Source organism: Coffea arabica, chromosome 1e (assembly GCF_036785885.1).
Source record: "Coffea arabica cultivar ET-39 chromosome 1e, Coffea Arabica ET-39 HiFi, whole genome shotgun sequence".
NCBI classification, from domain to species: domain Eukaryota; kingdom Viridiplantae; phylum Streptophyta; class Magnoliopsida; order Gentianales; family Rubiaceae; genus Coffea; species Coffea arabica.
Genome location: NC_092311.1, coordinates 1,322,307 through 1,392,941, shown reverse-complemented (window position 1 = coordinate 1,392,941; position 70,635 = coordinate 1,322,307). Strand labels below are relative to the sequence as shown.

At 35.7% G+C, this 70,635-nt stretch overlaps 7 protein-coding genes across 41 annotated transcripts in view; 5 read left to right on the top strand and 2 right to left on the bottom strand.

Annotated features, from left to right (window-relative positions):
* LOC113699939 (putative disease resistance protein RGA3) overlaps positions 1-27,182 on the top strand; it is a 29,312-nt gene extending 2,130 nt beyond the window's left edge. The window contains exons 1-8 of one of the 19 annotated variants that reach the window (XM_072050666.1): positions 1-1,211; positions 22,090-22,120; positions 22,447-22,522; positions 22,610-23,454; positions 24,267-24,334; positions 25,162-25,227; positions 25,351-25,559; positions 25,766-26,136. The exon at positions 1-1,211 is cut by the window's left edge and continues 2,130 nt beyond it. In XM_072050666.1, coding sequence (XP_071906767.1) covers positions 1-1,172 — 1,172 coding nt within the window. In that variant the 3' untranslated portion in view covers positions 1,173-1,211; positions 22,090-22,120; positions 22,447-22,522; ... (3 more) ...; positions 25,351-25,559; positions 25,766-26,136. Of the gene's footprint in view, positions 1,212-1,566; positions 1,994-2,095; positions 2,339-2,450; positions 3,193-22,089; positions 23,455-24,266; positions 24,335-25,161; positions 25,228-25,350; positions 25,560-25,765; positions 26,137-26,611 lie in introns of those variants that run through there. The other 18 variants (XM_072050699.1, XM_072050677.1, XM_072050654.1 and 15 more) reach the window with 18 other exon arrangements.
* On the top strand, positions 17,433-22,083 carry LOC140003784 (disease resistance protein RGA2-like). Its single transcript, XM_072050758.1, has 2 exons — positions 17,433-20,823; positions 21,174-22,083. The coding sequence occupies exon 1, from the start codon at positions 17,770-17,772 to the stop codon at positions 20,785-20,787; it is 3,018 nt and encodes a 1,005-aa protein (XP_071906859.1). The 5' UTR covers positions 17,433-17,769; the 3' UTR covers positions 20,788-20,823; positions 21,174-22,083.
* Positions 27,183-30,976: 3,794 nt separating the features above from the next.
* On the top strand, positions 30,977-33,451 carry LOC113699779 (uncharacterized). Of its 7 annotated transcripts, none has more exons than XM_072050495.1 (4): positions 30,977-31,331; positions 32,308-32,389; positions 32,470-32,558; positions 32,772-33,451. In XM_072050495.1, the coding sequence occupies exons 2-4, from the start codon at positions 32,359-32,361 to the stop codon at positions 33,288-33,290; spliced, it is 639 nt and encodes a 212-aa protein (XP_071906596.1). In that variant the 5' UTR covers positions 30,977-31,331; positions 32,308-32,358; the 3' UTR covers positions 33,291-33,451. The 7 variants fall into 7 exon arrangements, with proteins under 7 accessions (XP_071906596.1, XP_071906591.1, XP_027075929.1 ...); XM_072050490.1 differs by having other exon boundaries at positions 30,977-31,341; XM_027220128.2 differs by having other exon boundaries at positions 30,978-31,335.
* Positions 33,452-34,873: 1,422 nt separating this feature from the next.
* On the top strand, positions 34,874-38,347 carry LOC113690710 (putative late blight resistance protein homolog R1A-3). Its single transcript, XM_027208711.1, has one exon. It carries the CDS (start codon positions 34,874-34,876, stop codon positions 38,345-38,347), a length of 3,474 nt encoding a protein of 1,157 aa, XP_027064512.1.
* A 417-nt stretch (positions 38,348-38,764) lies between these two features.
* On the bottom strand, positions 38,765-46,151 carry LOC113699769 (E3 ubiquitin-protein ligase SINAT2). 5 transcript variants are annotated; one of them, XM_072050457.1, is made up of 6 exons: positions 45,951-46,151; positions 45,693-45,813; positions 44,837-44,887; positions 42,530-42,848; positions 41,728-42,111; positions 38,765-39,282 (listed from the first exon to the last, which is right to left on the bottom strand). In XM_072050457.1, exons 4-6 carry the CDS (start codon positions 42,746-42,748, stop codon positions 38,959-38,961), a joined length of 927 nt encoding a protein of 308 aa, XP_071906558.1. In that variant the 5' UTR covers positions 42,749-42,848; positions 44,837-44,887; positions 45,693-45,813; positions 45,951-46,151; the 3' UTR covers positions 38,765-38,958. The 5 variants fall into 5 exon arrangements, with proteins under 5 accessions (XP_071906558.1, XP_071906551.1, XP_071906566.1 ...); XM_072050450.1 differs by having other exon boundaries at positions 45,723-45,813; XM_072050465.1 differs by lacking the exon at positions 45,693-45,813 and adding an exon at positions 44,976-45,030.
* A 1,938-nt stretch (positions 46,152-48,089) lies between these two features.
* On the bottom strand, positions 48,090-53,590 carry LOC113699761 (uncharacterized). The gene is made up of 6 exons (XM_027220111.2): positions 53,233-53,590; positions 52,307-52,497; positions 51,343-51,423; positions 49,361-49,600; positions 48,680-48,757; positions 48,090-48,578 (listed from the first exon to the last, which is right to left on the bottom strand). Exons 1-6 carry the CDS (start codon positions 53,354-53,356, stop codon positions 48,318-48,320), a joined length of 975 nt encoding a protein of 324 aa, XP_027075912.2. The 5' UTR covers positions 53,357-53,590; the 3' UTR covers positions 48,090-48,317.
* A 794-nt stretch (positions 53,591-54,384) lies between these two features.
* On the top strand, positions 54,385-61,447 carry LOC113729500 (putative MO25-like protein At5g47540). Of its 7 annotated transcripts, none has more exons than XR_011814927.1 (6): positions 54,385-54,574; positions 54,656-54,695; positions 55,248-55,293; positions 55,917-55,985; positions 56,619-56,684; positions 61,141-61,447. XR_011814927.1 is itself a non-coding variant. In XM_072050424.1 (4 exons), the coding sequence occupies exons 1-4, from the start codon at positions 59,743-59,745 to the stop codon at positions 61,252-61,254; spliced, it is 327 nt and encodes a 108-aa protein (XP_071906525.1). In that variant the 5' UTR covers positions 59,250-59,742; the 3' UTR covers positions 61,255-61,447. The 7 variants fall into 7 exon arrangements, 1 of the variants encoding a protein (XP_071906525.1); XR_011814924.1 differs by adding exons at positions 59,990-60,083; positions 60,565-60,624 and having other exon boundaries at positions 54,385-55,293; XR_011814925.1 differs by having other exon boundaries at positions 54,687-55,293.
* The last annotated feature ends 9,188 nt before the right edge of the window (positions 61,448-70,635 follow it).

Here is a 70,635-nt window from a genome sequence, read left to right as displayed (position 1 = left end):
ACTATTACATAGATGATGATGGAGAATTTCAAATGCCGCTAGAGATGGGACGGCTGACTTGTCTTCAGACACTACGGTTCTTTAACGTGGGTCGAGAGAAGGGTCGACAAATTGAAGAGTTTGGAAGCTTGAAGAACCTCAAAGGCAGATTGGAGATACGCAATCTGGAACTAGTAAAGGGTAAGGAAGGAGCTGAGGAAGCAAAACTATCTGAAAAGGCAAATCTATTTAGTTTGCGACTTTGGTGGGCCTATGATCGAGACGGCGACAACTACAATGACGAAGATGTGTTAGATGGCCTTCGACCCCACCCAAATTTGGAGGAGTTGGTAATTTCGCTTTTTATGGGCGATCAATTTCCTCGATGGTTAATGGATTTGCCAACAACAACAACACTCCCCAAGTCAGCAACAACACCCCCCAAGTTAGCGCGTTTGGTATTTAATCGCTGCAACAGATGCAGAGAACTCCTTTCCCTGCAAAACTTTGCGTCTCTTAAGCAGCTGGAGATTTATGATTGTGATGAGTTGACGAATCTGTCAGGTGACATGCTACACTATTGTACCTCTCTCCAGAAGCTTCGGGTGATTGGTTGCGGAAATCTTATATCCTTTCCACTTGATTTGCGACAAACACCTTCTCTCTTAGAGCTGGAATTATCCTCGTGTCCCAAACTGAAAACAAGCATGACGCCCAAAGGATTTGGTTTCCTAACCAGCTTAAGGGAGCTTAGAATTGGTCCCTTCTCAGATGATCATGAAAATTCTTCAATTTACAATGAGTTTGATTGGTCTGGATTGATATCCTCCTCCTCTTCTTCATCATCTGCACTCCGTCTACTAAGATTAACTGGGTTGCCACACATGGAGTCCCTGCCACATCAGATCCAATACTTGACCACTCTCATGTCACTAATGCTACGTGACTTTGGAGGTATAAAAGCTCTGCCAGATTGGTTCGGGAACCTCGCTGCTCTTGAAGAATTGCATTTATTTGATTTCAAAGAGCTTCGACATCTACCCTCTGGGGATGCCATGAGAAGTCTCACCAAACTAAAACGTCTGCTGGTCATTGGTTCTCCTCTGTTAAAAGAAAGATGCACTCCTGAGAGCAGCGGCCCCGACTCCCAGTGGTCCAAAGTTTCTCACATTCAAGACCTACGCATACGTTGATTAATAATCAACTTTCATCTTTGGATCAAATTCAATCATGTAAGATTGCCTTCAATAACCTCTTTCTTAATTTGCTTTACAATCAATCTCCCCTTCTCTTCACCTCCCCCTCTGATTAACCTTCTCGGGAGAAAACCTAAAAAGTCTCCCCCATGGTTATTTTCACAATTTTCTCTTCTCCCTTTTTATCGTCCTATTTATTATCTTTCAAAGCTGCGGCATTAGCATTTCTTATTAGGTCCAAAATATTGGTGCTCTTCATTAACTCCTTACAACATAATAGTGATACTCTTGTAACTATCAATTAGAATGACCCCAAGCACCTGTTCTGTTTTGTGCTTTGATGTTTTACTGTATCTCTGTTCATATTCTGTTCTATGCTTTGTTTCTGTAGGATTGATAGAAGAATAGCTTCACGAACAGAGGTTAGAATTTTGAAGCTTCTTCAGCACCGTCTATATGGCTAGACCGCAATAACTTTTGGCCTGCATTGCCTACAAATAGCCTATCAACGTTGAGAACAACTAGCAGTCTATTTTTGTTTATTTTACATGCTCTGCTTCTGTGGAATTTAAGTTATTATTGCTAAAGTCGTCTCACTCTGTTTAAAATTGTGATTCTAAGGGGATTGACTTTTTACCTCTTGATAATGAACTTGCATAGTTATCTGAACTATTTGACTAGTAATTGCTCCGTCAGAGTCATATATAATGGGTTTCTGTCTAGCTTTTACTTGGTTGTGATTTTCTAGCCGTAAAGATTTCAGGAGTTTCCAAAGCTGTTGGCTGTCAAACTGGTTTTGGTTCTAAGAGTCCGGTAAGGTCAGATATACTGCTCTTCTTGTACTACTCAATTTTTACTTTTAAATACTTTGATTCTGATTATGTTACAACTAAAACTTGAGAAATCTTCTCCTAATTTAGATGTTTTTTGGAGCAGCCACAGAATATGTCTGTTCATGCAATAAAGCTGCATGGACTTGTTAGAGTATCTTCTAGCACAATCAAGTCTAAGCTGCAACTTTTGAAGCATATCGCCGTAGTTAGTCAAGACTGTCAAGCATACTTGCTGCCCGCTGCTACTTGCTGCAATTGCTTCATCCGCTGTGATGAAGGCTATTAAGCTCATCCCACCTTCTATACTTGTTGGTTGCTCCTCTCTTCATGGTAAGTTCTTATTTTAGTGTTTCAAATACAACAAAAACGTCATGCAACTATGTGTTGGCTTTATTCTTGACTACATGTTGTCTCAAGTTTCTCGAGTTTTTGTGTTTTGCAGTGATTTTACGCTCAAAACCTTCATAGCTCTTACTTACTATCCTTGGTACATTATTAAAACATCCAGGATGGAATTCTCTTTTGCTCTCTGCCTTGGATGGCTAAAGCCTGAGATCTTCCTTGTTGGCTCGTGATTTTAAACTGTCCAACCATTCAGCAATTTGTAGAGATGTTAATGAGGTGTTCTTTTTCTTCTTTTGGAACTCAATTTGCCATATCTTTCATGCTGCTTGTAGTTCAAAGTAGCCGGTATTTTGTGTAGCAGAAAGATGTGGATTAGCTGAGCCCTGCTAGATGCCTTGCATCCTTCTTGAAGTTGTATCTTAGAGCTATAACAGGCAACGTATTTTTTCTCAGTGTTTTGCAGTTGACTACATGGTTGTATCCAATGATACTTTTCCATTGCTCCTTGTATCTGTAAAGCTCAGACAGGACTCAGAGCACAAGAATCAGTCAGCTAGAGCCCTTCTATTTATGTTAAATCAGAGGGCAATTTAGAAAACTGAATTGCTAAGGCACCAATTTCTATGCATGAAAGGATCCCACTTGGTGGATGGGAACGTTGGAGAGATGAAATTATGGAAATCAATTGAACAGGATTATATAGGAACATATAAGGTCAACCTTAGTTCATCACACTGACATTTTACATAGCATCTATTTGTAAAATTACTTCTATGTGAACTTGTCTCCTTGTACGTCAATATTGTTCCATGAAGCGCTATTGTGACATGGATCTTACACATCTTGGTCTCAAATCATTTTCATTGTAGCTCAGGATATGTTACAAGGAAAGCGTTTCTACTTTTCTATGCCTGTGGACTTTGACGGCCAATCATGTCTGTATCAGTACAGAAAGTAGTTGTAGTAGTAATAATCATAATTAGTTACCTAAAAAAAATAAAAACTTTCAGATGAACTTATTTCTACACAAAAGGGAAGAGATTGGTGCTGTCCTCGCCGATTAGTGCTGTCTTTGCCATCCACTTGCCGGAGTTGTCCCCGTCGATTAGTGCTGCTCTCAGAAGTCCCTCTTCTCTCTCTGATTCTAAGCAGTTCCTTTTTCCCTTCTTCTTTCTCATTTTTTTTTGGTTCTTTTTAAATTTTCGAGCAATGTGACTGGTTTCAGCCAGATGTCGTTTTTGTCCCTGGTCGGACCAAGCAGGACACAGAAAAAGTGCTGTTATCCCCGTATTGGAAGTTTCATGCCTATTGCCTGTTCTTCTGTGACGTTGTAGCTGGCTCTGAATTAGTTTATAATGCAAATTTTGTTCCACACTGATCATATTGTTGTGCCTTCTTTTGGATCTGTAGTCCCCCCTTTCATTGCTATTGCTTGACTACAACAATTGCTGTCATTTCTCAAACCTCAGATATTTGGCTATTCGTGTTGAATGTCGTTATGTTGGACTAAAAGTTGTTTTCAAGCCCTTCTTGAAGGGTATGTGGCTGATTATGATTAGTTAGTTGATCATCTTTATAATCTCTCTGTCTCTTTGGCATTTTGGAATGGCTCTGCTCTTCACTCTTCACTATCTTCTCTGTTAATTCAATGAAACTAACAGCATAATTCACTCGTAAAGATAAACTCAGGTTTGTGTGGCATTAATCACAGCTTGTCATGCCTTTTTTGTTGGATTCACTATTTCATTTGAAGCATATTGACGTCTTGTGTCAAAAAACCAAGCAATCAAGAATTATCATATCTGATTCTTATGAGTCCATGTTGCAGTCCAGTTTCCTTCATCATATTTCTATGGATTGAAATGGTAGCCATTTTCGATTCAGGGCATTACATGCAGCCAGTAGTACATTCATTCGCCTCAAATTAGCATCTCAATTCATTTTTTATGCGGATTCAGATCAGCAACTCTTGCTGCCATATGTATAGCTGGATTTGAACATCTTATTGCTTTGCTTGTGCTACAATTGCCAATGTGTAAAGGCCTCTCGGAGAAAAAGTAGAGTTTTATTGCTGATTTGCTAGAAAAGGGAAGATAATGAGTTTATATAAAAGAAATGAAACTTTATGCCGAAGTATGTCTAAGCACAGAAAATTGTTTCAGGCTTAAGCAATAGAATCATTGCTTCTACTTTCAGATTCTCAAGGATCTGACCATTTTAGTGAGTGAACATTCAATTGCTATATACTCTCCTCGGGCTAAAATCAAATCGATTGACATTGCTTTTTTATTGTCAGTTAGCCTGATTCTTAGTCGGACCTCTCTTTTTTTTTTTTTGTAAAAAAAAAATAAATAAATACAAAAGTCTACCGTGTTTCACGGTGGTGATAACTAGAGTTGAAATCACTCAAATTCTTTCATTGAAAAGCAAAAAAAAAAAAAAAAAGAACTTGTCAAGGACCTAGAAATAATATAGAGAGTTTGAGAATGGTAGAACAATCAGGGAGAGTTTATGTGTTTTTTGTGTCAATTAATATGTAATTTGAAGTCACAACGCCTGATTATTTATCCAAGAATCAGAATGCAACACAGTTAGTGCGGAAAGGAAGAACTTTGACCCCTAGCAAAGAAATTTTATTACAATCACCGTCAATTATTTGGCAAGTACAATCGTTAGCATATGAAATTAATTAAACAAACAAGGAGTTCATAATCTTATTTGGATTCTATGTGAAATTAATTGATCTCACAATCTTATTTAGAATATTTTCATTAGTCAAAAACTGACCATTAATTGATCCAATAAAAATTCTTGCTCTGGCACTTGATGGAACCAAACAAAATAAGATGCGCGTTCTAATTCTAATTCTAATTCTTGAGGATTAGTAATTAAGACCAAATTATGATTCAAGTTGGGTGGGAGGTGTTGTAAGTAAGAGGTTCCGAGTTCAATTTTATCTTGGACATAAATGATTCTCCTTCATAACTGCAACAACCATTGAGATATTGTCCACAATCAAAATAGTTGAGAAAGTTAAAGTAAAAATGCCAATACAAAAGCATCCAAATTTGTCAAACAACCACAGCCATTTCAAAACATCCAAATAATATGTTCTAAGGAATCGATATGACAACACAAACAAGAGATTGAAATTAAAAAAAAAAAAAAAAAAAGAATCCGAGCATTGACCTTGGAAATTTTTTCAGTAAAAAGCCAAGCAACTTCCCAACATTTAAGTTTGTACTTTAGTTAAACTAACTCCTCAAATTTTCAACACTTTACTAAATCTTGCACATAAAACGCAAACAACACATATTGAGCGTGAAAACTAATCATAAATAGGATAGGAGGTTAATAAAAGAGTTACGGTCTAAGATATGAGTTGTTAAATTCTTTCTTTCAAGTTTGATTGATGCGCTAGAAAACTTCCTAAAGTATGAGAGAATATTTAAACAATTTTCACAAGTTAAAATGCAAACAATTTCTGGCCAATTACGTGATGTATGAAATCATCACTTTGCGGTCTCTGGATTTTGACCAAATTCTAAAAGTTTTTAAGCAAATTCTAAAATATTACTCCAGTTACGCTGTTAGTCTAATTCCCAAGGCCAATTTATTATTCTTTTCAAATTTATTTCTGGATTAATAGATGACATGATTAATGTTGCCCATGTCACCACCTATGATTGTCATTTCCCTTCTCATTTACATTTTGGCAGTTGAACGTAGCTATCCAAGTTTGTCCAAGATGTAAGCCTCATGGATTGATTAAGAGAGGCCAAATAGTGAAATTGCCAAACATCTTCTATGGCAATTAATAGCATCCAAATTTGTCAAGGAATTATTATTATTTAGATGAAGTCAGTTCTATCCTCATGTCCCAAGAATTAGCAAATTAGATTAAAAAAAAAAAATGGTTGCCCGAGCTGCAATTATGATTGCCATTTTCCCTTTCCTTTTTCATCACAAGTCCTACTATTAGTATGTCTGTTATAAGTAAGATAAGTAGCGTTATTTTAAAATTGAAAGGAGAAATTTTACTTCAATGCCGACATGTGTAACGCACGCCCATTTTTTTTAGTGAGTTGTTAAATTTATGAAAGTTTGAGGTGATGGAAAACTTGCAAATATATTAGAGACTCTCCTTTTAACTATTTCCACAAGTGAAATGATAGGGTATAATTTGTTAGTAATTTTATTATTAATTTCCCCTTTTATCCCTGATAAATATTGTGTTAATTGCTGATATCTACTCATTTTTTGGTATCTGGACTTAATTTCAGGAATGAAACAGAAAACTACCAAAAAGGAAGGATTTTATGGAGAATATGGAGACTTCTAAAGGCTTCAATTCTTGGGCCCTTGAATTGGTGGGGGACCACAAGCTATATGTCATTTGGGCTCTTCAAAGAAAGCTACGGAAAGAGACTTGGGCAAGAAGTACTTTGAAGGCTTTGTCCACATGTGTGGGAACCACCTAGATAGCCTTTAGTCATCTTTCTTTTGTTGCTTAAATAGGGATAACGTAGAGTAACAGGGACATCGCGAGTTTTTTAGTCTTTTAGTTTAGTTTTAGTTTTGCTTTCTCCTGACTGGCCTCTGACACACGCCAGGTGTTCGACAATATTCCCCAACGGGAAAAACACCTTTTATTCCTTGTTTCTTAATAGAAAACGCAATGCCTTTGCACTTTATTAATTCGTGTGGTGATTTAATTATGCGGCGTGGCTAAGTCTTCCATCTAGTCAAGGGTCAACTCGACGGCGCAGTCCCGAAATCTATGAGATCTAATTAGTTTTCACGCGTTCCTTAATTTATTAATATTTGCACGTTGTCTGCTTGTATTCTCATGGGATTATTTTATTAATTGGATGTCAAGGGCTCGACGTTCAATATGATTTATTAATCTCGTGCCAATTTAGTCAATTAAATCCGTAATTGCTTGATTGATTAATATTAGTGGCAACTGGTGTGTTTACACATTAGGGGAACATGCAATCTAATTTAAATAACCCTCGTAGCGTGTTATTGATTAGGACTAGGTTTTTCTAGTTGTTAATGCAATTGGAAAATTAATTCCTATGGTCGTACCTTGGTTATCAATAAAGTAAGGAAAAATTGGTCGTCAGACTATAACTAGCCTATTAATAAATTAAGTGAACCTCTCCTGCATCAATGATCGGATAAATGGACTGTGCCTGAGTAGTTGCATCCTTGGCTAGAATTTATTTATTCCTGATTAAATTCCTGCTATATTTGTGCTAGTTATTTATTCATTTTTAGTTAAATTGTCTAATTATTTTTAGTTTCATTCCGGTGAAATCCCCCTTTATCAATTGGACTTTAAAAGAGACAGATATCTCCAGTCCCTGAGGAAACGACCCTACTTGCCACTGTCTACTATTTAGTAATTTTCGTCAACTAATTAATTCTGGTATATCGGGTTAAGCAAACTCTTCGGGTATAGGGTGAATCAAGTAACCCATTGCACACCTAGAGTCCCTGCTCCAGTACCTAGAATTAATTATTGACTGCTTTTAGTGGTAGCTAGGTTCTATATTATTATTATTATTATTGCACAGGTTGATGCCTTGTCAATTTTTGGCACCGTTGCCGGGGACTGACGTTATTATTTGTTTCTTTAATTAAGTTCATTTTTGCTCTAATTTTCTGATATTTTTCTAGTGTATGTCTAGGTCTTCTCGTACAGGTGAATTGATTTTTGACCCCGAAGTAGAGAAGACCGCGCGTAGAACGAGAAAGGAAACCAGACAGCTCAGAGAGGAGCACTCCAGTGCTGCATCTCAGAGATCTGAGCCCGAAGTTGAACCATCAGATTCGTTTGGTGACACTTCAAGTGATTCGTACCAAGAGAACGTCGCCATGGCAAACACATAAACATTAAGGGAGTTGGCTGCTCCAAACTTGACCCAACAACGTCTCTGCATAACTTTCCCTCGCCTTAGTGAGAATGCAGCTTTTGAACTAAAACTTGGTTTAATACAATTGTTGCCTATTTTTCATGGTCTGCCAGGAGAGGAAACCCACAAACACATGCAGGAATTTGATGTGGTGTGTTCAAGTATGAAGCCTTCGGGAGTAACTGATGAACAAATTAAATTAAGGGCCTTCTCTTTCTCTCTCAAGGATTCGGCAAAGGACTGGTTATACTGTCTACCTGCAGGCATCATCACCACGTGGCCAGAGATGCAGAGAAAATTTTTTGAAAAATATTTCCCTGCATCCAGAGCTGCTAGTTTGCGGAAGGAAATATGTGGCATCAAGCAATTTCACGGGGAATCCTTGTATGAATATTGGGAGAGGTTCACCAGGCTGCGTACCCGATGCCCGCATCACCAAATAAGTGATCAACTGCTGATTCAGTATTTCTACGAGGGGCTACTGATGAACGATAGAAATATCATTGATGCAGCAAGTGGTGGTGCACTGGTAAATAAGACTACCCAAGAGGCATGGGACCTAATCGAGCGAATGGCAGAGAACTGCCAGCAGTTTGGTACAAGAGAGGATGTTCCTACGAGAAGGGTCAACGAGGTAAGTTCATCTTCAATCCAACAGCAGTTATCCGAATTAACCTCATTTGTTCGACAGATAGCTGTAGGAAATGTACAGCAGGCCAAAGTGTGTGGGATTTGTACGAATATTGGTCATACCGCGGACTCATGCCCACAGTTGCAAGAGGAGGGAACTGAGCAAGCACACATGGCTGGTAACATGCTCATGCCACGTAGACAGTATGACCCCTATTCCAACTCATACAATCCGGGTTGGAGGGATCATCCAAATCTGAGCTATGGGGAAAATAAGCAACAAAATTTCATCCCCAATAGACAGCAGGGCTTCCAGCAACATATCAAACAAGGAATCAACCCTCCTCTGCCTCAGGTATGTCCCTAGAAGACATGGTTAAAACCATAGCCTCTAATACTATGAAATTTCAACAGGACACTGAGGCCAGCAATCAAGAGTTGAAAGCACGTATGCAAAACTTGGAAAATCAGATGAGTCAATTAGCTTCAATTGTCAACCGACTAGACTCCCAGGGAAAGGGAAAACTTCCATCCCAACCTGAGGTGAATCCCAAGAATGTAAGTGCAATGACCCTCAGGAGTGGGAAAGAGGTTGAAGGACCAACACCAGTGGCTCCAAAGGACAAGAATGAGGACCGCATTGAGAAGAAGCTTGAGGAAGAAGGAACTCCCGGCACAAATAAAGAGGTAATACGTAACCCAGTGGTTCCAGTTAAGCCTAACCCACCACCTTTTCCTAGCAGGTTGGAAAGGCCTAAAAAGCAAGACAAGGAAAAGGAAATTTTGGAGATGTTTAGGAAGGTGGAGATAAATATCCCCTTACTTGACGCAATTAAGCAAGTACCCCGATATGCCAAATTTTTGAAGGACCTATGCATCAATAGGAAGAAACTGAGGGGAGATGAAAGGATAATTGTGGGAGAGAACGTATCTGCAGTGCTTCAAAGAAAACTTTCATCCAGGTGCGGAGACCCAGGTATGTTCACTATTCCTTGTAAAATAGGGAACACTAGCATTAGGAATGCCATGTTAGATCTAGGAGCCTCCATAAATGTGATGCCCAAGGCTATTTATGCTTCTCTAAATTTGGGCCCCTTAAAGGAAACTGGCATTATAATTCAATTGGCTGATAGGACTAATGCTTATCCTGATGGGGTGATAGAAGATGTGTTAGTACAAGTGAACAATTTAGTGTTCCCTGCTGATTTTTATATTCTTGATATGGGTGATGAACGTTCTCCAAATCGATCACCAATTTTGTTGGGGAGGCCCTTCTTGAGCACGGCTCGTACAAAAATTGATGTTAGTAAGGGCACACTAACGATGGAATTTGATGGAGAAATAGTTCATTTCAATATATTTGAGGCCATGAAATATCCGTGTCATTCTAATGCTGTTTTTGCTGTGAGTATAATTGACCCTTTGGTGCAAGAAGTATTTGAGATTAATGGCAGGGATGAATTAGAGGTAGCAATCACCAAACATTTGGATCTGGAAGCAGCCTGCGAAATGGAGTTAGACATCAATTTGCAAAGAATGGTTGGAGCCTTGCATTCGCTAGGCCAAAGTCCTCTAAGGTATGATGTTGCTCCTATATTTGTGCCTGAATCACACCTAAAGTTATTACCTTCTATCGTACAGGCACCTGAAGTGGAGTTGAAACCCCTGCCCGAGCATTTAAAGTATGCCTTTCTAGGTGAAAAAGAGATGTTACCAGTGATAATCTCATCCAAATTATCACCCACGGAGGAGGATAAGCTGCTACGGGTTTTAAGGGAGCATAAGGAAGCTATAGGGTGGACAATTGCAGACATCAAGGGTATAAGCCCGTCCGTGTGCATGCATCGAATTCGCCTGGAAGAGGATGCTAGGCCGATAAGACAGCCACAAAGGAGATTGAACCCCATCATGATGGAAATGGTCAAGAAAGAGGTAATCAAGCTTCTGGACGTAGGAATTATTTTCTCTATCTCAGATAGCCCATGGGTGAGTCCGGTCCAAGTGGTGCCAAAGAAAGCAGGGGGAACTGCGGAAGAAAATCATGAAGGGGACCTTGTTCCAATTCGAAAGCCTACGGGTTGGCGCCAGTGCATCGATTACCGTAAATTGAACGCAGTGACCAAGAAGGATCATTTTCCCCTTCCATTCATCGATCAAATGGTTGAAAGGTTAGCTTGTCGTGCCTATTATTATTTTTTAGATGGTTTTTCTGGTTATTTTCAGATAGCAATTGCGCCAGAGGATCAAGAGAAAACAACTTTCACTTGCCCCTTTGGCACTTTTGCCTATCGAAGGATGCCTTTTGGATTGTGTAATGCCCCTGCAACATTCCAGAGGTGCATGGTTAGCATTTTTTCTGAGTATGTGGAGAGAATAATTGAGGTATTCATGGATGACTTCAGTGTCTATGGTGACAGTTTTGATGATTGCTTAGATAACCTAACATTGATTTTGAAGAGATGCATTGAGACTAACCTAGTGCTCAATTGGGAAAAATGTCACTTCATGGTTGAGCACGGGATAGTTCTAGGACATGTAGTGTCATCTAGAGGAATTGAAGTTGATAAAGCTAAAATAGATGTGATATCTGCTTTACCTTACCCCGTAACTGTACGGGAAGTTCGTTCTTTTCTAGGACATGCAGGTTTCTATCGCAGATTTATCAAGGATTTCTCAAAGATCGGGGCACCACTTTTTAGGCTTTTGCAAAAGGATGTCAGTTTTGAATTCAACGAGGAGTGCAAAAAAGCGTTCGAGAAGTTGAAGAAATTACTCACTTCTCCACCTATCATCCAATCTCCTGATTGGAATCGCCCATTCGAAATTATGTGTGATGCCAGCGACTACTCCGTGGGAGCAGTCTTGGGACAAAGGGTGGAGAAAGCGGCGCACGCAATATATTATGCCTCTAGAGCTTTAAATGGCGCCCAACTCAATTACTCTACTACGGAGAAAGAACTCTTAGCTGTTATTTTTGCTTTAGAAAAGTTTAGACCTTATTTGTTAGGTGCTAAAGTAATTGTGTATTCTGACCATGCAGCTTTGAGGTACCTACTGACCAAGAAGGACGCTAAACCCCGCTTGATAAGATGGATATTGCTCCTGCAGGAATTTAACTTGGAAATCAGAGATAAAAAAGGAGCAGAGAATCTAGTAGCTGACCACCTAAGTCGAATACTGGTAGCAGAGGAGGAATTACCATTAAGGGAGTCTTTTCCTGAAGAGCATTTACTTTCTATTAATTCATCCCCTCCTTGGTTTGCAGATATTGTAAATTATTTGGTTACTGACAAATTGCCCGCAGGTTGGCCCAAAGCAAAAAGGGACAAACTAAAAAGCGATGCAAAGTACTATGTCTGGGATGATCCCTATCTGTGGAAACAAGGTGCTGACCAAATAATGAGGCGATGTGTAAGTGAAAGTGAATTCCAATCTATATTGACTTTCTGTCACTCTTTTGCATGTGGGGGTCATTTTGGACCTAAACGGACTGCTAGAAAAGTGTTGGAAAGTGGATTTTATTGGCCTACCTTATTTAAGGATGCTTACTTGTTTTGTAAGACGTGTGATAAATGTCAGAGGGTAGGCAATTTATCCCGAAGGGATCAACTGCCACAGGTGCCCATGCTTTTCATTGAAATTTTTGATACTTGGGGTATAGATTTCATAGGTCCCTTTCCAAATTCTTGTGGATTTTTATACATTTTACTAGCAGTGGATTATGTCTCGAAGTGGGTGGAAGCAAAAGTCACCCGCACTAATGATTCTAAGGTGGTTGCAGATTTCATCAAGTCTAACATTTTTGTGCGATTTGGAATGCCACGGGCAGTTGTGAGTGATAGGGGGACGCATTTTTGCAACAAGACAATTGCTGCTTTGTTCAGGAGATATGGTGTACTTCATAAGGTTTCCACTTCCTACCATCCACAGACCAATGGCCAGGCTGAAGTCTCGAATAGGGAAATAAAGTCTATTTTGGAAAAGATGGTCCGCCCTGATAGGAAGGACTGGAGCTCAAGGTTGGAAGATGCTTTGTGGGCATACAGGACTGCTTACAAGACACCTATAGGGATGTCTCCCTATAAGTTGGTATTTGGTAAGCCTTGCCATCTTCCAGTGGAGTTCGAGCATAAAGCATTTTGGGCGGTTAAGCAATGTAATATGGATATCGAGGAGGGCGGAATTCAAAGGAAGTTACAGTTACAGGAGTTGGAGGAGATTCGCAATGAAGCCTATGAGAATGCGATAATTTATAAGGAGAAAAATAAAATTTTTCATGACCAACAGATCTCTAGGAAGACGTTTGAATGTGGACAAAAAGTTCTACTGTATCACTCCAAATTGAAGTTATTTCTAGGTAAATTATGTTCTCGTTGGATTGGTCCATTTGTTGTAACTAATGTCTTTGATTATGGTGCAGTGGAGATCCAGAGTCTAAAGACAGAGAAGAAATTTGTGATGAATGGTCATCGTCTCAAGCCATATTATGATGGGGCTCCAGTTGAACGGATAGAGACAATGCATGTGGAGGACCCAATTTGTTTGGTTTAAGCAAATTATGGGATATGTCTAGCCAAAGACACTAAAGAAAGGCGCTCTTTTGGGAGGCAACCCAAATATCGGTTTTATTGTTTTTAGTGTTTCATTTCTTTCACTTTGTCATTTCCTCGTTGGGTAGTATCAGTATTAATATTGCCTTCACTGCAATCAGGAAGTGAGACCTTGGCGTGCCCACGCGGTGTTTGTGCCTCCTGAGATCAGAGGACGAAGGCCAATCTTGGCGTGCCCACGCGGTGTTTGACGACCCAAACCATGAGTTAAAAAAAAAAGAGATTTTATTATTATTATTATTATTATTAAATTTATGAAAGTTTGAGGTGATGGAAAACTTGCAAATATATTAGAGACTCTCCTTTTAACTATTTCCACAAGTGAAATGATAGGGTATAATTTGTTAGTAATTTTATTATTAATTTCCCCTTTTATCCCTGATAAATATTGTGTTAATTGCTGATATCTACTCATTTTTTGGTATCTGGACTTAATTTCAGGAATGAAACAGAAAACTACCAAAAAGGAAGGATTTTATGGAGAATATGGAGACTTCTAAAGGCTTCAATTCTTGGGCCCTTGAATTGGTGGGGGACCACAAGCTATATGTCATTTGGGCTCTTCAAAGAAAGCTACGGAAAGAGACTTGGGCAAGAAGTACTTTGAAGGCTTTGTCCACATGTGTGGGAACCACCTAGATAGCCTTTAGTCATCTTTCTTTTGTTGCTTAAATAGGGATAACGTAGAGTAACAGGGACATCGCGAGTTTTTTAGTCTTTTAGTTTAGTTTTAGTTTTGCTTTCTCCTGACTGGCCTCTGACACACGCCAGGTGTTCGACAATATTCCCCAACGGGAAAAACACCTTTTATTCCTTGTTTCTTAATAGAAAACGCAATGCCTTTGCACTTTATTAATTCGTGTGGTGATTTAATTATGCGGCGTGGCTAAGTCTTCCATCTAGTCAAGGGTCAACTCGACGGCGCAGTCCCGAAATCTATGAGATCTAATTAGTTTTCACGCGTTCCTTAATTTATTAATATTTGCACGTTGTCTGCTTGTATTCTCATGGGATTATTTTATTAATTGGATGTCAAGGGCTCGACGTTCAATATGATTTATTAATCTCGTGCCAATTTAGTCAATTAAATCCGTAATTGCTTGATTGATTAATATTAGTGGCAACTGGTGTGTTTACACATTAGGGGAACATGCAATCTAATTTAAATAACCCTCGTAGCGTGTTATTGATTAGGACTAGGTTTTTCTAGTTGTTAATGCAATTGGAAAATTAATTCCTATGGTCGTACCTTGGTTATCAATAAAGTAAGGAAAAATTGGTCGTCAGACTATAACTAGCCTATTAATAAATTAAGTGAACCTCTCCTGCATCAATGATCGGATAAATGGACTGTGCCTGAGTAGTTGCATCCTTGGCTAGAATTTATTTATTCTTGATTAAATTCCTGCTATATTTGTGCTAGTTATTTATTCATTTTTAGTTAAATTGTCTAATTATTTTTAGTTTCATTCCGGTGAAATCCCCCTTTATCAATTGGACTTTAAAAGAGACAGATATCTCCAGTCCCTGAGGAGACGACCCTACTTGCCACTGTCTACTATTTAGTAATTTTCGTCAACTAATTAATTCTGGTATATCGGGTTAAGCAAACTCTTCGGGGACAGGGTGAATCAAGTAACCCATTGCACACCTAGAGTCCCTGCTCCAGTACCTAGGATTAATTATTGACTGCTTTTAGTGGTAGTTAGGTTCTATATTATTATTATTATTATTGCACAGGTTGACGCCCTGTCATGAAAAATGCAAAGAATTCCAACTAGAGGTGGCAAAATGAGCGGGATGGGCGGGATTTGCTTGGGTTTAAGATGGAGCCGAGTCATATGGGTTTGGGTCCAACTTTACCCATATATATTTTGGAACTAACTTGGGCGGGATCACTTTGGGATGGGTTTAGATTGATCCCGTCCAATACTCAAATCTATTTTCTACATATTTTTTTTCCTTTAATTCATTTTTTATTTTTTTATTTTTTTATATAATTTTTATATTTTTTATTTATTAAATTTCTTTTAGTTTTATTAAATAAACATGCAAGTGCTTTATACTCAGGATTCCCACCAAAAATTGGATTAACAAATAAAGGAAAAGATAGATATACAGCCATATTCCAACATATATCAAGATGGCCAAGGTACTTAGGGTGTTGAATATTTATCCTCATCATTGTCCAAGGATGACAGGTCTAAACTGACTGAAATGCTGAAAATTCTTGTGGATAATGACTAGGAAGACTACTAGATTATATTCGCTGGTATGACTATAAAAATTATTAAAGATAATTTTTGAATCTAAGACTCCGTTTGGATTGGCTATTTTTTCAAAAAATAAGTTTTTCAAATACAATGTTACTGTAATATGCAATAACTCAAAAAATATCCCATCCATATTAGTATATCAAATGTTTCAAAAAAAAATTCATATACACTGCTATAATAAAATATTTCAAAAACACCCCCCAAAAACAGCTAGTCCAAACGGAGCCAAGTTGCTATTTGAGCCCAATGGGTACCCAAGTATTTTCCAAAATTTCCCATCAATTAATGGATACAATTGAAATTTGTCCCATTTTAAATCCAATATCAAATTTCAGTACCCGCCCAAAGTCCCCATGGGTATGAGTAATCCATTGGAACTTGGGACAAATTGCCACCTCTAATTCCAACCAATGTCTGGCCAATTTACGTGATCAGATTGGCAATCTTGATTCTTAAGAGGACAATCCACGTATGTACATATATATATAAAATTCTGCATAGTATAATAGAACCAAACAAGAAGCAAAATAAGTAATTCTGGGAAATGGACAACTTAACGGACCCCAGATTCTAGCAAAAAATGGGGCATTTGATAAAGCCCAGCGCGGTACACTGCGAAAAGCAAACTTAGTGAAATCTTTTTATTTTGTTTCTCCGGCACTAGAAAAATGAGATGAATAATGTAGCTAAAATCACAGCATCATTGTCAATTTCCCTTTTTTTTTTTTCTTTAACATTCTAATTGTTAAGGACAATACTTTCTTGTGCTTCTTGGGTCAGACCATTATTTTTTTGAGATTTTTTGCACAATAGAAGGCCCCAGCAGTTATAAGGTTTCTCAATCAGAGTAGAGGCCTCAGCAAGGCATTAAGTAGGAAAGGTGAACTGGAAATTTAGTGCCATACACGCCATGCAATTTAGATACTGACACAATAGACGTGCATACACTGATATATTAAATGCAGACAAAATTACAATACACAAAACCACAATAAATGTTTTATTCATTAAAAGTTTTGCGTGCTAATCAATTCTATTCGTACAATTTCATATTTACCTAATGTAAAATATAGATTGCATGGTGCAATCTATTGCAAGAAGTAATTCCATCTCAACTCGCCACACGTATCATTCCGGTCACTATTATCATTAGACAAATTTATGAAATGATAGTTTATACCATTCCACTCACCTTTTTATTTTTTTAGCCACCATCCTGTCTCACATTCATTATATAAAAATACAAAAAGTGTTACATTATTAATCTATTTTTTTTATTTAACTAATCCTCTATTCGGTCACACTTTTATTTGAGTAAAATGATACCTTTCACCCTTTCGGATCATTCTTTTTTTTTTTTTTCTAGGTTTGCAATTAGACTGCACCAAATTAATAAATGTTTCTTGTTTTCACAAATGTATCATAGCTTTTATGATTGCATTGCAACTAACATAATTTTTTCCTCAATATCGTTTGTTTGCTCTGAAGTGGTTTACAAATCTCCCACTTTAGCGTAAAACTTGTCGTAGTAACCTTAGATGTACCCTTCTGTTTGCTAATGCACCAAACTATTTTGTGACTCATATACATGCACAACATTAATTTGAATTAGATGTGATCGCTTAATTTGAACTATCTGAAAAATTATTTTGGACCTTTCATTGTTCAGCACAGTTTCTCATCCTTCTTGAGTGGAATTTTCCACGATCAGGGGCCCCAGGCATGTGGAATGTGGATCAAAAGCAGATGTAGAATCCCGGCAATGACTATATTTTATTTTCAACTGAAAATGCCAAGCAATTTCCGTTGCAAAAGCATCCCACCCAGTTTGTCAAAGAAGCGCTGCACCAAAAAATCCTCATAACTCTTGTCACTTCCGTTTGAGTCAAAGCAGTTCCTTGCTGCTTCTAGCTACAGCTAAAACCTTCCACTGCAAAAGAGTATTCTTATCTGAAGACTGTACCCAAGGAACAAGAAGAATGGCTGATGTACTTATAGCTTCCACAATAGAGGTAGCATTGAAGAAGACACTTTCCCTTGCCAATGAAAGGATTGGCAAGTTATTCCAATTCAAGGAGGATTTGGACACCCTCAAAGGATCTGTTGCTATGATCCAAGCTGTCTTGGCTGATGCAGAGGAAAAGCAAACGCATGACCAGGCCGTGCGACTGTGGCTCCAGAGGCTAGAAGCCGTGGCGTTTGATGCCGAGAATTTGTTGGACGAGCTGAATTATGAAGCTCTTCGTCGCCAACTTGTGGGCAAGGTGCGCTCCTTCATCCTCTCCTCTGACATTAATATTGTTTTCCGACGGAGAATGGCCTCTAAGATCAGGGACATCAACAAGAAGTTGTATAAGATCAATAAAGAAGCCAATGATTTTGGACTGATCAGATTCCAAAGGGCAAGTTTCCCCCTTTCTACTAGTGCTAAAGTCACACTAAATAGAGAGACGGATTCTATTGCTGGTCATTATGTTGTAGGAAGAGCTAAGGATGAAACAAGGCTGGTGGAGATCTTGCTAAGCTTGTCAGAAAATGCCGTTTCTGTAATTCCCATCCTTGGGATGGGCGGATTGGGAAAGACAACTTTAGCTCAATCTGTATACAACAATAGCCAAGTTGATAGCCATTTTGAGAAAAAAATTTGGGTTTGTGTCTCCGACAATTTTGAAGTGACGAGGCTTTTGAAAATGATTTTAGAATCACTCACGAGAAGAAATATTGACATGACCAGTAGGGATGTCATTGTCCAGGAAATTAGACAACAACTTGTGGGAAAAAAATATCTTCTTGTTCTTGATGACGTCTGGACCGAAAGCCAAATCTTGGGGGATGATTTTTTACGTTTGTTACGGGGCCTGAATGCAACTAATGGAAATTGGTGTGTTGTGACAACTCGTAAACAACAAACTGCATCCATTTTGGCTACACATGATCCTTATGTGTTAGGAAAGCTATCTGATGATGATTGTTGGTCTATCCTAATAGAGAAAGCCAATGCAGGTGGAGAAATTCCCGAACAACTGCAAGTCATGAAAAAGGAAATTATAAAAAAATGTGGTGGCCTACCGCTAGCTGCAAGTGTAATGGGAGGTTTATTGCGAAGGAAGGAGTGGAAATTGATTTTGATGAATAAGCTTTCAAATTTGAGCAGAGAAGAAGACAGTGTCATGCAAATACTTCAGTTGAGTTTTGATAATCTACCATCACCAGCCATTAAGAAATGTTTTGCATATTGTTCTATTTTTCCCAAGGATACTGAGATGGAAGGGGATATGCTGATCGAACTTTGGATGGCAGAAGGCTTCCTTCAAGTAGATCTCAAGAACAAAAAAATGGAGGAAATTGGAGAATATTACTTGGAAATTTTATTGCAGAGTTCTTTGCTGGAAGAAATAAGAAAATATCGGAGAAGGTGTTATAAAATGCATGATATGGTGCACGACGTCTCAAAATCAATAATGGCAAAGTCTACTAAAGTCATTAATTCGGAGACTGGTTCAGAAGACAATAGTAATCAGGTTCGTTGTCTTGTAATAGACTCATTTGGAGAAGGCACAAAAAATCTTTTCAAGAGTCAATCAAATTTGCTTCATACATTGTTTCTAAGTCAAGGTAGCTTATCTGATGATATGCTAATGAAGTTGAAGAATCTGCACGTTCTGAATTTGTCCAGTGTAGAAAATCAGAATCTGCCAATCTCAATTGGCAAACTGATACACTTGAGGTACATTAACTTTGAGCGTTCTAGAAGTCAAACTTTGCCGGAATCTGTTTGCAAACTTTATAATTTGGAGACACTGAGCCTAAATAGCATATATGTCAAAGATCTTCCGAAAAAGATGTGCGATTTGATTAGCTTGAGACATCTCTATTATTACATACATGATGATAAAGAATTTCAAATGCCGCTGCAGATGGGACGGCTGACTTGCCTCCAGACACTTGAGTTTTTTAACGTGGGTCGAGAGAAGGGTCGACAAATTGGAGAGCTTGGAAGCTTGAAAAACCTCAAAGGCAAATTGGAGATACGCAATCTGGAACTGGTAAAGGGTAAAGAAGGAGCTGAGGAAGCAAAACTATCTGAAAAGGCAAATCTATTTAGGCTGGAACTTCAGTGGGCCTACAATCGAGAAGGTGACAACTACAACGACGAAGATGTGTTAGATGGCCTTCGACCCCACCCAAATTTGGAGGAGTTGGTCATTGGGAATTTTATGAGTGATCAATTTCCTCGATGGTTAATGAATTTGCCAACAACAACAACACTCCCCGAGTCAGCAACAACACTCTCCAAGTTAGCGTGTTTGGAGTTTAATCACTGCCACAGATGCAGAGAACTCCTTCCCCTGCAAAACTTTACGTCTCTTAAAGAGCTGGAGATTTGGGATTGCGATGGGTTGACGAATCTGCCAGGTGACATGCTACACTCTTGTATCTCTCTCCAGAAGCTTTGGGTGACTTTTTGTAGCAATCTTATCTCCTTTCCGCTTGATTTGCAACAAACGCCTTCTCTCTCGGAGCTGGTAGTATTCTGGTGTCCCAAACTGAAAACGAGCATGACGCCCAAAGGATTTGGTTTCCTAACCAGCTTAAGGTTGCTTGTGATTGGTCACTTCTCAGATGATGGTGATGATCATGAAAATTCTTCAATTTACAATGAGTTTGATTGGTCTGGATTGATATCCTCCTCCTCCTCTTCGTCATCCGCACTCCGTGAATTATACTTATATGGGTTGCCACACATGGAGTCCCTGCCACCTCAGATCCAATACTTGACCACTCTCACGTCATTAACTCTGCGTGACTTTGAAGGTATAAAAGCTCTGCCAGATTGGTTCGGAAACTGCGCTGCTCTTGAAAACTTGCGTTTACTGAATTTCAAAGAGCTTCGACATCTACCCTCTGAGGATGCCATGAGAAGTCTCACCAAACTAAAACGTCTGCTGATTGATGGTTCGCCTCTGTTAAAAGAAAGATGCACATTCAAGACCTAGGCATATGGTGATTAACTTCAAATCAAATTCAATCATGTAAGATTGCCTCCTACCTACTTTCTAAATTTGCTTTACAATCAATCTCCCCTTCTCTTCACCTCCCCCTCTGATTAACCTTCTCGTGAGAAAACCTAAAAAGTCTCCGTGGTTATTTTCACAATTTTCTCTTCTCCCTTTTTATCGTCCTATTTATTATCTTTCAAAGCTGCGGCATTAGCATTTCTTATTAGGTCCAAAATATTGGTGCTCTTCATTTACTCCTTACAACATAATAGTAATACTCTTGTAACTATGAATTAGAATGACCCCAAGCACCTGTTCTGTTTCGTGCTTTGATGTTTTACTGTATCTCTGTTCATATTCTGTTCTATGCTTTGTTTTTGTAGGATTGATAGAAGAATAGCTTCACGAATAGAGGTTAGAATTTTGAAGCTTCTTCAGCACCGTCTCAATAACTTTTGGCCTGCATTTCCTACAAATAGCCTATCAACGTTTAGAACAACTAGCAGTCTATTTTTGTTTATTTTACATGCTCTGCTTCTGTGGATTTTAAGTTATTATTGCTAAAGTCATCTCACTCTGTTTAAAATTGTGATTCTAAGGGGACTGAACTTTTACCTCTTGATAATGAACTTGCATACTTATCTGAACTATTTGACTAGTAATTGCTCCATCAGAGTCGTATATGATGGTTTTCTGGCTCACTTATCCTTGATTTTGGATTTTGATCCATTAATCCCCGGCAACGGCGCCAAAAATTGACAGGGTGTCGAGCCTGTGCAATAATAATTACTTACTCGAGAAAAATACAGATTTTGTATATAGCGGTGAGTAGGGTCGAATCCACAGGGACTGACGATAACTTATTTCTTTTAGAGTCCGAAGTATGGGGGGTTTTTGAAGAATATAAAATAACTAATTAACTAACTAATAAAACAACTAATAGAAATAAATAGAAATTAATCAATAACCAATATGACTCTAGCCAAAGGTACAACTTTTCAGACACGGTCCATGCAACTGATCATCGATGCAAAGATAATTCAATTACTCATTACTAGATTGGTTATAGTTATCATACACGCGATGACCAACCAGCCTTTCCTTAATTTCTCGATAGTTAAGGTACGACCGTTAACTCTCTAACCAAGAAATAATCCTAGGTACGACCATAGGATTTAATTACTCGATTGCATTAATAATTAGAAAAGCCCAACCCTAACCAACAAATACGCTACGAGGGTTTGTTTGATGTTTTACCGTATCTCTGATCATATTCTGTTCTATGCTTTGTTTTTGTAGGATTGATAGAAGAATAGCTTCACGAACAGAGGTTAGAATTTTGAAGCTTCTTCAGCACCAACTATATGGCTAGACCTCAATAACTTTTGGCCTGCATTTCCTACAAATAGCCTATCAACGTTTTGAACAACTAGCAGTCTTGTTTTGTTTATTTTACGTGATCTGCTTCTGTGGATTTTAAGTTATTAATGCTAAAGTCATCTCACTCTATTTAAAATTGTGATTTTAAAGGGACTGAACTTTTACCTCTTGATAATGAATTTGCATACTTATCTGAACTATTTGACTAGTAATTGCTCCATCAGAGTCATATATGATGGTTTTCTGGCTCACTTCTCCTTGATTTTGGCTTTTTAGCCATGAAGACAATAGTCAATTGAGGAGTTTTCGCAGCTGTTGGTCATCACTTTCATGTTTTGGTTTAAAAATTCTGGTAATTTTAGATATGCTTCTCTTCTTTCACTGCTCAATTTTGACTTCTAACCACTTTAATATCTAATCTATTACGTATGAAACAAAGGAAATCTTGTCTTCATGAAGATATTATTGAGGTAGCCAAGGAAGGTGTGTACCGTTTGAGCAATGAAGTTGCACAAAACTTGGTGGAGTATCTTCCAACATTCAACTCTAAGCGCAATGTTTTGAAGCATTCTAGTAGTTAGTCAAGTCTGCTTGTTGTGACTCGCTGATCTTAATGAATCCATCTTGATAGAGGCTTTTAAGCTCTCTCTGCTTTTATGATTGTTGGTTGCTTCTTTTTTTATGGTAAGTTTCTCCTTTTGGGGCTTTAGTCACAATGACAGAAAACCTGTAATTATTTAAAAATTTCCATTAGCTTTATTCTATTTTGAACAGCATCTTGAGTTTGAGTTTTTGTGCTTTGCAATGATTTTAGGGACAAAACTTAACTGGGAACCTCATCGATGGCTCTCATTTACTGTCTTTACTTTTGCAAAGTCCTACAATTCCTTTCTGGGTGGCATTCTTTTTTTCTGCCTCAGATGGCCAAAGTCTGAGATATCCATTGGGGTATGGTTCTTTTAAACTGTCCAAAGGATCCAATGATGTGTAGTCATGATAATGAGGTGCTGATTTGCATGTTGTAGAACTCAATTTGCATCTCCGGCATACTGCTCATAGTTAGAAGTTAGAACTAAATGGTGTTTTGGTAGCAGTTAAACGTGGATCTCTGTTGTGCCTTAATAGCCTACAGCTCTATTGTTCCTCAATGCCTCAATGTAATGTCTCTCAAGATCAAGAGTCATCATTACCGTGAATTTCTGCTGATGATCATGGGCGGTTTGGTTGGTGATAGAGATTGTTTTAGAGAAACCGACTGACAATGAGAAGCTTACAAATTTTCAAGTAAGTACAGTAAGGTTAGCGATTTTATTTCAAATGGATTAGTAGATGTACTTAGTATCAAGTCTTATTTCCTGCTCATTAGTTTTAGAACAAAGGCAACAAAAAGAAACCCTTTCTTTCTGTAAGATTCTCAGCTCGAAAATGACATGGAATTTGCTCTTCTATCTTTATTTTAAAGCAGGCAAACATGCCTTCTTGAGATTTTCAATCTAAAACCTCTTCATCCAACTAAGTACTCTAAAAGTTCATTTGGTTATCAATTTGCTAGAAAAGAATGATAATGTGTTTACATTTATGAAATAGATTGTTAAATCAAAGTTTGACGGAACACAGAAAATTATAAGTAGGCAATGATGGACAAAGATTTTAAGGGTCAATTTCTAGTTTTTTTTGTCTCTTCAGGACAACATACTCCCGTGAAACCACTACTAAATTTTTTAAAATCCATCCAATATTAGGCGATAAAAATTGTACGGCAAGATGATTTATTTGCAAAATATCTGAAGTTTTAAAACGTCTGCTTCCAAGATGTTGTCTAGTAATGTAGCAGTCAGGACTAAAGAATTATCATTTAGCAAGTTGATTGCAGGTTGCACTTAGAGATCTCAATTGTTAAGTGTACTACCTTATAAGCTGTGAATTATGGAAGTAAATTGGCAATTTTGGAACTTTAGTTTGTTGAAGGTTTTATTAGTCTGCTTTGTTGAGCTTCTCTTGGCTTTTTCAGTCTGATTCAGAAAAACTTAAAAAGTGCTGTTTCAGGAAGAAAACAATATTGCTAACCATGTATTAAATTCAATTATTGAATACAGGTGTTCAAGAGCAGATTACTTGATGTGGACAGTTAAGCCATGTCAAAGCTGAAAACTTTACATCTACGGTACAAAATTCTGTGTTAAATAAGAACTAGCAGTTTACTTTTGCTCAGCTCATTTGTCTGCTACCTCCAGTTGTATATCATGATTCCTGAAAGGAGCTAATTCTCTTTAAACTTGAGATTCTACGAGGATTGAAATGCTTACTCTGAACTTCCACCTCTTGGGAATGTATTTATCATCTTTCTCCAAATTATCTGATTATTGGTATTCTTATTATGTCTCTTAAATGATGGGATTCTACTTTCTTCAGCTGTGATCTCTTTACATAAATCCAATGGTCAATCGAGTTACCCTGACTGCCCTTGGTTGTGAGATTGGTAGTCTGATAATTTATAATACCAACCATCCTCTTCCACTACTTAATATTGGGTTTTAAGCAGTTTAATAACCAATGCATTAACTAAAACCTTAATATGGATTAAATGATTGCTCTCTCTGAAGTTTCACCCGTTGAAAATGCATTGGACATTTTAGATTTGATACCCCAAGCAGCAATTCTACAAACCTTTTCTATAAGACTTTAAACCCGCAATTCTCTACTGCACTCCTTCTGCCTGCACTTAACAAGTTACCCATCAATATGAAATAAGCACTAGGAGTTTCGTTTTGTTGATTTTATATATCTGCTTTTGTGGATGTAAGATGTGATTGCTAAAGTGATCAGCTCCCTAACTTATGATTCTAGTGGGAGTAAATAGTTGCTCCAAAGTTTAATCACCTCTTGAAGGCGCATTTATCAAGCTTCTTGAACCATTTGATTAGTGATTTGTTCGATAATCTCGTAGATGATGGGTTTCTGTCTCACTTTTCCTTGGTTATGATTTTCTAGTAGTAAAGATTTGAGGAGTTTTCAGAGCTGTTGGTCATCAAATTGGTGTCTGGTTCTAAGAGTCTGGTAAGTTCAGATATACTACTCTTCTTTTACTACTCAAATTTGACTTTTAACTACTTTTATTCTGAACATATTACAACCAAAACTTGAGAAATCTTCTCATAATGAAAATGTTTTTGGGAGCAGCCACGGAAGATGTACTGTTCATGCAGTAAAGCTGCACAGAATTGTTAAGAGTATCTTCTAACACAATCAAGTCTAAGCTGCAAGTTTTGAAGCATATCGCTGTGGTTAGTCGAGACTGCTGCTACTTGCTGCAATTATTTCATCCGCTGTGATGAAGGCTATTAAGCTCATTCTGCCACCTATACTTGTTGGTTGCTCCTCTCTTCATGGTAAGTTCTTATTTTAGTGTTTCAAATACAACAAAAAATGTCATGCAACTAAGTGCTGGCTTTATTCTTGACTACATGCTGTCTTGAGTTTCTTAAGTTTGAGTTTTTGTGTTTTGCTGTGATTTTGCACTCAAAGATCAACATTAACCCTGATAGCTCTTACTTACTATCCTTGGTACTTTTAATATGATCCCTTGCTGAACCAGATCCTGTTTCAGTCAAGATCAAATGAAAACATCCAGGATGGAAATCCCTTTTGCTCCCTGCCTCGGATGGCCAAAGCCTAAGATCTTCCTTGTCTGTCTGGTGTTGTTAAACTGTCCAACCGATTCAGCAATTTGTAGATATGTTAAATGAGGTGCTATTTTACTTCTTTTGGAACTCAATTTGCCATATCTTCCGTACTGCTTGTAGTTCAAAGTAGCTAGTATTTTGTAGCAGAAGGATGTGGATTAGCTGAACCCTGATAGGTGCTTGCATCCTTCTTGAAGTTGTATCTTAGCTCTGTAACAGGCAACATATTTTTTCTCAAGTGTTCTGCGGTTGTGCCAATGATACATTTCCATTGCTCGTTGTATCTGTAAAGCTCAAGACAGGACTAGAGCACAAGAATCAGTGAGCATGAGCCCTTCTACTTTATGTTAATCAGAGAGCAATTTAGAAAACTGAATTGCTAAGGCACAATTTTGTATTCAAAAAAGGATCCCAGTTGGTGGATGGGAACGCTGTAAAGATAAAATTATGGAAATCAATTTTACGAGAATTAAATGGGGAAACATATAAGGTCAACCTAAGTTCATCAAACTGACATTTTACATGGTATTTTATTTGCAAAATTGCTTTCATGCGAACTAGTCCTTGTGCATCAATGTTGTTCCACGAAGCAGCAATGTGACATAGATCTTACACATCTTGGCTTCAAATCTTTTTCCTTGATAGCTGATAGGGTATAATTTGTTAGTAATTTTATTATTAATTTTCCCTTCTACCCCGACATTTATTGTGTTAATTGCTGATATTTACTCATATTTGGTATTTGGAATCAATTTCAGGAATGGAACAGACAACTACCAAACATGAGGGTCTTTCTGAAGATAATTGAGACTTCAAGCAAGCTACAGTGCCGAAAAGAACTGGAGTTCCGTTCCTTTACTTTTGTTGACTAAGAAGACTACAATCAGGGACTGCGGCAGAGAGAACTTCAAGGCTTGGGCCTTTGACTTCAGCAGGGACCACGGAGGAAAGGACAAGGGCTTTAGTCATTTGGCTCTTAAGAGCAACGTAGAGAGCCAGAGAACTAAGAAGTAATTGGGAGGCTTGTGGCTAATTGGTGGGACCGCACAGGGGCTCAAAACAAGGAGATGAATTCGGCAGCTTGTGGCCAATTGGTGGGGATCACTGGATATCTTTCTTTTGGCTTTAAATAGGGAACAAGCGTACAGGAGACGGGGAGCTTTCAGTTTACCTTTTTAGTTTTAGCTTTTAGTTTAGCTTTAGTTTTTTCTTTCTTTTCCTGGGACTAGCCTCTGACGCACGTCAGGTGTTTGACAATATTCCCCAACGGGAAAAACATTCTTTATTCCTTACTTTCTAGTAAAAAGCAATGCCTTCGCAATTTATTAACTCGTGTGGTGATTTAATTATGCGGCGTGGCTAAGTCTTCCATCTAGTCAAGGGTCAACTCGACGGCGCAGTCCCGAAAATCTGTGAGATCTAATTAGTTTTCACGCGTTCCTTAATTTATTAATATTTGCACGTTGCCTGCTTGTATTTTCATGGGATTATTTTATTACTTGGATCTCAAGGGCCCGATATTCAAGGTGATTTATTAATCTCGTGCCAATTTAGTCAGTTAAATCCGTAATTGTTTGATTGATTAATATTAGTGGCAACTGGTGTGTTTACACATTAGGGGAATGTGCAATCTAATTTAAATAACCCTCGTAGCGTGTTATTGATTAGGGCTAGGTTTTTCTGGCTATTAATGCAATTGGAAAATTAATTCCTACGGTCGTACCTAGGAATACTTTTCTGGTTAGGGGTGATTAATGGTCGTACCTTGGTCATCTATAAATTAGGGAAAAATTGGTCATTAGAGCTCCTCGATGGCTATAACTAGTCTATTAATAAATTAAGTGAACCTCTCTTGCGTCAATGATCGGATAAATGGACTGTGCCTGAATAGTTGCATCCTTGGCTAGGATTTATTTATTCTTGATTTAATTCTTGCTATATTCGTGCTAGTTAATTATTTAGTTTTAGTTGAATTGTGTAATTGCTTTTAGCTTCATTCTGGTGAAATCCCCCCTTACCAATTGGAATTTAAAAGAGACAAATCTCCCCAGTCCCTGAGGAGATGACCCTACTTGCCACTGTCTACTATTTAGTAATTTTTGCCAACTAATTAATTCTGGTATATCGGATTAAGCAAACTCTTCGGGAACATGGTGAATCAAGTAACCCATTGCACACTTAGAGTCCCTGCTCCAGTACCTAGGATTAATTATTGACTGTTTTTTGTGGTATTTAGGTTTTTATTATTATTATTGCACAGGTTTGGCACCTGTCAATAGCTCAGCGATATGTTACAAGAAAAGCATTTCTACATTTCCATGCCCTCTTATATCTATAACAGTATAAAAAGTAGTAATAGTAATCGCAATAACTAATTGGTGATTGTATAAATATTTATCTGGATTAAAGTTTTTACGTTTTCTATGATCACATTTTTCAAGCATACCTTTTTATCTCACTAATAATGGAGCACGTGCTTTGCATGTGAACCTGATACTTTTAGATATTTCTCCTTTAAAATTTTTAGAAAATCAATTATTTGGGATAATTTCAGAAACCTCTGTTGAGGTTTCTAACAATTTCTCTCAAATCCCCTCAAGTTTAAGAAATAATCTATTTTTCTGTCTCTTGTCTAATATTTTCGCTCCTTTCTTTTCTAGTTACTATAACATATTTTTATTATCTTCAGTTTTGTTAATATTAGTAAATTAAAATTACAAAATCACAGAGGGAGCAGAATATGTGTCAAATTAGAAAGAAATGAAGAGACTCGCAATGATAGAGAAATAAATAATGAAACTGATAATTGAAATAGGAAGAAAAACTAAATATGTGAAAATTGTCATATTTTGCTTGTTGTCAAAAAACTTTTATAAAATATCAATAATTACATAAGGATCTCTTTCATTGAATTAGAATTTGTTATTATGATTTTATTATGGAGGTAGAATTTATTCTCTATTTTTGAGACATTAATATTTTTAAGACCATATGAGTGTTGTAATGGTGGTTCTAAATCAAATTAGCTTGTATTGAAAAGGTATTTGAGCATTGATATTTAATTTTGGAGTAAAAAATTGGTTATCAATGGGGCTTGTCTTTTTCCCTCTCTTTTTTGTTTTTGCGTGACAAGTATTGATATTATATATGCAATTTGGAATATTTTGAAGAGTTATTTGATTTTAGAACTTATGTTTGGATGGTTGTTAGGGATTAGACTTGTTGATTTGTGCAAAGTGTGGAAAAAATGATTGAGTACACTATATTTTCTTTATTAATTTTGTACAGAAGGGCAATTTAGAATTTTTAAGAGAAATTTAGTTTGTTAGACCTACATTGTTACTAAATAGTAAAAATAGGGGAGGTATATGTAATTTTTAAGGGGAGATTTGTAAATTTATCCCCAATTATTTTGAAGGAATAAATGTAATTGAGACAAAAAAAATGTGATTTTTAATACTTATGTTATTTTATACTTTTTCTGAACTTAGTTTGCCTTAACCAATACAAATGCACAAACAATAAATCATTCTTTGTTTCAAGAATAATGTTTTGGTTAAATTTAGATGACCTAAATGTTCATTTTTATGCCATTTGAATTTAAACTTTTAATTTTTGAATAATTCGTTGCTCCCTTTTAAGTCATTCTATGAATTGTTTATTACTTTTAGTGAGATTTTCTTATTATTATTATTTTGCTAACAGTGGATTGTAAAATGATCTATAATGTTATTGTAATTATAATAGTATCTGAATATATTGAAATTCCATTGTTCGAATTTAAATAGCTTAACTTTGAAGAGAAATGTTTTGATTTGGTGAAACTTATTTGTCTTTCTCCTTGATGGCATGCTTTATAATTATAGAGTTAATATGATTAAAAATTGTAACATGTTAAGATTATTTATTATATAATAGTCAAACTAACCTGGATATATTTTTATGACCATAATTCAAAGGATGTTTCACCTTTGTAATTATTTTTATGATTGGCATTGATGAATATAATATTCATTAATTGTAGTTTAATACTATAGTTGATACAAGAATATGATTGATAAAGTTTATTAAATATAATCTTTATTGCAATTTAAATAAATAAATTCCCAACATCAAACTTTTTGCCTACCTTAGTACTCCATTTCCTATTATATTTTGAATTAATTTTTTTTACTCAATAATATTGTGCGCATATAAAAAAGGTGCTCTAAAGGCTTAGTTTATTTGTATCCAAGAAATAAAAAGATTCGTGATACTTTTTGAGAGATTCATAGTACCAATTTATTACGTTTTGTTTCATGTTTGAAGTACTCTTTAAACTTGGATTTTGTAAATAAAATTTGTTCTTCTTTCTTTTGGTAAATAAAGAAGTATGGAACCTTTCATTTTTTGGAACCACCCGCATGTTTGATATTATTTATTAATGATGAAATGCAACAATTTGTCCATTTATTAAACAGGAGTGCATTTGGTATCATATAAACTAATATCCTATTTTGCTTCCACTATTAACAACTAAGATTGACCATATTTTTTATAATTTAAAAATAAAATTTGTTCTTCTTTTTTTTTTAATTTAATTCATTATAACTGAAGGGAATGTTTTTCATTCTTATAATTGTTGGCATATAATTGATATTAATTATTGATGAAATGCAATGAACTAGTTGTTCTTTTTTCGGTTTAATTCACTAGAATCATCACAATTCAAAGTATATATATTGCTGGACATGATAGATTCTATCACCACCAATCTAGAAGGGTGTGTACGCACCCACCGACGAAATTTTTTCAGGAAATTCGAGATTTATAGTACAGGAATAGTTGAACTTTAAAGTTTTTTTGGTGGCCAACTACTCTAGAAATAGTTGATTAAAGAAGGTTTCTTTATAACTATTAGCATAATTCTTACTAATTATTATTAGGGAAATACAATATAATCTGCCCATTTATTAGTATCAAGACCCGTATTGATATCACAAATACTAAGATCAATTTTTATTTACACTCACACTCACACTATTTACACTCACACAATTTTTATATATTTACACTCACAATTTTTATATAGTGATAGATAATAGATATACATCAATCCAAACAAAGGAAAGTTATTTCAAAATTTTCGGATGAACTTCTATCCACGCACAAAAGAAAAATAAAGGCTGGGGAGGCCTAGTTTCCTCTAATAGAATAAACAGCAAACCAAACAAAGATGTAATCGACTTTCCGCACAAAAATTTCAGATGAACTTATTTCTGCACAAAAAAATAAGCGGCCTTTTTTTTAGGTGAATTTACAAAATAAATAAATAAATAGAGGAAACGATACTATTTGAAGATTTATATATGCGATTTGGACCTCCTCCTCTTCCATTTGAATTTCTTCGAAACTCCATTCCTTTTTCTCCTCCACAGCTGCTGCTGCCATTTGCCGGCAATCGCCATCCACCTGCTGGAGTTGTCCCCGCCGTTTAGTGCTGGTCTCGGAAGTCCCTCTCTCCCTCTGATTCTATGCAATTCCTTTTTCCCTTCTTTTTTTTTGTTCTTTTTAAATTTCCGAGCAATGTAACTGGTTTCTGGAATTTCTACTTAGATCTTAACTGCGTTTGGAAGAACTTTTCTAGCCTATCTCGTGGTGGTATCATTTGATGGTTAGAGTTGTAGATTATTTGCTCTTTTCACTTGACACTGGCAAACTTATAGTAGGTCAAGAAACTGCAGTAAATATTATGCACAAGTTCCAGAATTCGCCAATGTTAGACTAGTGCATGGACGTTTATGAAGTTCAAGTTTTGATCACTGATTCGTTATGAAATTTCTTTTTTTTTTTTTTGCTGCAATGTTGGTTTGTGTTTTCTACTTATTATATGCACTTTTTTTTCCTCTGGAAAGTTATGGAAAGAAATTAGACAGAAATATAGAAAATTTCAAACATATTTGAACTGAAAAGGTTCCAAAAACCAATTTAAATGAAAGAAGACCATCATCGGTGGTCATTAACGTTATTTTAAATGTATAGATCTTGAAATTCCAAAGATTGTAGATTCGACCTCTCTGTTTTAATTTGGCCAGATTTCTTTTGTCTCTGGTCGGACCAATTAGGACACAGAAAATGTGCTGTTATCCCTATAATCCAAAGAAACGGATTAAATCAGTTAACTTTTTGTTCTTTTTTCTATGGTAACACTTCCCCAGGAATTTCTTAGAAATTAGCCTTGTAATTGGGAGTTTATGTGTAAGGGCTTGTATTGGAAGTTTCATGCCTATTGCCTGTTACTCTATGACATTGTAGCTGGCTCTGAATTAGCACATAATGAAAATTTTGTTCCAGACTGATCATACTTGTGCTGTTGCATTTACTGCCCTCATTTGGAAATGTGGCCTCCATTTCATTGCTATTGCATAAGTATGATGATTGCTGCCTTTTCTCACACCTTGTGTCCTTTCCTCAGATACTTGGCTATTCGTGTTGAATGCTGTTGTATTGAACTAAACGTATATTCATGCCTCCCTGTACAAGGTCTTCCTTGAAGGGTATGTAGCTGATTTTGATTAGTTGTGCCTGTTAAATCGATTTATAGGTTCTTATCATGCCTTCTTTATTCTTGCAGCAGCCAGACATAAAGCTGGCGTTCTCTGTGATAGTGTGCAGTCCATTTCGGGCGAAAATGACTTGAAACTCTGCATTACAAATTACTTCAAGGTATAATCTATTGGCTTCTGTATGGGTTAATTGGTTCATGCTAACACCCAATGGCCTTGTCTTGCAATTTATTAGTGTTGTGTCCTCTTTTTTTTTTTTTTTTAACTCAAACCCTTTAAAGATGAGTTGACTAAAGTAAGTCTGCTTCATTAGAACAAGAGGCTCTGTGTTTGTTTTCAATTTCATGTGCTGACCAAGGTGTTCCATGATCAGGGAACATCAGGGAAGTATAGTCAGAAATCTGGCCAGGCACCTCTTTATACTGATGATGAGCGTGAGCAGGAAAATAAGATGGCAAAACTTCAAAAAGGAAAGAGAGCAATCCTATTAGATTCAACTGATGATCATGTTGAGGTTGTGGCTCCAAAGAGGGGAAAAGCTATGAATAAGGGGAAGCTGAAAAGGCCTAAACGTACAAGGAAGTTTGGCAATTCAAGCCCTGGGGAAGTAAATACTCAGTCATTTGAAATTGACAGTATTAGCTCCCACTTCAGTGAGAGGAAAGAGTCCAGCATGTCTCCATCAATTGGTATTCCTTCCCCTCCTGCCCCTACCGACGACATGTATCATTTTTGGACAGCTTTGCAAGCGCTTGGAGCATATCTAGCGGCAGCAGAAGGGGATTTGTTAGAGGATGAAACGGAAGATGTCTTTGTGCTATGTTATTGTGCCATGTTATTGTACTATGTTTGGATATTAGATGTCAAGCGCTGTGGCCCTGGTCCAAGGTAGACATTTTGTCTGCAGTCACCATGTCATTGTATTATGTTATTGCTTATGTTTGGATATCAGATATCATGATGCATGGTTGGATATTGGATTTTCTAAAGCTGTTTACGCGCCAATGTCAGCTGAAGTAGTACTCGTGCTGATGAACTTACGTGTTTGCAGTATTGATAGACTTCTTTGTTGGTAGCTTTTAGTTCGTGGCTGAGTTCCTTGGTTTTGGATAAATGATGGCACATATAGATGATACGAAATGGTGGCAAATCTCTATGATGGCTGTTTCATGCTTTCATCATTTGCTCCTTTTTTTTTAATTCCAGCAGGAGAGGAGTGGGGATTTAAGTACGGGGAGAGAGCAGGGGGATTGGAACTTTTGGTTTGCCCTGGCAGATATGGATGCCATGATTCAAGGGCATGGTGTCACCATGAATCCAGACATCATGACCTTAAACCCTGAGCTCTAAACTCTATACCTTAAATCCTAAAACCTAAATGGACTGGTGTTCTTTTACACTTGCAGAGTGTCATGCCTAGAGCTGTTAAGTAAATTGAGTAGCTCGAAAGCTCGTTAGTTTTGGTTAACGAGTCGAGCTCGAGCTCGAAAGATGCTCGTTTAGTTAACGAGCCGAGTAAGCTCGGCTCGTTTGATACTCGAGTAGCTCATTAGAGCTCGTTAATGAAGGGTATATTTGTCATTTTAGAAATCAAAATTATAAAAATTAAAAATTATAGGTTTTTATTAAGGTTAATTTGCACGAACTCGAGCTCGAGCTCGTGAAGCTCGACTCGTTTGTGATAAACGAGTCGAGCTCGAGCTCGAGCTCGAGCCACATGTACATTTAACGAGCCGAGTTCGAACACATTTTAAATCTCGTTTTCCTAACGAGCTCGAGTCGAGCTCGGCTCGAATTAAACTCGAGTCGAGCTCGGCAGCTAAGTACTCAGTTCGACTCAGCTCGATTAACAGCTCTAAAATAAATTAAATACCGTAAAAGTGTTTTATCCCAAACCAAATATAAAATAAATTAAAACAGCATAAAAGTAAAAAATAACATAATATATTATTTGTCCAAATATAATAATTTCTTCACACAAGTTAAATAAATTCATTTAGGATTAAGTAATTAATACCTTTGAAAAAAAAGAATGATTTAGTTTAGTTAGATAAAATAATTTTTATATTTATTAAATTATTTTTAATTCGTAAACGGGTCACATCGGATCATATCATGTTACCACGGATTGACCCGAAATTGACTTGCTTTCTTTTCGAGTTCATCGGGTTCGACCCGATTCTAACCCGGACCCGAAACCTCAACCCAAACCCACATGAACTTGCCCGGTCAATGGTCTCATCAAGACTGCTAGATCTCCATCCGACTCAAACCACTCTATTGCTTCAAACTTGAGTGAAGACTTTCAACTGTTGCATTTCTAGCTGAACAAGGAGGGTGACCAAAGGATTTTCTGAGGTGCAGAAAATAATTCTTCTTTATTCTTGAGTTTAGCATCCACCGATTAGTTTAGCTGTTCAAGATTTGAACGTTGTTGTTCCATAGCTGCTTAGCAATCCATCACCCCACTAAGAGATGGCCTCTTCCACCTCCTCCAACTGTGTAGATTCAGTCTTGAATGCTCTGGAAAATCTGGATGGCCTTTGGGATTTAAATGTTTATCAATCTGAGCAACTGAAGCGGGAGTATAGACTCATGAGGACATTTCTTCTCTGCGCCAGAATATGGGGCACTTCTGACAACAAAGAGCATGTAAGCTATCTAGAATCTTTCATGTCTAAACTCGAAGCTGGTATCCATAAACTTGCACTCAAACTTCAAATGGAGCAGAAAACAGACCGAGTATTCAATAAACGGCTGTTTATTTTGACTAGTAGCGTTCAAAGGAGTATCAAAAGTTTTAAGCAAACAATCAACCATTTTTACTTCATTTTCTCGAATAGTTTGTTGCAAACTAGTGATTGTCTGACGGCGCATGAGTTGATGGAACTCATCGACTCTGTCCTAGAGAATCTGGTGGATGTTCTCCTCTGCATACTTGGATATGATGATCAAGATCTGCTGGAACTATGCAAAGACCTCCAGGAGAAGCTAAGGTTCTTCCAAAGTTTGATTCGCTTTGCTGTGCTGCGAGTTGTTGAGCAAAGGCAACTGGGAGCTGCCTTATCCCACATCAATTCTGTGGCTCTGAATGCAGCAGACCTCTTTTCCATGTGTTGGTTTGACATAAAAGGTGAACAAGTGTCCAACCAAGTGCAATATAAGATTTCAGAACTGTTACAGAAGATCAACCCCTTTGATCCTCAAGTCCGTGACATTTATATCCAAGTCCTAGTAGCTTCTAATTCATCAGGATCATGCACTATGTCGAAGGAGAGTAATAAGCATAGATTGGGGAATTTAGTTGATGCTCTCCTAGATAATTTTTGGGAGCTACTTAATTGCAATACCGGGTTAATGGATTCTGCAACCAGTCAAATGCATATAGTCTATGAGGGACTGAGATTCTTGAGAACAATTCTTAAAAACCAGCATGAGAACTTTGATGAGCTACCTGAAAACGTGAAGGATACTATTGGAGATGCTGTTGGTGAAGCTAAAAATGTGATCCACTCACTTTTTATGCATGAATTGAAAGAGGACTCTGCCAAGGATATGGATCTTGTGTTCTTTGCTTTCCAAAAAAATATTAAGCTTATTGAGGCGGAAGTTGGAGACAGATATGCAGTAACAGCAACATTTAAATCTCCCAGCGCCATCATGGCAGAGGTTAATCTTGTTAATATGGAATATGTGGGGATTGGTGATGATGAATTCAGCTATGAAGCTCAAAAGGAAGCGCAGGCTACGCCCCATTCACAGTTGCAATGGACTTCGCCAACATTCAATCAAGTTGTGGTGGGATTTCATGATGAGGCAGGACAAATAATCTGTCAGCTTACAGGAGGATCAGGAGCATTGGACGTTGTTTCTATTGTTGGCATGCCTGGACTGGGTAAGACTACTTTAGCTAATATAGTTTACCATGATCCGATGATTGTATGCCACTTCCATATTCGTGCTTGGTGTTGTATTTCTCAAGTATATGGAAAGAAAGATGTGTTGTTTCAGATTTTGGCTTGCATTGATCCTTTGCGTTCTGATGAATACTCTAGAATGGATGCTGATGATCTTGCTATAGCACTCTACCATTGTTTAAAGGGACACAGGTATCTCCTAGTTTTGGACGATGTTTGGGACATTGAGGCTTGGAATGCGTTAAAAGTTTCATTCCCAAATGATGCCAATGGAAGCAGAATTCTTTTAACAAGTCGAATTTCTAGGTTGGCGTTGGAAGTTAAACCTGCAAGTAAACCTCTCCATCTTCGCCAACTTACTGATGACGAGTGCTTAGAATTACTACAAAAGAAGCTGGTAGAAAGAGGTGGATATCCTCCAGCACTGTTTCTATATGGAAAGCATATAGCAAAAGGTTGTAAAGGGTTACCTCTAACAGTTGTTATCACAGCTGGGATTCTTGCAAATTTAGAGCAAGATGGTTGGGAAGAAATTGCAGAAAGTCTAAGTTCGGAAACCGTGTCTGGCACAGAACATTGCAAAAGTATATTAGAGCTGAGCTATAAACATGTACCTCATTATTTGAAGCCATGCCTTCTTTATTTTGGAGCATTTCGAGAAGATCAAGAGATTCCTATCTGGAGATTGATGCGGTTGTGGATTGCTGAAGGCTTTGTCCAAAAGACAGAGGTAAAGAGCCTAGAGGACACAGCTGAGGACTACATAATGGATCTAATTGGGAGAAGCTTGGTTATGGTTGACAAACCAAAATCTACGGGTGGAGTCAAAACTTGCCGCATCCATGACTTGTTGCATGAATTTTGTTTGAGAAAAGCCACAGAAGAAAATCTTCTAAAGTTGAGACGTGATGATGCAGGACTTCCTAAGTTTGATGAGCCAAGTAATACACGTCGATTGTTTATTTACTCTAAAGCAAGGCATTTTCAGAAGTCAAGGCTATTTTGTCCTCTTCTAAGCTCTCTAGTGGTCTCCACCCAGAGCGAGGAATATGGAACTCCATACAATGTCTCATCCATTTTTCGCATCTTCAAACTTCTGAGAGTGTTGGATTTGGGAAAAATTAATCTGGGATTTGTTTTTCCTGGCGAAATTACGTTGCTTGTTCAGTTGAGATACTTGGCGTTTGCAGGTAGCATGAATTACATCCCATCATCAATAGCAAACCTTTGGAATTTGGAAACTTTTATTCTAAAATCTTTGCATGGTAGACTTTTTCTCCCAGATACTGTTTGGAATATGCAGACATTGAGGTGTCTCCATGTAAGTGGCAAGTTTTTTGATCTTAGTTTGGCCAAAGACAAATTGGGCAGCTCCTCAGATTTGTGTAACCTAGACACTATATCAGCTCTTGAGCTTGATTTGGGGCAAAGCATGGATAAGATAATGAAGAAGTTTCCAAATATCCGCAAACTGAAATGTAGTCTCCGGGAAACAGAAGAATCTTGTGGGGATTGGAACAAGATTGTGGCAATGGACTTTCTGAGACGACTGGAGTCACTGAAGCTGTCTTTTTACCGTGTGAAAGAGAAGGATTATGAGTTCAGTTTCCCCATGAATCTAAAAAAGTTGACCCTGGAAGCATTTCCCTGGAGTATGATTTCCTCAATAGGAAGCCTACCTAATCTTGAGGTTCTCAAATTACTGGGTACAAAAGCTGGTGGGGAAAAAATATGGAACATGGAAGAAGGGGAATTCCCTAAACTCAAATTCTTGAAATTGGAATTGTTGTGCATTGTCAGGTGGACGTGCTCCGGTGATCATCTCCCCTGTCTTCAGAAATTGGTTTTGGAAAGCTGCTTAAACTTGGAGGAGCTCCCTTCTTGTTTGGGGGAAATTCCAACTCTTGAATTGATTCAGGTGCATCGCTGTCCAGGCCATGTTGGAAGTCTGGTTCAAGAGATTAAGGAAGAACAGATGAACTGGGGAAATGTGAATCTGAAAATCCTTGTCTTAGATCAAAGAAGATTGTGAATACTTCTTTATGTTTACATTCAGATTCAGAGGAATACTGAGACCAGTCCATTTTTTAAAAGATTAGAAGGATGAACTTTTTGCTGCCTGTAATGCATATACGTAAATGAAGATGCTTTAACAGCAAATCAATGTAGGTTTTGACATATTGATCACGAAAATGCTGACAGTGGATACAATTTCTTCAAATGATTAAACCTGAAATCTGTTTAAGATGGCATTATAGATTTTGATGTAAACCACCACCCCTCCAGATTATTTGTACTTGTTTTTGAATAGACTCTGCTCAACCTATCAACATTCAGTAGTTATATTAAGGCAAGAAGCATTAGAGTAGTTTGAGTTTGTGCCAAGGATGGGTGGAAACAGCAGACACCTCGAGCTAGGAAACTCCAGAACTTATATACCAAGGAAAAGTCACCTCTAAGTTAGAGTAGAATAAATCTATCAAACTGAAATTATCCAAGAACCTCCATTATCTTTATACAAACTACATATCTAGCAAAATTCATCCACCAATCCTAGAAATTAACACATAGATCACCATTAACTCTTTTCCAAAAGAAACAGAAGACACCATAACACTACCATGAATTTTTTTTTTTTTTTTTTTACATGTCTTTTCTCCATATACGGCCAGACACTTTAAGCTTAAGCTCCTTCATATTCCCGCCCGAGAAGTAGAGTGCCATGCTTCTATAAATAATTAGTCCATCCAAACTGTCTCGAACTGTTATATGACTGTCGCGAATGCTCCTTGGAACACCTTGCCATGTTAGCTTTCTACCTTTTCCACCAACTTCTAAACTGTAACAAAATTTTTCTGCATCTTCATCAGTGCCCATGAATCTCAGGAAGGCCATATAAACCGGAGCTGTTCCTAGATGAAACGCCTCAAAGTGCAAGCAGAATTGGTGGCCAAAACAGTTAAAAACCTGCGCAGACAAGAAAAGAAGACATGGTTTACATTTGATAAAATCAACAGGCAAACCTCTAATGTGTCCAGAAAACCTTGTGTACTTTGGTAGGACGCAGAAACACCTGATTCTTTCTTTTCCGCTGATTGTATGTAGTACTGTTGCAGGAATTAAATTTACAAAGGCATGCACTTTGGTAGGACGTAGAAACATCTGATTCTTTCTTTTCCTCTGATTGTATGTAATACTATTGCGAGAATTAAATTTACAAAGGCATACTACGACTCTCATGTATTAATAACTCAAAAGCATCATTTCCAAGAAAGCATGCCAGCGTTTTATGTGACAAAAAGAAGGTTTAACCAGGTAAGTAATATGATCAATAAAAATATCTTAATCTTCCCAAGACTACTTGGTCAAAAATTCTGACCAGCTTATCTTCGACCAATAACAGAGCAAAATGGCAGCAACAAAAGTTCTTAACCAAATCTCCAGCCCAAGCTGTAGTTTACACTGGACGTTCCAGTTTCCATTGTTCAAACAGCATTATCTGTATAACTATACAGCCTATAGAAGGTAAAGATTGGTTCCAGTACTAACCGCTGGAAAACATTGTTTACTAAGCAAGAAAGTGAACATGAAAAGTTATGCATGTGGATAGTAAGGAAAACAACCCATTCGTAGGCCACTCATCCTGCCAACCAGAAGAAAACAAAAAATCCTACTTATTTTAGAATTCCTGTTCAATATAGTCAACTAGGCCTGGACAAAAATCAACTGAATCAGTAACTTCTACACAAACAACCAAATCATGTGAAAAAGTCGATGTTGATCCTCTCCCTGAGAAGATACAAGAAATCCATATCCCTCTTCCATGTGACAACTTCATTTACTCAAAAAATAAATTGCTTGTTTTTGCTACTTCAAACCTACTGAAATGAATACCAAACCATGTACTGTTGCCTATGAATTGCAGCAGAAGTACATGCAAGACAGGAAGTAGACACAGACTCACTTTCTCCTTTCTTCTCTCCTATGGTCTACTCTATTTTATTATCATATTATGGTACTTCAAGCCTCTATCAAAGAGTTATCACTATCTTACCATAAGATTTGACTACCAAATTCACTCCCCAAACCAGGCACTCACTAGAGATGATTCACTCTTTTGCAATAAAAAGATGTAGCTGTTCCATGAATGCAAAATTTATTCAGTAATGACTTTACCACCCCTGAACATGTACCAGATAAAAAATTCAGAGGAAAGGTCACTTGCCCCACTAGGCTGCTTACCATGTAAGAATTTGTACTTCTACCTATGTATTAAATGTAAATGTCATGCTGCATCTCCCTTCTCATCTATACTTTGTCAGGGATGGAGATAGAGAAAAATAAAAATATCTGGTTTTTCCACTAGAGGATATTTTTCTTTACAAAGTTCAAGCTAACAACACAGGAGCAATTAAAACTTTCAGGTCTTAGTTCCATTTTATTGTTCTTGATATTATGACGTGATATCTACTCCTGTCTAACTACATTTCTTTCTTATTTTCCTAATTCCAGAATTCATGCACCAAACCCCCATTTTAGGCTTAAGGGGATACAGCAAAAGCAATGCTTGGATTGCCATTCAGAAAAGTCAATTGACATCATCCAGCAGGTGTTAACAAATTTTACCCACCATTCCATATTGATTGCTATTGTTGCATGTACCAAAGTGCACATCTGTTGGACAAATTTTATAGGATGCAACATCCAGCACATTTCTCAGTAATAGTTTAAATTTTGGCACGTCAGAAAAGCTAGCAAAAGCCTTGCTGTCCATCACCTTTTGTACCTTCTGACCACAAGTCCATCAAAGCAGACAAAGAAAAGATTATACTTTGGAATAAGCAATTGTTGAAACAGCTAAGCAACCAACCTAAATTACTAGAAGAATATCCAATTGTGAAAATAACTACTAAACCTTGTTTTCTTTCAACTCTTCTTTTAATGGATAAAGATACAGCTCCAGATTTTAGATTTGGATTCTTCTGAGAGAATCTGCAGGATTATGATCCAAAAAAATTTCCAATGGGCCAATTAAGATTGAGAGAAAAAATGGACAGAAAAAGCAGCAAGGAGTTTGCAGCACGGTTATAGAGAAAATGTAATGAATTTCCTTTATTGGAAGGTGTTCTAGGGTTGTTTGGGGTTTTTTTTTTTTTTTTTTGGGGGGGGTTGTGGTGTTGGGGGGGGGGGGGGACATCATGAATATGTTAGACTAGCTTGTAATTTCAATTAACAATAGCCCTCTAAGGCACATAGATGAATACTCAGGAGATCACAAAACATGCCCTATCGATTAAGTTCAGTGTGCAACACGCTAAAAGGAATTCTTCAGTGGAGAAACTAAATTTCATGTTTGTTCCTACTAAACAATTCGGAGAAATTTTGACATTTGAATGGATGGAGAATGCTTACCGTCAACATCCATGTGGCATTTTCAACTTCTTGTGGATTGGATTTGACATAACGGTGGTTGAAGGTACATCCATCATGCATGTCAACATTGTGATCATTTTTGAGATGAGCAACAAGGTATTCAATATCACCAGTGACAGAGCATTCAGCTCCAGCATAAGGGCAGTTGTACAGGCGAAATTGGCAAAGCTGCTCATGCCTAAGCCTGCTATGGTAAGGGAATATATCTTGACAACCAAAAATCTGGTATCTGCATGGCAATTCTAGTGACTCTGCAATTTTCTCCAAGGCCAAGCACCGTATGTTACCAAGCTCACGGCGGCATACTGGGCAACAACGAACTTTACACTTGCAATTTGAGCAGAGTGTGTGGCCATTTGGACACTAAACAAACAAAAAAATCGTAGAAATGTCAACAAGTATGACATAATAGATTATTCTACAACAGAGTCATATATAAGCACAGAGTAAATTATGATATCCTATCTTATAATTCTGCTTGTGCACCCTACAATATGGAGCAAAGCATAAAAAGCCAAATCCGCAAAAGGGTAAGAATAGACTTGTGAAAGTGTATTTAAGCGTGGAATAGTTTTGGTCCATTCACAATCCTGCTTTTTGCATATTACAAGTGGTGAATGCTGTGAAGTGCTGAGACAAAAATTTACTCAACACAAGTCTATCAGCTGAAATCCTAGAATAAGCTCCACAGTAAAGAACTTTATACGCTATACTGGTAAACAATGGAAACAAAGAATTAAAATACATGAATGCTGCTCACAAGAATCCAATCAGAACTTACTTGCAGAATTGGAGGGTACATTAGATTCATACACACAGGACACTCCAGCAGGTCATGCACAGCAGAATCTGTTGGCATCCTAAGCTTCCCACTGACAACTGCAGCCACTTCTCCATAAGGGGAGCTTATAAATTCTGGATTGTCAGGTACAATGCTATAATCCGAGAATGCAATGTGGGATTCACAGACATTTTCATATGCACTGCCTCCAGGAGCCATGTCGGACCAAGACTTTGGCTATGGTGCTGCTATCACTGCTGTTCACCAGTCAAATACCTCTAACCAGGTTAAGTTTTTAGTGTGCTAGGATAGATTTATCCTGAAAATGAGATATCAACTGTTCAACACTGCTTCTACGAGTTAACAGAAAAAGAATTTCCACTCAACTTGGAAAATGCCACTACTGACATGTTCTATATGAATCATCAACATTAACAAGGTGCTAATCAAATATTCTCAAAACTTAGACATGTATATTTATCGCATCTATACACACACACACACACACACACACACACACACATCTATATGTATATGAAAATACCAGTCAAAATATGGGACAAGTTAACAGCTTCCTCAGCTACAGCCATATTGACTAAAACACAGACTCTACTTTGGATGCATTACACCTGTCTAATACCAAAGCAAGCACGAAACCAACAATGCAACTAGAAGCACTCAGCATCAATTGTAGAATTTATTTTGAATAAATTCATTCAACACTAACTAGATGTGTCAATTCGTTTGAAGGCCATGTTTCCTTCCAAATACACTGGCTGTAAAAAGGTCATGGATTGCAATAGAAACTGTACTGTCTCCAAATGATCTGTCCATCTCAACCATTTAAATTGGTAATTTTTGTGGATAATCCATCTAATCCAATTTAATCCATCTACTGAACAATAATCTAAAAACAATGATAACGAGTATGGAAACCACAACCAAATGCACAAAAGCATGAACAGCCACAAAAGATCACAGCTGTCAGCCTGCCACATGCTAGTGTTTGTTCACCAGAAAAAATAGAATCTAAATATCATCTCAACTCAAAATCCTAACACATCAGTAAAAGTGGCACCGACCAGGCCTAAAATTTGTCAAAAACAAATGATGCTCTTATTTCAAGGATAAAAGTGCAACTCCATTAATAGGTGAACGAGCATATAAATGGCAGATCAAAAGCCTAAAAATCCAATTCTAATCTTGAACTAAATGCCAGCCTACGATCCATTGAATGGAAAGATACTTACCGCAAAATTCTCCTTGAACCATTTGGATCTGAAACAATGCGGTATGCAATGAAGGATTGGCTAGTTGGCAGCGGAGCCCTTCTCCGATGCCCCTGAATTCAGTTATTTATGTTTATTAATTTATTTAGTTGCAGATATTTTAGCGGAAGTTTCTAGGTTGCATAAATTTTGGTAAGTTTTCAAGATAAATTGCGTGGCTTCTGTTGGTCACCCAAGTCTAGCGGCGCGTCATAAGGGTAAGTGATGGGGGCTAAAGTTTTATTTAATAATAAGACAAAAGGAAAAAGAACTAACAAAAAAAAAAGGGCGGAAAAAAAAAAAGAAAACGACAAGAATAGGAAAAGGAAAAACATGTACAGGAATGGGGCCAGTTTGGAGAAGGTGGAGGAATTGGATCATAAACCGATGTAGTTTAACCATTACCCATAAAGCTTCCAGAACAAAGTATGATCAGTGTATTATGAATACCTACAATCTACTTTGACACCTCTAACACTTACTTCAAACATGCTGATCAGAGCTTTCCAAAATAAAGCTATGGTGCAGTGCACTATGTGAGTCAATACTGATGAAAATGGCAAACCAGAAATGCCCTTGCAGGTTAAGAGAAATCTACTTGTTTAGCAAACAGCTGATCGTTTGAAACTTTTGGTTAGCAAAACATTAATCTTTATATACACGATTATGAGTAACTAATAACTGCAGAGAAACCTTGAAGGATTTTTATTTCTCAGTTTATGCATATAATTAAGACAAGGTACTGCAATTTCACTTCATAAGCAAAGAATAGTCAAAACCATGAAAAGACCTACTAGCACCATTAACGTGGCTGTCCTTAACACAAAAATGTTATCGACTGCAGACCTCTAATTTAAGCATCATATCAGATGCAAAATACCTTGTATAACAACATAACTAACTTGACAGTAAGACAAGCTCTGTCAACAAATTATATCTGACAGACATGGCAAAAAATGGATTAACTTAATCCAAAGATCTAAAGAAGCTAACTTTTTGAGCATCAAAACACACAACATTAGACAGTCGAAAAATTTACCTTTATCAGATGAAATGTTTGACATCATTGGGTTTCAGCTCTGCATCTGACCTGCTCAAAACCAAAATGCCAAAAAAGTTATTGAATAGACATGCCATGACTTGAATGTTTAATTTCGAAAGAACGGAAATGAAACAACCATGACTGCTACTCTGTTTTTCTGCAGAGCAAATGTGAGAATTGGTGACGTCAAGCTTAAAGGAAAAAACTAGTGTGAAGGCCAGATCAACCGAACCCGTAAACATGTTTCTAAGCAAAAAAGAAACATACACCAGTGCTTTACTGAGATAAGGCACCCCTGAAAAATACCTTTTAACCGCACAAGTATAACATTACTTTTCACTAGAGAAAGGGGCAAAATTAATCAAAGTGCCATTCCTGATAAAAGAAACACACACACAGGCACCAAAAAGAAAAGAAAAGAAAAGGTAGAAGAAAATAATAAAGAAAATCAAATGATGCAATCGACCGACTTAGTCAAGGCAATTAAAATCCGCCACAAAATAAACAAATCTTACTGTGACTCACTTCAAAAAACACATATTTGAATATTGCGTAGAGACAATGCAAAGAAAACTTAGATCAAAATGGGACAGATACCATGTCAATCTTTTGGCACAAACTGGCTCATTCAGCATCATGCAACAATTGCAACTACCACGAAAAGAAGTTTAAAAAAAAAAGGAAAAACAGAAAACCAGCAAGTCCTTATCTCCACAACCACAAGAGTAGCAACATCAAAAGGAAACAGGGGAGAAAAGGTCCAAGGCTAAACATTGTGATCAACTACTACCAACTCTTTTCTTCCAGTAACAGAATACTAAAGAATTAGCTACACTAAAACATGGCCACAGACCACTCCAAATTTTTTGGGTAAGTGACAGACCGCTCCAAATTGTTTACACATCTGTCTTAGTATTACACCCTTCGAAATTTTTCACAATATCCCTCGAAATTTTCAACAGTTCCAAGATTTCCTAGAAAAGAAGAATGAAAGTTAAGGTCCTGAAACTTCAAAAGAGACCAAAAGGGGTGCCCAAAAAAGGCCAAAATTTGCCTGCCAAATAAAGAACCACAACAGTGCAAAAAATGAAGTAAACGCAGCAAAACCTACCAAGAACAGCAAAACCCAGATAAGATATTGTACTTAAAAGCCTGATTGATCAACCCATTGCGGGAAATCAATCAATAATTGGGTAATGATTGCTTTCCAAAGAAAACAAAACAGGATCACATAAAAAGAAATTGGAGAGCAACAGATGAAAAGTTGGGTTTTTTAGCCTTTCGGGTGAGTGATGAGGTGTACAAACTCAATCCTTAAAAACTATTTTCCTTAAAACCTACGTGTACAAGATGGAAGTGCTGAAAAGTGAAAAACTTGTTACTATTCCAATTTGGCAGCCAAATTTTTTATCAAGTTTATTTGTTATAAAATTTTAAAAAATTTTAACTACAGTAATTTTAAAAAATTTTATAAATTTTATAAATTATACACTTTAAAATATTTAAAAATTTATATACTTTAAAAAAATTTTACAATAAATTATAATAAATTTTTAAATAAATATTCAAAAAACTCACTTGCCAAATGAGCTATAGTACTAATACTGGGTGTGTTTGGACAGTCAATTATTTGGCCAAATATATTTGCTGACATCACCATTACAATTTCCAATACACCTTTTTATCTTCCCAATTACCTTTTTATCTCACATACATCACATCACAAAAAGTGCTACAGTAAAAATATTTCAAATAACTTACAATCCAAACACACTCACTAGTTTTACAATCTAAGATTAGTCAAAGATTTTAGTGGTCAGAATCCAAAATACCATAAAGTAATCCATCATATTAAATAATAATCCTGGAATTGACATGTCCTTGTTGGTTCAAACCCATGATATGCACGTGTAGGTGGCGTGGGCAGGGATCTAATGGGACATTTACATGTAGCAATTTGGAAATCGTATGAGGATAGCATTAATGGGATTTTGTTGGATTCTTTAATGGTGAGTCTGAGTCAGGCGTTAGAGCAATTTTTTTTGATGTTTTCTTCATGGGAGAGCTTGAAAGGAGGAGACATTTCGGATACGCAACGTTGGAATCATCTTAAATATTCATTCTAGGCTTTGGATTCTCTTATGGAGATAAGGAAGGATTTATTTGGCACAGTATTTGATGAACTCTTCATGTTTGGATTGCATTTTCTATTAAGAGTTTTTCCAAAAAATTGATGAATTTAAGTTAAAAATTGCGTACTCGCACATAAAAAATGATAAAATAATATTTTATATACTAACAGTGTATATATATTTTTTCCATCAAATACCTGATATATAAAAGACTCTGAATTTGAAACTTAAATTTTACATATTTATCGTATATTCAATCATGATAGTGTATATACTGTCAATATATATTTACTCTTTTTAAAAATTACACAGAAGAAATATTCATACAAAAAAAATGACGAAATTTTTCTATAGAAAAATGCAATCCATACTGCACAAAATAGGTAATTGGTCTAATACAGGTAGAATTCATACTCCAACATAAATTTAATTGAGTTACCATGAATTTTTTAGGTGCTTAATCTTTTGGCGGTTGCATTAACTATCTTAAACAAAACCATATTAAAATGAGTATTAACATGAAAGAATTGTAATCCAACAAAAACGAAAGGGGGTTTTTTTTTTTTTAATTGTGTTTCTTTTTTGGTTTGTTGTGTTAGGCATATTGCTGTTGAAGTTCAATTTTACAAATTTGAAAGTGGCTGCCTTGTTAATACAGTACTCACAATTAAATCCCCGTACACCGTGATTTGAAAAAAAAAAAAAAAGGAAAGAAATCATAAAAACGTATCAGAAAAGAAAAACACCACAAAGCAGCCAGAGGTTTTCTAATTTTTCATTTTCAGAGTGTTAGATTTGGGCAAAATTTTCCCTAAACTTGACCATTTTAAAGGAGCCGGGCAGATTATCTATTTACAAAATTAGAATTTTGCTGGGCTGTTTGAAACTTTTCCAAGCTTTAGGGTAATAATAGTTTAGAGAACTCCAAAGTATTATAGCCACATACAATTATATCCACCTAGCCTTCTTGTTTTAATCTTCTCATTTCCCCTGTTACATGGACTTACCTAGCATCTCCTAGTTATTTTAGTACATCACCTCTCCCTTTGACAGGCTGTTGTTAGTCCTTGTCCCTGGAAAAAAATGCTGAATGACAGTACAAATTTGAACACACATACTAAACAGACACACCAAAAGCTAATTCTCATTCTGCAGATAGTGAGCTCTCCCATAGGCTAGGCAACTTACTTTGAGCTTGAGATATATACTCCTACTATACACATACAAAAGATAATTAACAGGAGCCAAGAAAGCGAATTTCGAAAGCTTCAGCATATTAGGTTTCGGATGCAGTGTTTCCAAGGAGAGCTGGAACCAAGCAAAACCAACAGAATGTACATTAAGGCTTAAGCAACAGCAGCGCGCCTGGCAGAACTTCGAGTTAACCTCCTCGAGCCAGAAAGGGTTGAAGAAGTTATAGTAGAATCTGACTCCTGGGTATTGCGATCAACTCCTTTGGAGGTCCTTAGCCTCTTTCTTGCAGAGGGATCAGGCTGCGATGTGTTCTCAGAGGGACCATCCTGATCATCTGCTTCTTGTTCTTCTGTAGCTTCTCTTTTAGCCACTAAACGCCATTGTGTACCACAACCTGGACAAACTCTTTTAACCTGTGAATTATAGCCGGCAAATTGATTAGTTTGATCGATCCCAATGACAATGTGATACATTGCAAAAAAAAAAAAAAAAAGGGGCTAAGAAAAAGTAATACCCCTGCTAGAGAAAACAACTTTTTCAGACAAGATTGGTGCACTCGCGTATTGCAATTCTCATTTTGGCAAAATTCTGCCTGCACAATTTAATCAAAACTGAACAAGTCAGGTCAACAGTACCTTGGACATGTTAGAGACGAGTTGTCGAGGTCATAACCTCTACATTAAGAAATACAGAGCAAACCAGCAGCCGTTATACAGCATATGCCTTTTATGTACAACACCATATGCCTTTTATGTACAACATATTCGTGGATTATTATCTGTTCACTAAGTGTAACAGATCCGACTAATTCACGTTGGATGAGTTGAACATCAGGCAAACTATAACAAGCGTTTCTAGCTGCAGGTCAAAGGTTCAAACCTTTGCACCAGCAGTAAAATCCAGTGTGTGTGCAGTAGTGCACCTCTCTAGTCTAGAAGCAGGTTTCTCTTCCTCTAGCCCCCCTTGCCCGAGTTGGGCCCTCCCTTAGTAGAGGTAGTGTAGGTGCTGCCACTTCTTTAAAAATAAAAAAAAAGGAGGCGTCACGGAACCATTTGGTTCCTTGATATGTAAATTGAATGCGTTTGAACTTCCTGGCCACCTTATAGACTTCTCAGCCAAAGAAAATGACACTGTTTCAGCATCATAAAACAAAATTCAAAATGCAGCGGAGAGATACATTACATACTACACATACCTTTACTGCCGCCTCGTTGCAAACTTGACAAGTGGGAACTTCATTATCATGGAACCAACTTCGTAAATCAAGAAAGGATCTGACCCCAAGTCCAATCCGTCCATCAGATATTGAACAAAGCCACTGGTCGTGCACAAACTCTTCAAGAGTTTTATCTTTTTGGGACATGCTGAAGTTCTTCAAAGCGGAGGGGATTTCAGTTGAATTATCCTGTGACTGTGAATCCACTCCACTTAAAACCTAAAAGAAATTGAGAAAAGACTGGTTAAGCCAATATATAAGAACTCATTCACCCTTGACTTTCATGCTCCAACTAAACAAACACTGGCGCCTGAAGCAGGAAGAGGTTTAGATAAACACTTCTATTCATTTCTAATCGATTCAATAATCAATGCTATATACTAGGAGATATGCATCTTAAGAAACTACAGATGTCTATTAAGCAAGTTCTGAGAAAGGATAGGTAGCATACCCGACAAATAAGTTACTTACAAGTGCAATACTTGCCAATCTAAATTCAGTTAAACTACAGCCAGAAAATGCCAATGTTTCGGAGTACTATTAAAAGAGGGGGTAAAAAACCCCATCAGTTATTTGAAAATGCAATTTCTTCGCAGGAAGATCAGAATAACCAAGTTGTAAGGCCTTGCCAATGTGATTTACAAAATAATCACATTCCTGATGCAACAGGTAGCAAATAATCAGCAGAGAAAATGCATTTACAGTATCGAGACAAAAAACTGCTCAAACACAAATTCAAGAACATAGTTGCTATTGCAACTCGATAACAAGCAGTTTCAATGTAACTACAAGTGTCCAGGAGTACAGAGCCATACCAAAGAATTGAGAATAGATCAAAAATTCACCATACAGTCTGGAAGTGGGAAGCCTACAACCCTAATAATTCTAGGATAATAAAGATTCAATGACAGATAGAAATTGGAAAAAAAAGTAATTTTTTCCTTCTTTCACAAAAAATGCATCCCTAATGGATACTTAATATCTACTTCTATCGTGTCATGATAGTAACATATTCCTTTCTCAACCAGATGCAATGATTAGTCTAAAGTGCAGGGTCCATCATACTTAATAATTTTGTCACGTTTTCTTCAGTCAGAACAAAGTTTTTAAAAATGAAAAACAGCATATGGACTCCAGAACAAGAAGCAAAGTCGACAACTATATATTTTGCATCATTTCAAAGATTTCCCATAGCAGATAACCGGCTAATATTTACCAAGTGTCAAAGTTTTTTTAAAAAATCAATTAAAACTGAAAAAAAAAATCAATTAAAACTGAAATGCTACAGAAATGCAACTTTTTCATACACAAGAAAAAAGGCAGTTCATTGTAATGCTATGTTATGTCAGAAAAGATGAAGTTGATAGACAAGCTTCATGAACAATTTGAACATTGAAATAGTTGGAACTGCCTGAAATGAGCTTAAAATAACTAACTTAAAAAGCATAAAATAGCTCTAAAATTTTTCAACTGGCAGAACAAAACAACTTAAGGCCATGGTTAAGTACAACATAAATGACTTTCTAGCCACAAGGGTGCTCTTTCGTTGAAGTTGACAGCCATTACAAGAAGAAAATCAAAACAAAAAAAAGAAAAAAAAAATCCATTGATGACACCAATAATACCACCTTTTACCAAATGAGAAATGACTCCCAATGAGAACATGTGTCTTAAACTGCTTGGTAGCCCTTAGACAGTTAACAAACGATGGTGCAAAAAGAATTAGTTAAAGATCCTTGATCAATAAGTTATATGAAACTTTAACAAAAGGGGGTGGGGGGCATTTCTTTTGGATTCATTTGATAAAAATAGTAAAAGTTAGCAAGGTGAAATTGTGGGGTCAAAACAAAATCAGACAAACTAGGAGACCACATCAAGGTACAAATGGTACATGAATGAACTGGGACAGAAAAGACATAATTTGTAAATACAGGATCATGAAGTATCTGACTATGTCAAACCTGGTTCTCCAGCCTTATGTTAAGAGCATCAATGTTGGAAATGCTACCTTCACCAGCCGTATCTTGAACGATAGCTTCAAGCTAACATTTGTAATTGGAGCCATTCAGTACTCAGAAATCAAAAACATGAACACTCAAGAAATGGGAAAGAAAAGTTAGAAATTTCAGTCCTATGCAGTAAATTTGCTAAAAAGATGAGTAGCTCTGCAGTTAGCCATATTGCATGCAAGTACAACCTCAAATTTTTGTTCCTTGTTTTCATTGGACAAGACTTTCACAATAGGAAAATGGAAGCACCGCTTCACTAAAAGAGAAAAAAAAAATTTTGGTCAAAGGGAGACTTCAATTAAGCTGCATTCAGATTATGCAAGAAAAGCATCCAAGTGAGTGCTGTGTGTGACAAGTAATCCTCAGGGTTAGCTCCAAATAGACCACTACATTATGAAACAAAAATTTCGAATTGAGACCCTCAAAAGTTAGTTCCTGATTGGGCCTGTACATCCAAAATTTGTCCACATACTAATGTTTGACTCGGTTAGCTAAGGGCGTAGGTCCACAACTTAGTGCACTACAACAATTGTGTAGTTTTTGTCTGTTATTCCTTCTGCCATTTTCTTTTTCTTTTCCTTCTTTTCGTCTACCCCAACCCCAGCCCCAGCCACTCCTACACAATGCAAACTTTCTTGCAAAAAAGCTTGCATCTGTGATATCACCATGACTACCAAAATGCAGCCAACACCCAAAACACAACAGTTTCCTGCTGCCCTTCCCCCAAGGCCACATACCCTGAATCCCCCCATCCATTTCTTGAACTGCTTCAATTCCCAGCACAACCCAATACAACCAAGTCCAGTCCTCTTCTCTTTTCGATACGACCTCCAGATCTGATTCTGAATTCTAATTATGCTAAGCTAGCAAGTCCTACAATTACGAGCAGAGAAACTATTTTGAACATGAAACTTACAATTCCTTTATATAAAGCAATTTGAGGAACACTGTATTTAGTTCCAAGCTTGGAGTGTTCATCTGAAACAGTGTTGACCACACCATAATACGCCTTCCCGTCATATTGATTTAGGCATTTGCGCAATTCAAGTTGAACATAACTTAATTCATCGTTTATGTCGGAAACGTAATCATTGAATACCTGATGATCTGCAAACACATGCCAAACCATTATATCAAAGCCAATCAATAACCATAATGCTGCTAGCTAGGAGTATCTAATCCTTCATGCTTTTTCCTACATACACCTTCTTTATATGGACTCAGAGGAATATTAAATGAAACAATTTATATCAATCACACATGAAAGTACACACGACTAGAGTAGGCATTTACCATCTCTTATCAAAAATATTACTGAAAGATATCAACTTTTTTCATAAAATCATGCTGATAATTAAGATTTCAATACCTAACATACAAACAAACAGAATTATAAACACATACCATACCCAAAAAGCATGAGAAACCCAACTTTTCATTTAAAGCTTTATCTACATTCTCCAGAGTTGTAAAAAAATGTCCAGAGCTCATGCTTTTTTTCTTTTTCTTCAAAAACTTAAAAAGAAAAGGTCGAAAAGGACAAAACTTGACGCTTTATTATTTTTATATTTGAACATAATTCTGTGAGTTCCCATAACCATCATAAGCTCAATATAAAGAACTTGTTCACAGAAAAGAAGGATCTTTCAAGTGAAAAAAGGGGGAAAAAAAACATCTTCATAGAAATAAGGTTTACAAGGACAAAATTATATAATTACAGATTATCATCACTACATGAACTATAACAGCATTAAATTCGGTTAAAAGGAGAAACCAATAAGACGGAGAAACCAAGAAGACTGAAAACCTACTTAAACACGAAGTAAAGAGACCGAGAGAGACCTGGAGATTTTCCAGTGACTTTGTGAAAAATGGAGCGAAATTCAGATTCCTTGAGTGGCCCCCGGGATAGTAGAGCTTGAATTAGTGTATGATGTTTCGAGGAGAGCGACGTCGACGCCGGCATATCTGTTCGCCGGCAGATTGATGGAACGGAACTAAATTTCTCGCCGGAGAAAGAAACCCAATACAGAGAAAGAGAAAGAAACCCTAAAGTCGAATAATTGATTGAACGAGGAAGTGATTCAATAAATATCCCATTATTTCGAGATGGCGGGAACTCAAATTGGGAAGTTTTCGGCTGTCAATCTGTTCATTAAGTTAACAAGTCCCATTTTTTATTTAACGTGCCCAAAAATCCACTGGCAAATGAAATCGCAGAGTCAAGTTTAAATATCAACTAGTTCGAGCTCTAATTTGACTCATATTATATAAGTGAGCCGAGTCTAAAAATTAATTAATTCAAACTCTAGTTTAACATATTTGAAAATTAATTCTAAATAAAATTTCAATTTAAATTTTCACACCAACAACAAGTTAGAACTTAAAAAAAATTCAAATATACTTGATACTTGAATATCTTAGATAATAAATGTTGTAATTTAAAAAATTAAAAAATTTAATTATTTCAGAAAAAAAAAATTCTATACAATCAAGACAAGCTAAATCTATATACTACTAATTTTTCAAAAATTAACCAATTTAATTAGTTAATTAAACGAGAAGAATTTTATCAACGATAAGATGGTCCATATTTTTATAGAAAACAAATTTTGTACAATCAGAACAAGTTAAATCTGTATACTAATTATGGACAGTGCTACAGTGCCTATAGTTATGGTAACGATGGTAGGGAAACCTACTATTACAGGTTTCTATTGTCTTTAGTGACAAATCAAATTTTTTAGCGACTTTTTAAATATTATATTAAAATAATTAATATTAACTTTAGTAAGTTTTTAATTAAAACTAGTAAGTATATGCCTGAAAGATAAGTTTTAGTCAAAAATGAAAATTTACTCTTTCAGTAATTTAATTTACTTATTATTTGACAAATGTTACTTTTGTTTAATTTAAACTTACTAATACTAAAAGTAAAAAATTGACATATTAAAGTAAGAAAATAATCGGTTTCTGAAAACGGTTTGGGTTTCCGCATCTCTCTAAAGTTGCTTCCCTTCCTTTTATTATCTTCTCACCTCACGGAAGATTGTAGAAATTTTTTCCTGGAAAAGGAAGGAGTACGATCATCATCTTATGGAACGGGATTAGCTTTTGCTAAAATTTAGAAAATTGATCAAGCGGGCTAAGCAATTCTATCATATCTTCAGGCTGAACTCTTCTGGTAGGTTTCATGCGTCAGTCTCTGTTTCTGCCTTCTACTAAGCATTGATTCTCATTTCGGTCAATCAATTGGCCTGCCTAGGCGTGGAGGAAAAGCTAAATATGCTTTATAGATAGCACAGGTCGATAATGGCGGATTCATCTGCTCCCAACTCGAGCCCGTGAACCTTCCTGGCTGCTGCAAACTCCATCCACCGGTCGATAATGGCGGATTCATCTGCTCCCAGATCAAAACACACCCTGAATTGTTCAATCATCGGGCCTTGATGTGAAACCACCACTTGATTCACCCAGTCTACATATTTCCTCTGTTCAATATCAAACTTCTTTTCGTCACTCCAAAGAAGCACTCTGGTCTCCACGTCATCAAAGTCCAAACAACCCCCGTAAGACTTCCATAGACTGTGAAACCGGCGGGATACAACACTTGTCCTTGCAGCCTCTTTCATTGACAAGTTTGAAAATATATCCATCATAATTGTATCCGGCAAGGTACTCGTCAGATCCAAAACCATCTCCTCCATTCGCCTTCAAATTGATACTCTGGCGGCAGACCTAATCGCCTTCCGATTCTGTTTCAATCGGACTTGCAACAGTTGCAGCAGTGCGACGCAGTCAAACTAGCTCCTTTGTTAATGACAGTTAAAGCTAAATATGCTTTATAGATAGCACAGGTTCAGGAGAAAGGGTTTCCCCCCTATGCAATTATTGATGATACGGGTACACCTCTATCTAATACTATGTATCGATCGTACTTCGAATTAAGAAATTTAAAAATGCGGATTATATGCATTACTGCACTTTTTTATGATAATTATTGTGTAGTGTTTTACTGAGTGATCTCATCTTTAAAGCACAATGATTTTGATGCCAGATTTCAATTTTACTGTTACAAGTAGCGTCTCCTGTTCTGCTCTATGATTTGGAGTGAACTAATTTGTCGTCTCCAATCATCCATTGCACTTATTGCAAATCATTAGTCACTGTTTAATTAGCAAAATTTTGGTTGTCAAATCGGTTTTTAAGAGCCAGGGGGCGCACATTAATTGGATCAATATGGAGATTTCTCGGCAGCAAGTTTTCATCACATGTTAGTATAGATTTTTCTATGTAGACTGTATGCCAGAGAGTGATTGTTTTAGTTTGAACTTTCCTCCTCTTGGTGAAATCCTTAGAATCTGCAGTTTGTTTGGCTACAATTACATGACTGGTCGATACACCAGCACTTTTTTTTTTTTTATGTATCCTATCAGACAACAAGGATTCTCCCTCCAATATAGAGTTGAATCTGTGAGCCAGCTTAATCTGCATCTGCTAACCGACGATTTTGTGCCTCATTCCAGGTGTGGATTTTAAGATCAAGCTGCTCACAGTTGGTGGGAAGAAGTTGAAGCTTACAATTTGGGATACCGGTAAGCAGATCCTATCATTTATAGTTTTGCTAACTGTTTATGGCAGCTTTCCAAATTCTCTTTATGAAGTTCTTTTGTGCAAATATGATGATACACCTTTACTTTTATTTGTTTTTTTTTCCTATCATAGGCTCAAGTGGTAAATCTCTTTGGACATAGAACTAGCTGTAATTTCACAAAATACAGCAGGACATTTTGCGCTTTACCTAGTACAAGTCAAATGTTTGTACTTTCTCTACTGTTCTCAACATGCCGTGCCATCCTAATTAACATTTTCCCCAGAAGTTGTTATTATATGTAAATCTTCTTATCTGTCAGAAGGTTTTGTCTTGCCATCGCAGCTGATCATGCAACTTCTTCCTCCTTAAGATTAGAAACTGACAATCAGTCCTACTTCACCATGATCAGACCCAATTTGGGTTTGTATTCCTCTTTTTCCTAGTGCTGCTAATGGAAATTTATTGTTGGGATCCTTGATTCATGACTTAAAATAAGCTTAGCCTCCTTTTTCATAAATAATCCAAGCTACTACTTTCTGATGATAGTACGCCCCTCTGGCTATTTATTTCCACTGTCCTATTACTGCATATTTTGTTCTCCGTGATCTGATGGGGCTCATGACACCTTTTACAGCTGGACAAGAGAGGTTCAGGACCTTGACAAGCTCATACTACAGAGGTGCTCAAGGGATCGTTCTTGGTATGTCATGGATAGATCACTATTGATTCTTTCATATTTATGAAGCCTTTTTGTCATCCTGCAAAATAAGTTATTCTTTTAAGAAGTGATTGATAAGATGAGATTTTGTTTATTTAATTGCATTATCATCGTTCTCGGATTTCTGGTCAATTTATGGACTACTGTTGCTTAGAAAAACAGAATACACATAATCATGCTTTTAACTTTTGAGCATTGGCCATTTTTTAACATTGCTGAACTCTATGCAAAATTTGCTGTTTCTCTTGTCGGAGAATTTATTTGATCAATTTCCTTTTGCAACATGGTTGGTAAGGTTCCTTCAGGCATGTTTCTTTGTTTGCTTTAAGAACAGACTGCTGCCATCCCAATTCACAGTCCAGAGTTTTTCCATTTTGTGGGAGACTCTTCCCAGTTGAGTAATATGAAGTTGTCCATAGTAGGCATTGTCTATGCAGTCAGTTGGTATTCTGCCCACAATATTGTACGGTACTGTGAAATTATTGGGAACGGGAAAGGTTAAAAATGAGGTAAGCATCTAAGCAGTTTGAAAAGACAGGCAGTCCAGAAGAAACCATGTTTACTGAAAGTAGTTAGTAAATAGATCTTCAATAGCGTAGAGATATGCACAATGTCAATGGTAAATTGACATAGAAGTAACACATTCAATATCTGAAAAAGTAACCATAAAAAGAAGAAAACAACAGAAGATTAATGGTATGTACCTCTGAGTAACTAGTTGGCATCAATCCTAAAACAGTCAAAACATTCCTCAATGCCTTCTCCAGAGCTGCAAGGGACTCTAGTCTTAGTTCTTGTTTCTTTCCCTGAACAAAGAAAACAAAAGGCATCTCATAGATGAGACAAAACGAAGAGAAAACAGTTATCAGAAAATGTATCTCAAAGTAAAATTAATGACAGTTAATGAGTAAAGCATAAATTCCAGATTTGGGATGGACAATCTAGTAAGAAGAGAATGACGTGTAGATTGGGCATGACAGAGGTATTTGAAATATTTGTGCATGTTTATTAGCGGGAAACTTAACTAGCTTTGTGCAGTTTTTGCTGAGTGAACAAAGACCAAGCAAATTAAAGAGGGTAGGCAAGGTTATAATTTTCCAAAGTTGATTTACATTTTGAATTGGACAGAATGCAGACCAAAAAGCCTCTGATAAGTTACAAAAACCTTGATAAGTTACCGCATTTATTAGTGAATATTCAAGTTTATAAAAAAAAAAGTAGTTCAGTGACTTAAAATGACCAGCCTTCAGATACTTGAAACATTGTTTCAAAGCACAGTCATCTACAAATCCATCCATCACTCAAGTGCTTGGGAAACAACAAATCAGATTTTGCTTACTTGTGGATGGTAAGCATGCTTAATATACGAATATAAACATCAAAAGTGAAAATAATGTCTTATTGTATTAATTCTGTAAGCATCCTGAGTTATAGTGAGTTATAGTACTTAGAGAATTTTTTTGGAACAATCATTTTCATAACCATCAACCAAACATAAAAAAACTGCTGCCAAACTATTACTCAGGAATGATGTCATGTATAAAATATTCCAATAGAAATACTCTTCAAGAAACATCAAGAAAATGTTTAGAAAAAATAAAGCTGAGTATTCTTATGGTAACTCTTGGGCTAAAGTCAAATTACTCCATTGGAGCAAAAGTACCTTGCGAGTATGAATGAGATCATTGATTGTTTTCAGAGGGTCCGACATAGCAGCCAGAATGGTGTATGTGTTAAGCGTTAAATGGTGTTACTATACAGCATTTCTTTGGTGAATATTTGGTATTATGAGATCTTTTCAATTTTGACTAACTTTTCTAGGCATTGTAAATAATTTTCTAGCATTTTTATTGTGAATTTGGCCTAATTATCAATCTTAGTTCCCCATATTATTGAGATATGAAGTATGCTTTTGTATTAGGGTAAAAAACAAAAGAGCCATCTGTGGTTAAGCGAATATACGAAAAAGCTCATTGTAGTTTTGAAACATACAATTCAGCATCTCATAGTTTGAACCAAATTGGAGAGGTGATAGAAATTGTCAAAACTAATGTGGATAGATAAAATGACAAAAATATCCAGATACATATAAGGATAAAATGCAGAAAAATTCCCTATGGTTAAGCCAAATTACAGAAAAGTCCATTGTGGTTTCAAAATATATAACATTTATCCCTGTCATACATAAAATAGTTGTTCTAGATTGATTAATATCTGTATGTGGGATAGCACCATAATTACAAAAAAATTCACAATCATCCTCTTTTGATGGCTTTGTCGACCTTGACAATTTTTACTTTCGCTTTTCATGAACACTTACAAATCTTATACTAGTATCGTAGGGTCTAGTTTTGCTTGCTGACTCGAAAGTTTGAGAAAGATATAAGTAACTATTTTGTCAAATTTTCCTTCACTTTATACAAAAAAAAAGTAGACTCTCAAAATTCTTACTTTAAGTTCTTAAAAAAGACTCTAAGATAATATTATAATATGTTTTTCTATTGCGGTGAAAGTTTGTATTATCGTAATGGATTATGACACTGTAAGTATTTATTTGCAGTAGCCTTTTTTTAATGGGTTGCAGTTCCATGGTTGATTTTGTGCATTAATTTAATTTAGTTGTATGGTTTGACAGCTTTAATTTCATAAGGATGATAAAATTCTTGCTTTTGTTTTACTCAAGTGTTTTAGCATGGTGTGCTGAATACGTTTTTCAATCAAAGCTAAATTAGAGGTTCAAAGCAGTTGATTATCATGCTCTTTTCATTTCTATTGCACTTGTTTCTGAGCTTTTCTATTGCACTTTGCTCTCATGCAAAGTGCCTTTCTTTCTAATTACACAGCTTAAAAGTCATTCATTTATGTCTTTCTAAATATCATCTCTGGAAGATGTGTTTTTGGCTGTTCCCCATGTCTTAACCTTACTAGAAGTGGGGTTTCTTGTTTCCCCTCATTGTTGAATTATTGTCTTTTTTCTTATTTTGGGTTATTTAACTCATTCATCTGTGATGTTGGATTATTCAGTTATGAGAATACAGATATGGCTTTACACTATGGTGCTATGCTTAGAGAATGTATACGCCATCAGACTGTTGCACGGTGCAGAAAGTTAATCTTTGTTTTGGTTGTAATTTTGCTTATTTGATTTTTGGGCTTAAGTATTGGAAAGGGAAATAACATCATACGTTTGCCTCCTGTTTTTGGCTCTGATTATTTGACAGTAATCTTCTTTATGAGCTGTTTTACCTATTTAACTTCCATATTCTAAAACTTGCCATCATTCACAGGTATGTCTTGGAATCGGAGCGTATGAAGAAATTTTTTGATTATATTCAACTTCCAAATTTCGATATTGTTGCTGATGCTGCTGCAACTTTCAAGGTAAGGTGCTTCTGACTAAAAGCGCAAGAGCTGTTTTACTACAGAAAGTCCTTTTTCCTGTTAATGTGTAAAGCAAATGTATATAAGCTGTGCTTAGGCTAGTTTCCCTTCCTTCCATAGTTTGTTGTTCTTATTTCTTCAAGTGATTTGTAAATATTTATGTTGCTGGTTGAGCTTCATGTACCTACTAATGCTTCAAGTAGAAAGGTGCTACAAGCTATGTGCTTTGCTAGTCTTTTCTATAAAATTATGTTGGAAAAGAAATGTTGACCAAGTTTTATGTCTGGGATTGCAATTGGAGAGTAGTTTGTATAGCATTTGCTTAATTTTTATGCTGTTTACTCTTTTTCCACAATTGGCAATCCACCATTCTGCTGTTGTCTTGTGATAACTGTGCACTCTTTGACTAGTGATAGCAATCATTTGTAATTTCATCTGGGATTTATCAAGCATCAGGTTTGACAAGTTCGTCACATTGCAGGAACTCTTGACACGTCACAAATCAACTGTAGCTGAATTCCTTTCAAAGAATTATGACTGGGTAAAGGATTTTGGTTTGCTGCATGCATATTCTGTTATCTCTCTCTGTTGCCCCCTCCCTCTCTCAGTGTGCCTGTGTGTCTAACAAATATCGAATGTACCCTATTTAGAGCTTCAACAAAAAGATTTTCTTGGATATTTTGTAAGTCTAGCTGTTAAAAGTTTTGTTATTGCATTAGTTTAATTTATGTTTTGGCATCAGGGATTCAGGATCACAATACTTATTCAATTAATTCTACTTTTTGTAAGAAATTCAGTTAATTCTGGACCTCCCTACCCTATGATGCTCGTGTTGTTGATCTGGCATGATATTATATGATTCTTGTGTAGCTGCTTTGACATGCTTGGGAAGCTTTTCTACTTGGTTGTCTAATAATTTCCTTAATAATTCTTCACCTTCTTTATTCTTTTCCTTAATAATTTCCTACTCATTATTTGAGTTTGTGATAAGTAAATCTAAGATTTTTTTCCTTTTCAAAATGCTTGTTACTTACTATTGTTATACTACTTTATGCAGACAAATGCTACTATGTCAGATTTTGTGCAAAATTCACAGCTACTAAGTGGACTCAAGATTTATGAAGATAAAGCTTCTTTTTTGGCTCGTGAAGTATTTTGGAAGTTTTTATGACTTTTGAGGCTCGGATGCTTTTTGTAAACTTGATTGACTTTGCATGAACAATTTGGGTTACACAGTACCACTTCTATTGTAGTATTTGTAGGATGACATTGAACTTAAACATTATATTTTGGTCCTTTGTAGCATAATGGATGCTTTTAGCTATTAATTAGCAGGCCTTTTATGGTTCTGTTGATTTGATGAATTGTTGGATTCCTTTTTAGTATAATGGATGCTTTTAGATATTAATTAGCAGGCCTTATATGGTTCTACTTTGATGTATTGTTGGATTGGTTGCTTTTAGGACAATCGTTTGTATCAGGTTTCATAGTGACAATATATTGTTACTAATCAGATTTCTCCACTAACAACAAAAAGTTGTCACTAAATAGGGTGTATAACAAAAAGGTATATAGTGATGATAAATGTTGTCAGTAAAGAGTCATTTTTAGTGACGACTGTAAAGAGTTGTGAGTCACCAATCAATACCAACGGCAACTATGAAAAGGATTTTACTGACGACACTACTACGAGCATCATTGATAAGGTGAAATGTCGTCACTATATATGTATTTATTATTGACAAAAAATATTGTCACTAATGAATAACATTTACCGACGACATTTAATGTTGTGACTGTGTACCTTTACCGACAGAGATTCACTGACGACTTTGTGACAACTAAAATGTTGTCAGTAAAACACGTTAGTGACGACTTTTACATTTTCTGTGATAATAATCAGTTGTCACTGATGACCAAATTTCTTGTAGTGAATCCCGCCAAAAAGATGACAATGGATGGATCACTTTTCCTTTTATCACAGGTATATCCCATAAGTCTCGCAGCAAATTAGTGTTTGTCATATGCACTCAGGAGAATACCGCTTCTCTCTTCAAATATAAAGCACATTTAGTAAGCTAGGAGAATAGCAAATATAAAGCACGTTCTTCTGCCTTATAAAGTACTTGGTATTCAGCTAGAAATAGCCAAGATAAATTAGAATTTTTTCCCAACTACGAATACTTTTATTGTTCATCTTCTCTGCAAATGATCTTGTAGAAGAAATCCCCATGCATTCTTACGGTGTAGGACCAATTCCATTGCAATGTTAAAACGTTCAGTCTCGGATTGAAACTGAAAATTCATGACACCATAATAGAATTAGTGAGTTAACCATGCAAGTAAAGATAACGGTAACAATGACATTTAAAATTATTCACCACAAAAAACTCATATTAAATTACAAAACTGTACCATGAGTGAACTCATTTGTTCCACTTCAGATGACTTCATGAAATTAATAACGTATACACCACAATCATAGCTGCATGTAAATCAATCATCACAATAAATGAGGGAAGAGATTCCAATGCACTGCACAACAGCATAATTAATGAAAGTTACCCATTCGGCTGTTTAGGAATGTTAGCAGATTCGTCAACTTCAAATAACGATGCCTGAAACTTGTACTTATCCCCAAATTTGTGCTGTAGTACAGTATCAAGATCTTGCACCTATTATCCAAAAATAAAATCGCGATTGTAACACAAAATGTCCATATCACGTATACACCACAATCATAGCTGCATGTAAATCAATCATCACAATAAATGAGGGAAGAGATTCCAATGCACTGCACAACAGCATAATTAATGAAAGTTACCCATTCGGCTGTTTAGGAATGTTAGCAGATTCGTCAACTTCAAATAACGATGCCTGAAACTTGTACTTATCCCCAAATTTGTGCTGTAGTACAGTATCAAGATCTTGCACCTATTATCCAAAAATAAAATCGCGATTGTAACACAAAATGTCCATATCATTATTTGCTACACAACTTTAAATGATACTTACTAACTTTCTAACCACAACACCTCGTTGCTTTGTTGAATTAGGCAACGAATCCAGTATGTACACTTTCTTTTCAACAAAGTCAACTAGTGTGCAATACCAATGTTGGTTATCTTTATTTATTGGGACAAATATCTACAAGAACATGTAATTACTTAATAAAAATTAGTTTAAAACCCAAAAAAATATGCATAAATTGTAAACATTATTTAATGAACCTTCTCACACATCTCAATGTCTCCTCCATATCTATCAGCATCAAAATATATTGAAATAGTTGTAAGGTCAGATTCAGCATTTTGTAATTTGCACTGCACAATTTTACCAAAATTTACAAAATTATCAAAAAAATATGAATTAATGACAAACATAACCCGTTAATGATATGTCAACCTACCGTAAAGAAAGTTGGCATGTACCATGTGTTATATGTTTGATCTTTATGGTTCTCCTCAAAGTCTATCCGAAGCATGTTTGCAACAAGATTGATTGGCTGCAAATATATTACAATTCACCTTTACCCCGTACAATCATCACATGTTGGATGGTATATCTACATTCAAAAATCAGGTTTTTAAGCATTAGAAAACTCACACTTTCAGTAAGCCAGGTTCTCGGTTTCAAGCATGCCAGATCACTTCTTGAGGCAAACTCTTGTCCAATATGCACAATTGGTTCGCTGCAAATAATTGTTAATTGAGTCTACAATTAATAACAATGCTAATGCTAAAATAGTTGTTATGAAAAATCCAATATTGTGTTGCTTAAATATATTACTGCTGATTATATTTTTCATTAAATATGTAGTCCAGGATTCGCGCTTTATCATTGGAAAACTGCTGCAATATATACTTTTCGGCAAACATTCTTTCTTGCCCTGCAAGCTGTTTAATAAACCATATGAAATGTTAAAATTATTTCAAATATGTATCATAAAGATGTAATATGTTAAATGTATCATTTGAAATGAAACAACCATATTGCATACCTTGTCTTCAATCGGCAAATAATTTTTGAACTCTGACTGTTTATTGAGTTTCCTTTTCTTAGTTGTGTTATTGCTAAGACTTGAATCTGTGTTCTCCATATCATTGGCATTATGTTTGATACCTATATCATCACATAGTTCCATAAGAGAGGCAAAACTTGAATATGCTCTTACTTCCTGTTCTTCACACGCAGTTGAAGAGTCTCCCATATCAACTAGTTCCTTTTTATCGCCATCAGAATAATCCCTCAAATGATCAAACAAGTCATCAAGTCGGACGTTTTTATTGCTCTTCACAATCTGCGAGTCAACAAGGGTGTTGTGATTTTTCCTAACCATGCGCATCACTCCTTTTCGAAAGTCTTTTAACACACCATATTTATCTGGAGGGGACCCTAAAGGTGGCACTTTATAATGATTAGGACCAAATAGTGTGTCAAGTGATTCTTCTTTACGTGCAACAGGTGAGCGATGGATTTTCGGATCAATTTCTTCATCCACAGGACCGCCTTTATTTTTAATGCTAGAGTGACTACCACAAGTCTGCCTTTCATTGCAATATTCTATATTTTGCAAGTCATCCTTATTATGCAATGATGTCTCCTTCTTAAATTGACCAGATTGCACATGCAAATCATTTTGCATCGCAATCATAGTAGACAACTCATAGACCGCCGTTGCAAGATTGTCAAGTTTGTCGTTAATCTTCTCCAATCTGTCATCAACCTTGTCAAATTTTTTAGAATAATGTTTATCCAAAATGGGCATAATATCTGCTATGTAAGACATTGGAGAGGGAATAGATGCGTCGCTGTCATCGACCATAACTTGAATCTATACATGTTAAATTAAAGCAAATTATCACTACCAACATATTCATATAAGAAATTATCATTACTAGAAAATGCTAATATAGGCATGAAAACATAAAACAAGAATGAACAAACAAAAAAATATAAGGATATGGTGAACTATAAATTCATCAATTTATAATTAATTTTAGCATGCAAACTACATAATCAAACATAAGTAAATCTTCCTTTTAAGTATATATACACTTAATTTGTACCTTATCTAGGCCATAAATTCCGTAGTACGAAGTAAGTGAATAAACCTTCAGTTTTACTTCTTCATCACTCCAAAATTTAACTCGAGGACGTGACTTGTTTGCAAAAGGTTCAAATACCAATCCTTGCGGAGTGACACGATCCAAATAAAAGAGCTTCACAAGTGAATAAATGCATAATAACATTAAGAACATTTAGTAATACTACAAGACATGAGAAAAATTAAAAAATGCTCACCATAAGAAAATAAATACAGCCACGCAACCCAAGCTGATTCTTTTCACGCTTCTTCTTCACAGATGTGATCAACTCTTGAAGAATCATTTTACTCCAATTGATATTGCTAAGATTGGAAACATCTTGCACAACTCGAAGAAAACCGCGCTTAACACTTAGTCCGGTAGTTGGACATAGGATAGCTCCCAACATGTACAAAATAAAACATCTTTTAAAATTGTCATCACAGCTACCATTACTTGACAGCAACCTTGCCTTCAAATTGCTAAGCGTTAAACCAGACTCTTGAAAACCAAGGTCAATTGACAATTTTTTAACATCATCTGCTATGCATCGATTTGTACTCACGTCAAGCCCAGTACAACTTAGACCTAAGACTATCTCAACATCTTTTGTAGTTATTGGAATGACCTTTTCATGAACATTCAGTGTACAATTTTTATAATCAAATCTATTTATTAACCATTCACATAAAGCATTATGAATGTTCTTGCACCTAATTTCAAGTAAGCTTCCCATGCCAATTCCCGTGATTAAGGTTCTTTGTTCCGGAACTAGATTTTGTATGATGTCATGTACGCCTCGGAGTGATGTTCTGGTTGGAATAGTTAACTGAAATACGCAGCACAACTATGATTAATCTCTAACATCAGATATTATGGAAACATAGCAATAAGTGATATCTTTAAATTCCATCACCAATGCCACATATTTCAAAGAAAGATTAATAACCTAGTTTAGTAGATTGTATTACAAATTTCTAGAACAATAAGTAATTTTATAATTCATATCATTACATTACCTTGGCATTGTCATCTCTATTGTTTGCAATGTAGTCAGCTTTAGTTTTTCGATAACGCTCTTTGTATATTGATTTCTTTGTAGGGGATAGTGAATTCCACTTAATTCGTACAACTTTAGCCTACATAAAAAACAATAATAATTATCAACATAGTTCCATATTAATCAATAGACAGTACAAGAAATAAGATTGTCGATAAAACCCAGAAATAAAATCTACTTAATCATGTAGTACTATAACTATGGGTACTTGGCCATGAGAAGTCAAGTGATTATATATTTATTATAAGTAGTGCTAAGTCTTTCTGCCTTTCTGTTTACGTTTCATCCATAAATTAATATTATCATATTACCATTGTCAAAAGATTCCATACTACAATTGAATGGTCACTCAAGGAAAAGTAATCACAAGAATATTATCAGCAAATTAAGGAAACATGCGGATACGACAACAATTATTAAACTCTTTATGGGGTGCGTTACCATATTATATCCTAAGCCAATCAATATTAACCTCCTATTGCAATTATGGGGTGCATTACCATGAACGACATCAATTATGCTACACTTCTAACCTCAGCGTTCTATTACAAAAAAAAAAATCTATCTTTAAAGGAGTTTGTTTTCTTCACCTTGCTTCCAAAAGAAAGAGAATGAAAATAACTTTTAGCAACATAGGAATAAATATTCAGTAAATATGGTGAATATAAAAAAATACCTATAATAGAACATGCCTATGAGAGGGAATAAAATATACAAAAGATCTTACAAGCATAAAATCTCACACCATAATTTACTTACATCATTTATTTGTCGCTCATCCATAATTCACAAATTGTCACCCCAAATAAGTACTAGTGGTGGCGGTGGAGGAAGAGACTTTCGTCTGATGTACTTTCAACATCAGAAAACCAAGCGTTACTAGGGCATAAAGAAATCCAAGCGTTACTAGGGCATCGACCTTTCCTACTCTAACTAAAATTAATGGCTAATAAAAGTCACCTTGGTACTTATCTCTTGAATTCTTAACTGTTTCAAAATTTAATAAAGAATTCTAGCACAACCACAACACTTTTGAATTCAAAACTACAAAAAAGCCTATCCTTTTTTTTTATTTTGGGTTAAAGTTAGCAAAAGTTCTACTTATTTGCACCTTTCCTGTAAAAATTATTTTTTGTTGCAATTTCCTATTTTAGTTATCCATTCGACACTAGTACGAGCATAGATTCGGATTAAGCAACCAGTTTGAGGAATAATATTTGTTATTATAAAATTTATTTGAATCCGATACGACCCGATCACCTGTTTATGAATTAAAAATTATTAAACTAAGTTATTCTTTTTTTTGCAAAGGCATTAATCACTTAATCCTAAATGAATTTATTTAACTTATTCGAGGTTGAAATTATTATATTTGGACAAATAATGTATTATATTATTTTTTACTTTTATACTGCTTTTATTTATTTTATATTTGGTTTGGAATAAAACGCTTTTACGGTGTTTTTAATTTAACCCAAAGATTTGGTTTGGGATTATTTATTTAAATTTTTATTACTTGATTATGTAATTAGTCTTGTGTGAATTAGAATTTATAGTGGTAAATTAATAAATTAAAATTAAGTTTTGGGTCATTGGGGTCGTCCCGCCAACCCGACAACCCGGAATTTTCTGATTCAGGTCAGATATCCTGACCCATTTCAGGTTGGCGTGTCAAGTTCGGATCAGCCAGTTTTCTCTTATACCTGGGTCTAAACCCGACCCGCCACTCCAATTTGGACCCGATTGCCATCCCTAATTATATTGGTAAAAAAATAACATATTTTACAAATTATTCCAATTTATTTAGAAAATGTTACTAATTTCATTAGAAATTATGAAATGTAATCATGGTTTTTAATTTTTTACTAAATACAAATACTACATACAAAAGGAAAAGATATTTGACTTTGTTTTACTTTGATTAGAAAAACTTGTGGTAGAAATAACGAAATAGTGACAGGGGTGCAAATTTCAAATCAACAACCAACGTACACTTAATTACGATAATTTTTTAGTTGACCAAACTAATATATGCCATAAAGTAGTAAGATTTGATCATTTATAAATTGGCAATTTTAGCAGTTTATATACCATTCACCTATACAAATTATGATTATTATAAAATGACATTTTATAATAATTTACATACTATTTGCCAATTAAAAGTAAGTTTGATAAAAAAAAATGTGCATATAAATCCATATTGTAAATGATACAAAATATATTTGAATCTCACGAAACTTAATATGTGGGTAAATTTACTATAGTTTTCAAAGATTATGCCACATTAGTACAAATTTAACTTTTATACTTGTGACCTAGAAAATAAATTTATTTGAACACATAACCTTTGTAAATGATACATACATTTATTAAAATGCTTAAAACACATAACATTGATGAATGATACATGCAATCATATATTATACATTTACGTTACCAACAATTACTAACTATAATATTAAGTTTCAATCATTAATAAAAAAATCTTAGCATTATTTTAAATAAACTTCCTAATACTTGTTTCATATAAGTTTCTTTAAGTAAAATAGTAAATTTATGCCACAAACTGGTAAGTCTTGATGATTAACCAAATTTACTGTTTTATCAACAGGATTTACTATTAATCCGTGAAAACTTACTATTACTTGAACTAAACTTACTCTCCAAAAAGTAAGTTTCGAATATAGAGTAGTAATTTATTTTTTTTAAAAAGTAACTTTCATTTTTATTTCAATTTACTTTTTAAGACATAAATAGGATAACACTTGGATGACCATTTTTTAGCTTAGACTGAGTGTTCCCAACTCCCCAAAATCCCTATCCCACATCGGTTGTGAGTCATGTGAGGATTCACTACTTAAGTCCCCAAGGTCCCCTCATTGGTTACCGGCTTTTGAGGTGGAATTTGGGATTAGGTTTAGGTTGTGTGTTCTAACTTAACTTTGGTCGGAAAAAGAAAAAGGATGACCATTTTTGATTCATTTTTTATTTGCTTTTAGCGATCATTTGATTATTTGATAGGTCTATCCACCTAAATAGGATAACACTTAAAAATAAGAAAGTAAGTTTTCTATCTAAAATAATAAGTTAACCGTAATAAATTAGTAACTTTTATACTTCAAAAGGTAAGTTGGAATAAATATTAAACTTACTTTTTAAATAAATAAATTACTACTTTATATCCCAAACTTACTTTTTAGAGAGTAAGTTTAATTCAAGTAATAGTAAGTTTTTATACATAAATAGTAACTCTTACTAATAACATGGTAAATTGATTAATAATCAAAACTTACTGATTTATGGGACACATGTACTATTTTATTTTAAAACATATTTCAAAATAGTATTAGGAAATTTATTTGAAATAATGATAAGATGTTTTATTAATGATTAATTCTTGGTACCTTAGTTAGTAAGTACTCATAATATACTTGTATAATACATGATCATAGGTATAATTTAAAAATTTATTTATATATTTTAAAATACTATGAAAAATAGTTTGACTTTTCACATAATATTGTGAAATATGTAATAAAATTTTGTCGTATTATAAGCTTTTAATCATTTTCCATTTTTGAAAAGTTTGAAAGTTCGAATAACAATAACAATAAATCTTCCTAGTTATATATAGAATATTACTTGTTTATATATCAAAATTTTTATAATTTAACACCTATGAATATAATAAGATGATAAAGTTTTAATAAATTTACATCTGAGACACAAGAAATAATAAGAGTAAAAGCCTAAACAAAATGAGAAATAATATAATAATAAAAATGACAAAATTAGTATAACAATTCATATAAGAAAATCAGTATGATCTGGATTTTTTTCCTTGGGAGATTGTTCATAAGAATAGGATCCAATAATTATAAATGAAAATCACATGCATGTATAATCTATTGTATAATTTAAATTAAATTTAGTTCACCTATAAAATGGTCCTAAAATAATTAGTACACTATGATATATGTTATTTTAACAACAAGATTTTTTTTTTTTACTAAAAATCTGAAATATCCATTACATATGTATGAGGGATATTTTAGCATATTTGTATCTCACATCTAATCATGAAAGTTAATTTGAGAAAAACTATTTTTGACAATAGAATTATTTTAAATTTAACCAACAAGTTTAGATTTTTTAAACAATAAAAGTGAAATATTTTGGGAACTTAGTTGTTTATTTTCCCATAATTAAAAATTTCAAATATGACAAATTATTCTTACATATTTCATAAGGTCATATGCAAAAAAAAAAAGGTTTCATGGAATATTTAAAATGCTTCAAACACATAACATTTATAAATAATACGTACAATTGTAAGTTTCTTTAAGTAAAATAGTAAATTTATGCCACAAACTATTAAGTTTTGATGATTAACCAAATTTAC

Excerpts from the sequence above, each read along its gene's own strand:
- LOC140003784 (XM_072050758.1), top strand. The coding sequence starts at position 17,770 with ATGGCTGATGTACTTATAGCTTCCACAATAGAGGTAGCATTGAAGAAG.
- LOC113699779 (XM_072050484.1), top strand. The coding sequence starts at position 32,359 with ATGCCTCCCTGTACAAGGTCTTCCTTGAAGG. Across the intron at positions 32,390-32,466 it reads TACAAGGTCTTCCTTGAAGG|CAGCCAGACATAAAGCTGGC; the intron begins GTATGTAGCTGA and ends TTATTCTTGCAG. Across the intron at positions 32,559-32,771 it reads GCATTACAAATTACTTCAAG|GGAACATCAGGGAAGTATAG; the intron begins GTATAATCTATT and ends TTCCATGATCAG.
- LOC113690710 (XM_027208711.1), top strand. The coding sequence starts at position 34,874 with ATGGCCTCTTCCACCTCCTCCAACTGTGTAGATTCAGTCTTGAATGCT.
- LOC113699769 (XM_072050457.1), bottom strand. The coding sequence starts at position 42,748 with ATGGCTCCTGGAGGCAGTGCATATGAAAATGTCTGTGAATCCCACATT. Across the intron at positions 42,112-42,529 it reads TGTACCCTCCAATTCTGCAA|TGTCCAAATGGCCACACACT; the intron begins GTAAGTTCTGAT and ends TTGTTTGTTTAG. Across the intron at positions 39,283-41,727 it reads ATGCCACATGGATGTTGACG|GTTTTTAACTGTTTTGGCCA; the intron begins GTAAGCATTCTC and ends TTGTCTGCGCAG.
- LOC113699761 (XM_027220111.2), bottom strand. The coding sequence starts at position 53,356 with ATGCCGGCGTCGACGTCGCTCTCCTCGAAACATCATACACTAATTCAA. Across the intron at positions 52,498-53,232 it reads AGTCACTGGAAAATCTCCAG|ATCATCAGGTATTCAATGAT; the intron begins GTCTCTCTCGGT and ends ATGTGTTTGCAG. Across the intron at positions 48,758-49,360 it reads GCAACGAGGCGGCAGTAAAG|GCAGAATTTTGCCAAAATGA; the intron begins GTATGTGTAGTA and ends TAAATTGTGCAG.
- LOC113729500 (XM_072050424.1), top strand. The coding sequence starts at position 59,743 with ATGGCTTTACACTATGGTGCTATGCTTAGAGAATGTATACGCCATCAG. Across the intron at positions 59,802-59,989 it reads CGCCATCAGACTGTTGCACG|GTATGTCTTGGAATCGGAGC; the intron begins GTGCAGAAAGTT and ends CATCATTCACAG. Across the intron at positions 60,625-61,140 it reads TTTCAAAGAATTATGACTGG|ACAAATGCTACTATGTCAGA; the intron begins GTAAAGGATTTT and ends TACTTTATGCAG.